Here is a 72089-nt window from a genome sequence, read left to right as displayed (position 1 = left end):
CTCAAGTGGTACAGTTCATTTCCAACATTTGTGTCTTGTGAATATCACTGTCACATTGGTTTGCCTTTTGTCCTTTGTCTCACCATTTTGTTGTTCCCCTTCCCTTACCTAATTCAGATAAATGTATATACAATACCCAACAGCCATTTATGATGAAAGGTCTCGAGATTCTAACAATCCAGGGAACATTTTTCAATATAATAAAGCTTATGTATGACAAACCTATGGCTAGCATTATCCTTAATGGTGAAAAGATGAAGCCATTTCCTCTAAATTCAGGAATGAAAAAAGAATGACCACTCTCTCCACTACTCTTCAGTTTAGTATTAGAATGCCTAGCCAGAGCAATACAACAAGATCCAAACATAAAGGGGATCCAAATAGGGAAAGATGAAGTAAAACTCTCCCTCTTTGCAGATGACATGATAGTGTATTTTAAAGAACCCCATAGATTCTACTCCTAAGTTACTGGAGATGATTCAAAACTTTGGCAAAGTAACAGGGTATAAAATTAGCCATCAAAAAATCAATGGCTTTTCTGTATGCCAATAATGAGAAGAGCAAGGCTGAAATCAGGAAAGCAATTCCTTTTGTAATAGCCTCCCCAAAATAAAATACGTAGGAATTAACAAGAGAAATGAGGGACCTCTATGATGAAATTCCTGGATTGGGAGTATAAACACCGTGAAAATGACAATACTGCCAAAGGCTATCTACAAATTCAATGTGATATTCATCAATACCCCAACCTCATTCTTTAATGAAATAGAGGAATCAATCCAAAAATTCATATGGAACAATAAAAGACCCTGAATAGCAAACAATCCTTATCAGAAAGAACAGTGCTGAAGGAATATCAATACCAGACTTCAAACTCTATTACAAAGCTATAGTAATAAAAACAGCTTGGTACTGGCACAAGAACCAGCCTGAGGACCAATAGAATAGAACTGAAGACCCAGAAATGAACCCACAGACATATGGCCATACCATATTCAAGAAGGGAATTAAAACAACAGATGCTGGATGGGATGTGGACAGAAGGGAACCTTACTGCATTGGTGGTGGGAGTATAAACTTATTCAACCACTTTGAAAAGCAGTATGGAGATTCCTCAAAAGACTCCACATAGAGCTCCCCTATGACCCAGCAATCCCACTTTGGGGCATTTACCCAAATGATCGCAAACAAGACCACACTAAAGCTGCCAGCACGACTATATTTATTCCAGCCTTATTTACCATAGCTAATATATGGAACCAACCCAGATGCCCCTCAGTAGATGAATGGATCAAAAAAATGTGGTATATATACACAATGGAATTCTCTGCCTCCATCAGAAAGAATGACATTGCCCCATTTGTTAGGAAATGGAAAGGCTTGGAAAAAATTATATTAAGTGAAGTAAGCCAGGCCCAAAGAAACGTAAGTCCCATGGTTTCCCTTATTTGCAATAACTAGTATATGTCTGAGTCAAGCAGAAAAGGTCAGATAAGTTGATGTTAGGGGAATAAACCTCAAGATAAGTATTCAAATACTTTTTTCTTTCATGTGATTGTTTCTAACACATTTATAAGATTATTTCTTTGTTGCTTTGTATGTCCCTCCCCCACGGAATAACCCCTGCTTTCACTGTATTTGATGTTAGTATAATTTGTGGTGGGGAAAGGAAAAATCAAATCGTTTAAATAGGGATACAAGTGGACCCATTGCAACAATGAGATGTACAAGTCGTTATGTTGAACAACAAACTTTACAAATTTGGTGGAGGGGGGCGGGGAGGGGAGGATTGGGGAGGTGGGGGTGAACGGAAGAGATGGGAAGGGGAAACAAACGAGGAGCTACAATGCTTGATAAGAAATGTACTCATTATCTTGCCCATGTAATTGTAACCCCTCCATACAGTATTTTCACAATTAAAAAAATAGAATGGAAGAAAGACAGCCTTTTCTAGAAATAGTGCTGGCAAAATTGGTTAAACACCTGTAGAAAACTAAAGTTAGGTCCTTATATATCACACTGCACTTCAATCAATTCCAGAAGGAATAGGAGAAACCCTAGGGCTCCTGGCACAGGTCAAAATTTCCTTAATAAAGGCCCGGAAACACAACAAATCAAAGAAAGGTTGGACAAATGGGATTGCATGAAGCTGCAGAGCTTCTGCATGGCAAAGGACATAGCTAGCAAGATCAATAGAAAGCCCACAGATTGGGAGAAGATCTTCACTAGCCATACAACCTACCAGGGCCTCACATCTAAAATATACTTAGAACTCAAAAAATTAAATGCCCCCCAAATCCTTAAAATTATATTGTAATACAATTTTGTTCCTCTTTGAATGTGACCACTCTTACCCATTGATCATGAACTAACCATCCAGCTATTTTCACTACTTGATTCTAATCCATCTAATCCATTGCAGAGTCACCTAATGAAATGTTTTATAAATTCAAGCATAGTTTTCTGTAGGATGAAATTTTCCACAGAGCTCTTCTTTTCCTTAATGTTTTATTTTTAAAAAACCACATCTATCACTGCACTAGTTGATTTGGGTTAGGTACTTTTCAATTGTGAATAGCCTTGAAAAGTAAGCAAAGTTTTCTTCTCAGGAAAAAGGGCAGATTTATTTGCTCTCTAGCATAACAAAGATAATGTCTCCCTCCAGGGCAAGTGGAAGGTTGACTTTTAGCCACTATGAAATATTTAAGTCCCTTTATCTCAGGGTTACTATGCTGTGAGGTAAGCCTGTACTATGCACAGCATCAATCTGGCTGCTCAAAATAAAGATACCTGATGTGTTCCCTTTGCTTGCCATGCAGAGGGATAGAGGTCTTGTCAGTACCCTTGCTGTTCTCTTCTGTTAAATCCAGGAAACAGAAACACATTCATTTTTCAGTTTGCAAATAAGGTAAAATTTCTGATCTTTCACAGTTTTTTTGTTACTATTCACCCCAACCCCAGATTTCCTCTTTGACCCTGGATAATTTGTTCCTGTATTTATTCATTTTTCAAAACTCCTCTGGTTAAAAATAATGATGTAAGCTAGGTGCCAATGGTTCCCACCTGTAATCCTAGCTACTTAGGATGCTGAGAGCTAAGTACTGAAGTTTGTAGCCAGCCCAGGCAGGAAAGTCCAAGAGACTGATCACCAATTAACCTCTTAAAAATTGAAAGTGCAGCATGGATCACATGATAGAGTGCTATCCCTGAGCAAAAAGAACTCAGAGATAGTGCCCAGGCCCTGAGGTCAAGCCCAGGACCAATACCAAAAACACAACAACAAAAATGATGTAAAGTTCAACTATTTTATGAATCAACTGCCCAATTTTTTTATTGTGAAAATACCATACAAAGGGGTTACAATTACATGGGCAAGGTAATGAGTACATTTCTTATCAAGCATTGTTGCCTCCTCCTTTGTTTCCCCTTCCTATCCCTTCCCATCACTTCCCATCTCAACCCCCCCTCCCCTCTGACCCCCCACATTGTAAAGTTTGTTTTTCGACATAACGTCTTGTACATCTCATTGTTGCAATGGATCCACCTGTTTTCCTATTTAAACGATTTGTTTTTTCTCTTCCCTTCCGCAAAGTATACCAACATCAAATACAGTGAAAACAAGGGTTATACTGTGGGGGAGGGACATACAAAGCAACAAAACAATCACCATATAAATACGTTAGAAACAATAGCAAAAAAGAAAAACACTACTTATGTCCTTATCTTGGGGTTCATTTTGCCTAACATCAACTTATCTGACCATTTCTGCTTGTCTCAGACATACACTAGTTATTGCAAATAAGGGAAACCATGGGGCCTATGTTTCTTTGGGTCTGGCTTACTTCACATAATTTTTTCCAAGTCTTTCCATTTCCTAACAAATGGGGCAATGTCATTCTTTCTGTTGGAGGTATAGAATTCCATTGTGTATATACCACATTTATTTTCTTGATCCATTCATCTACTGAAGGGCATCTGGGTTGGTTCCATATATTAGCTAGGATAAATAATGCTGCAATAAACATAGTTGTGCTGGAATCTTTAGTGTGGTCTTGTTTGTGATCATTTGGGTAAATGCCCCAAAGTGGGATTGCTGGGTCATAGGGGAGCTCTATGTGGAGTCTTTTGAGGAACCTCCATACTACTTTCCAAAGTGGTTGAACAAGTTTACACTCCCACCAACAATGTAATAAGGTTCCCTTCTGTCCACATCCACTCCAGCATCTGTTGTTATAAGAGTTCTTGATTATAGCCATTCTAACTGGGTTGAGGTGTTATCTCATTGTTGTTTTGATTTCCATTTCTTTTATGGCTAGGGAGGTTGAGCATTTCTTCATTTGTCTATTGGCCATCCTTCTTTCCTCTTCAGAGAAGTTTCTAGCTTCTCCTCCTCCATCTTCCTTCGATTCTCCTCATGGACTTTTTTTAAAAAATGTTCATGAGAAAGATTAGTCTACACAGTATATTTGTGTAATATAATAGTCTAGTTTGAGTATTGAAACTTAGTCCTGCCTCACTAAACCCTCTGAGAGAGATTTCATCACTTGTTTTTATGTGGAAGAGTTTGTATGTCATTCCTTACTTGTTTCAAAATCAACAAAATTGACCAGGCCATAAATTCCCATGTAATATTTTTATTTTAGATTTAAATTATTTAGTAGATAATTACTTAGTACATATAGGACCAATCAAAATTTCATTTACTTGACAAGTTATAGTTTTTAAGAGACTTGATGAGTTTTTCCAAGCAATTACTTTGTGTTCAAAGAATTATTTACTATATTATTTTAATATTTTAACATTCATTAGGGCTGAATAATGTCTTATTTTTGGTATTTATGGTTACATTATATGTATATATTATTTTTTCTTTTTCTTTTTGTGATCATTCTTACTCATTTTTAATCAATTTAATTATGGTTTCTGAACGATAATTTTTAGCTTTTTAATTGTTTCCATATTTTCCCTTGTAATTTTTCCGTTGATGTTCATTCTTATTTTTGTGAGCTTTTTTTGTTCTTAGTTTCCTGACGATGAAATTCAAGATTTATTTTTAATTTGCTATTCTAATTTATGCATTTAGAATGGTAAACTTTCACCTTAACTCTGGTTTAGCAGTATCATTTTTTTTAATTTGTAGCATCAACTTCAGCTTAAGTCAAAATATTTTTAAGTATCAGTTCTAACTTCTTGCTTGGAAAATTGTTTAGAAGTATATTTTATAATTCCCAAGCAGGTAAGGATAACTTGGTAATTTTTCTGTTCATTTTGGTATATGTGTACCATGTGCAGCAGTCTCCAAATGATTCACATCATATGAGGTGAATTAAAAATACTTCTACTATTTGTATTTACAAATCCCTCCTATATCCTTATTTGTGAACTGGTGGCAGGTTGAGTAATGCTTGGCCTGTGTCCACTAATTGAGCTGTGTTAACCAAGCCATACAAATCTGTATTCTCTTAGTGGATTTTGTGTATGCTCTCTACATCTGCAAATGCTACACCATGTGTCTTGAATAAATAGCTGACTTATATTGATAACAGATAACCTATGTCTCATTTTAGTATATCTATGCTTTTTATAAATAGAATTTTCCATCTCCAATTACAAGCATAATGCTAGCCTAGGATCAAGTGGTAGAGTACCATCCGTGAGCAGGACATTTGAATGTCATTTATCCTCTTCCAACACAGCATTAGTATTATTTTCTTACTACTGTGTTCCTTTTCCTTGTTATGCCCAAGCAATTTTACTTACTATTTTATTGTGGTATATACTTGTAATAATTAATCTGTTTTATGAATATAAAATTTATCTTTATTTTAAAGATAGAGTTCTATGTCTAGAAAAATATTACTTGGTAGTCACTTTGTTCTGCAACAGTGAGGACATGCTTCTATTGCCCTCTTCCTTCTTCATCTTGCTATTTTTTTTTTCTTTCTTTTTGCCAGTCCTGGAGCTTGAACTCAGGGTCTGGGCATGATCCTGGGCTTCTTTTGCTCAAGGCTAGAACTCTATTACTTAAGCCACAGCACCATTTCTGGCTTTTTTTTTTGGAGCCATTCTTTAGTACCACGTAAACAGAAAGTCATTCAACTTGCTATAGAAATCTGGCAAGTGGTGTGAGCCATTGAAGATAATGTGTCTTTATTTCTTTGGTGGTACTTATGACTTTTCATTGATTTTGTTTTTCCACCATTCTTATTGTAATGCATCCAAGTGTGGTTTTCTACATAATTATCCTCTTAGGCATGTGAAGGTCTTTGCGATAATAAGTAGATGTTTTCTAACATATTTGTAAAATTCTCAATAATTACCACTTTAGGTGTTATTTCTTCTTTCTTCTTTTTCTTTTCTGTTCAGGTCTCCAATTAAAGCTTACCTTAGAAATTTCTCATGAAGCCCAAATAGTGCTAATTTTATCTTTTCTGTTTTCTATTCTGAACAGCATACTTCAGCTTGAAATTTTTCCATTGAGCTTTGATTCCACTTATAGTGTGTGTTCTTGTTTATATTTTGTTTCATTTTGTTTTGCTGTTTATGTAAAGACAGAGCCTTTACCGAAATTTTCTTAAGACAGACCCAGAAAACAACAAATCAAAGAAAGGTTGGACAAATGGGATTGCATGAAGCTGCAGAGCTTCTGCATGGCAAAGGTCATAGCTAGCAAGATCAATAGAAAGCCCACAGATTGGGAGAAGATCTTCACTAGCCATGCAACAGACAAGAGTCTCATATCTAAAATATACCTGGAACTCAAAACATTAAATCCCCTGCAACAAATCCTCAAAGAAACAACTGCCCAATAAATAAATGGGCAAAAGCCTTACAGAGAAAGTTCTCTGAAGAGGAAAGAAGGATGGCCAACAGACACATAAAGAAATACTGAACCTCTCCAGCCATAAAAGGAATGCAAATCAAAACAACACTGAGATACCACCTTATCCTAGTTAGAATGGCTATAATCAAGAACTCTAATAACAACAGATGCTGGAGGGGATGTGGACAGAAGGGAACCTTACTGCATTGTTGATGGGAGTGTAAACTTGTTCAACCACTTTGGAAAGTAGTATGGAGGTTCCTCAAAAGACTCCACATAGAGCTCCCCTATGACCCAGCAATCCCACTTTTGGACATTTACCTGAATGATCACAAACAAGACCATACTAAAGCTACCAGCTCATCTATGTTTATTGCAGCATTGTTTACCACAGCTAAGATATGGAACCAACCCAGATGCCCCTCAGTAGATGAATGGATCAAGAAAATGTGGTATATATACACAATGGAATTCTATGCTGCCATCAGAAAAAAAATGACGTTGCCCCATTTGTTAGGAAATGGAAAGACTTGGGAAAAATATATTAAGTGAAGTAAGCCAGACCCAAAGAAACATAGGCCCCATGGTTTCCTTTATTTGCAATAACTAGTATATGTCTGAGACAAGCAGAAACAGTCAGATAAGATGATGTTAGGCAAAATGAACTCCAAGATAAGGACACACGTGTTTTTTTTTCCTTTCTTGCTATTGTTTCTAACTATTTATAAGATGATTGTTTTGTTTCTTTGTATGTCCCTCCCCCATGGTATAACCCCTGTTTTCACTGTATTTGATGTTGGTATAATTTCTGGAGGGGAAGGGAAGAAACAAATTGTTTAAATAGGGATATAGGTGGACCCATTGCAACAATGAGATTTTCAAAATGCTATGTTGAAAAAATGAACTTTACAATTTGGGGGGGGGTGGAGTATAGTTATGGAGATGGGAGGGCAGGGATGGTAGGGGGAAAACAAAGGAGGAGTCAACAATGCTTGATAAGAAATGTACTTATTACCTTGCTCATGTAATTTTAACCCCTCTGCACGATATTCTCACAATAAAAGAAAACTTACTAAAAAAAAAGACCGAGCCTTTATTCTACTTCTACTCTGTGTTCTTGATATTTATTTATTAGCTGTTTCATTTTCTTTTGTTGTTTGTGTAAGGCAGTGTCTCACTATGCAGCCCTGCTCACCCACAGTCCTCCTGTCTCCAGCTCCTGAGTACAAGGATGGCACACATACTAAGTCCATGTGATTCATTTTATTATATAGACTTTCAAATTATCTGAAGTATTATCTAATCTACATTTGCAGGTTTTGTCTATTTAATTATAGTGTCTATTTAAAAGCCTTATATTTCAGGTCTGAGAACTACTGTGAAGATGTTTTTATGGATATTTTCCCCCTTGATTTTGGTAATGAGGTTTCATTTTGGAAAAATATTTGATTAAATGTCAGACAACATGCAAAAATTATAAACAGTCCTAATAAAATTATTTGCCTTGGGCTGGGAAGGTGGCTCAGAGGTAGAGCACTTCCCCAAGTGCATGTATGAGCCCCTAGGTTCGATTCCTCAGCACCACATAAGCAAAACGAAAAAAGCCAGAAGTGGCACTGTGGCTCAAGTGGTACAGCAGTAGCCTTGAGCTGAAGAGCTGAGGGACAGCACCCAGGCCCAGAGTTCAGGCTCCACGACCAGACCCCCCCCCAAAAAAAAAATTTGTCTCCAATCTGGCTAGTGGGAAGGAATTTTGCATGTTAATGGTGATCCATTAGTGAGGGCTGCATTGACACAGGATTTCAATCTTAATTGGAAGTATCTTCCTACCTTGACGAATATTCTACCAACAGCCTATTGTGTCTTCAGTCTTCCACCCTGCTCTGCCTTCACTTGATCATTGTTTATAGTCTTACAGGATCCCCAAAGTTCTTAGTTCCTGACAATAACTCAGCACAATTAATCTTAAATCACATGCAGTTATAGTAGTCAGTCAAAGGTCTGTGGATAGATGTGGGCTATCCTTGTGTGTAGACCCTCTTCAGTTCTCCAGCGAGGTATCTGCTGACTTACCCATACCCAGACAATGCACAGTCTCAGCCCTTCACTGCCCTGCCCAAGTGCCCTTTGCACAATAGCTGTCAGTCTACTTCAGAACGGTTCCTCTCTTTTGATCCTGAGACCACCCATTTGCTGCTTCAGTAGTTCTCCACTGAGTCCACATACATTATGAACAAGTTTAATCTTCTCCACTAACTGTGGGAAGCATACTGTCCATCTGCTAATATATTCTGTTCAATCTGACTATAAAGTGAATGTTTCAATGGAAACTTGTATTTATGAAAAATGCACATAGAGTGTCAGGGATATACTTTTCTTTCCCTTAGTCTTCATTGAGTTGTCTTTCGATACCATTTATAAACAATGATTTCCCCAGTGACATGAGATATATTCTTTTAGAAATAAATATGAACTTACAAAGGTTTTCATCAATGTATACCTACTTAAAATTACAGTTTAAATTCAACAAGAGAAGCAATGACGCTGTTCAAAAGAAATGTACTCATTATCTGACTTATATAACTGTAACCTCTCTTTACATCACCTTTAAAATAATAAAAATATTTAAAAAATTCAACATCACAAGATTTAGGTGAAAATCTTCAACAATATTTTGAATTTTCATTGTTATTAGAGTTTCCATAGGTATTATTTTAAATAATTATTAAAACTGGTTTATATATTCAAAATCTAAGAGAATAAGATAATAATAATAAGGAAAAAACAATAAGAAGAATACTGAGACAATAATATAATAATGAGACAATACAAAAAAACCTTTTTTGTAGTGAATTAATATTTTTGCAGCACTGATACTTAGTAAAGAAGTTATACATACCTCTATAAATTTTGGATCTTGGGCTGGGAATGTGGCTTAGTGTTAGAGTGCTTGCCTAGCATGCATGAAGCCCTGGGTTCGATTCCTCAGTACCACATACACAGAGGTGGCACTGTAGCTCAAGTAGTAGAGTGCTAGCCTTGAGCACAGAAAGGCTCAGGGACAGTGCCCAAGCCCTGAGTTCAAGGGGAAAAAAAAAGAATAGGTTCTTTAAAAAAATGGATCTTAAAATTTTACTTCTATATGGTTTTCATGCTCATTTTTTGTGCACTGGTCTTTTTTTTTTGGTCAGTCATGGGACTTGAATTCTGGGCCTGGGCACTATCCCTGAGCTCTTCAGCTCAAGGCGAGTGCTCTCTGGTTATCTGGTGGTTAATTGGAGATATGAGTCTCATAGACTTTCCTGTCCTGCCTGGCTTTGAACTTTGATTCTCAGATCTCAGTCTCCTGAGTAGCTAGGATTATAGGCATGAGCCACTGGCACTCGGCCCTGAATTGATCTTCTATAAGTTATACTAGAATAGGAGATAAGTCTGGCAGTTACAGTTATCTGATTCTTGGCAAAGGCACCAAAATCATTCACATAAAAATACTGCCTCTTTAACAAGCAATGCTAGGACAAGCAATATCTATATATGAAAGACTAGAACTACACTCAGAACAAATAAAACATCAAAATGGATGCCAACCAGTCATCCAAAAGGGGATTAATATCTAGAATGGAATGTATAAAAACTTTAAAAAAAAGCAACAAAGAAGGGAAGTAATCCAAACAACAATTGAGCAAGAGATCCTAATAATTTTCAAAGAAAAAAATACAAAAGTAGGATACATTAGTCATTAGAGAAATACAAGTCAAACTGTACACTCCATCTCAGTCCAATCATAAGAGCTATCATCAAGAAAACAAATCATATAAATAAATCCTTGTATTTGCTGAATGAATGGGATGTAAACTAGTGCAACCAATTTGGAAATAACTATAAAAGTTCCCCAAACAAAATGGACACTATAATTCCCAGTATGATTCTGCCATACTACATCTGGGTCAAATCCAATAGGAGAAAAATCAACCTACCATAGACATACTTGTACCCCATGCTTATTATTACATAAGCCTTGCAATCATCCCAGGTGCCCATCAGTGGATAAAAGGGTAAGAAAATGTGTATACATACCCAAGGCAGTTTTATTCAGCCATTAAGCAAAGTAAAATTAAGGCACTGGCTGTAAGATAGATGGAACTGAAGACCACTAGATTAAGTGAAATGAGCCAGTCCACAAAGACAAGAACAGCAATTTTCCCTTCATTGTTGAAAACTAAAAGGAAACACAATAAAGTTATAAGGAGACTACTGGGGAGGTGGAAAGGGGAAGGAAAAATATTAGGATAAGAAAAAATGGGAGAGAGTGAGTATGATCAAATAGCATATAGTGCTATGGAGTATTACAATAAAAACATTATTTTGTACAATAAGTAAGAATTATTATATTCATTGTTAATAATAACAATGAATCCTATCTAAATCAGCTAGCATGTTGTTTCTATGTAACAATCACCTAGAAGGGGAAGTACATTCGTTAAGCATTTTCTAAAGCAAAGTTATCAATTTACACTCACACCAACTGTGTAACAAAAGGGCTTATTGACTGACACTTTGACAAATGTATCTAAAGTAATAGCAACAGGTGACTGCAGTAAAATCCTGTCACTGCTTTTCTTTGCATTTCCCTAATTAGAAATACAGTTCTCAAATTGGAAGTTTTTATTCAGGAGAGTGGTTGATTGTTCTAGTTGGCACTTTGATTTTTTTCTTAGCTCCCAGATTTTTAAAAAAGAGACGGTCTTTTATGTTTTAGGATAATTTTGCATCATTTTCCAGCTTGTGTTTTCATCAGAGTAGAGTCTCTGAGACCTGATTTTCCCTACTCTTATTTGAATCAGTCTTTTATCTTTTGGATTATTCTGTTTTTAGATCAATTTCATTTAATTTTTCCAATGATTTCATTTGAGTTTCAAGATTTTTCTCCATTTCTTTGCTTTCTATATTATTAATTTCTGAACTAATTTCTTTTGTTTCCTGGTAAAATAACTCATCTCCATTTTCTAGTCTAATGTTTCTAGGTACAAGTTTCAATAGTTGAGTAGAGATCTTTCCTTTTTTATTTTCCATTATTAGAATTTTATTGCTTTTTGTTCTATACAGAAGTTTCAGTGCAATTATTATATCTAATACTTTAGTGATGTTTTCTTCATTTCATAATACTAAAATACATTTTATGAATTCTTGTTATTTTAAAATGTAAATAACAATATCTTAATATATAGGTGACTGTCTATATATCTTTTAACTATCTCCCATACTTTTTTATGATTTCAATTGGTTTAAGGAAAGACAATGGTGTGTGCAGGTAAAGGTTCCCAAAAGGAACAAAATCAGCGTATGTAGAATTACAAGGAGGGGATTTATTGTAGAAAATGACTCACTGGATGGTGGAGATTGAGACATTCATGATCTTCCACCAGAAAGCTAAAGAACCAGAAAGAAGGCAGTGCTATAATTCAGTTTGAGACCCTTGGCCTGGAATATGAGAACAAGGAGAAGGTAGATTGGAAGAGGGCGATGGAAAGGATGAGAGTGCTGCTTCATGCTCTGGATTGCCATCTGTGAGCAAAAAAGCTAAGGGACATCAACCAGCCCTGAGTCCAAGAGTTTTCAATTCTGCTTGTTTTGTTGTTGTTGCTGTTTGCTTTTTTGTAGGTATATTTATTTGCTGAGCATAGCTCTCTAGGATTCTTTTTCCTAGGATGTTAAGGTGTTTCAGTTGGTGTCTTATTTTATCACTATTGACAGAAAACAAATTGCCACTTCAAAGTTTGTTTTGGTAATGGGCCCTTTTGTTAGTTTTTGTCAGTTTTGGAGATTAAACCCATGCCATCTGCATGTTAGGCAAGTGCTCTGATACTGGATTACATTTCCAGATTTCTCTTAGCATTTTGACCCACTAGATATTAAAATTCTCCTCTTAATAACTGAATCTTGTTGATATAACTTTTTTTTGGGGGGGGGGGTTCCGGTCGTGGGGCCTGAACTCTGGGCCTGGGTGCTGTCCCTCAGCTCTTCAGCTCAAGGCTAGTGCTCTACCACTTGAGCCACAGCACCACTTCCAGCTTTTTTCTTTTTGCTTGTGTGGTGCTGAGGAATCGAACCCAGGGCCTCATGCACGCAAGGCAAGCGCTCTACCACTGAGCCACCTTCTCAGCCCCTTGATATAACTATTATAAACCTAATATGTAATTATTATAAACCTAGACCTGTATGGGCTTCTTTATATTTTCCCATAGGCACCTAATTCTCTGGCCATTTTTCTAATGTTATTTCTATGTTATGTTTTGTTATAGTTCTTTTTGCTAAGTCTTTAGTTTTCTGCTGTTTTCTTCTGCAGTCTCTAGTAGACTACTCGCATGTAGTATATCTAGAATTATTTCAGATTATTTTTTGTCTTTAAATGTTACATTTGATGTTGCAATGTCTTATATTTTATGTTATTATAGACCTTATAATTTTAGCAAAAGATGTCATATTGGGAAGCAATTAAAGTAGATTCTGAAGATTCTGAAATGACAGAATAATGGCACAAATTGGGGTGATAAATCATGCTGTAAATACTATTGTGTGTTTTAAGAAAGGAAGGAAAATGGTGCCCACGGCATATATCCTAGTCTTTGCTCTCAGATGAATGCTGTGGCACTATAGCTTTCTTACAATGAGCATTTGTGAGGCCTACACAATCTTCCTGAACTTCAAACATCTTTGTCTTTATAACTAAAATGCATCTTTTGTGGTTGTTATAATTTCGGAATAATCTTCAAATTGAGCGTTAGTTCATTGTGGACAGTAATTATAGATGCATTTGGGTTAAATGTACCATCTTGCTAGTTTTCCATTTTACAAATCTATTTCTATTTTTTGGTTATAATTTTTCTTAGATTATTTGGATGAGTTGAGCATCCATGTTAAAAGCTGTTATGATTTTAATTTGAAGTCTATTTTGTCTGATATTAGGATTGCAACTCCTGCCTGTTTATGGGGGCTGTTTGCTTGGTAGATTTTGTTCCAGCCTTTAACATTGAAAATGTGTTTGTTTTTACGGGCAAGATGTGACTCCTGAAGGCAGCAGATAGAAGGATATTGTATTTTAATCCAACTAGACAGCCTATGTCGCTTAATTGGATAGTTAAGTCTGTTAATGTTGAGAGATAGGACTGAGAGGTATTTGGGAGTTCCTGCCATATTATCCACCTTCTTGGGGCTGTGAAAACTCGGTTTTTCCTATGGTTCTTGGATTCTCAGTTTGGTTGAAGTTTCTTGGCTTTTATTGTGGTCTTGTTGGTTTTCTATGTGTAGGACATCTTTAAGAATCTTTGTAGGGCTAGTTTGGTGGAGATATATTGTTTCAATTTTTCTTTGCTATGGAAGGTTTTTATTTGGCCTTCAGTTATGAAGGAGAGTTTAGCTGGGTACAGTATTCTTGGTTGATAGTTGTTTGTTTTTAGGGCATGGCATACATCATTCCAGGCTCTTCTTGCTTTGATTGTCTCTGCTGAGATTTTTATTATTTTTTAACTTACATAACAATTTATGGAGTCTGTCTATTATCATAGATTCTCATAAGTTCATATTGCAATCCTCCACATACAATGTAAACATATAGCAATATAGTTCAATAAATTCAATTTTTCAAGTTATTATTTTTCTCCAACATGGAAAATACAATTCATTATTTCCTGTGATGAAAGCTGCTCATGGTTCTCATTCAGGTCACAAATACTGGGTCAAAATTTGTGTAACAAAATTTTGTATCTACAATATTTTTTTTATAGGTCAAGATGTATTTATTTGAGGATTTATAAACCCAATACATCTTTTACATATGAAGTCGCATATTTTGAAGACCAACATATACATATATATTATTTAAAAAATTATCTTTACAAAGGGAATGTGGCTTAGTGGTAGAGTGCTTGCCTTGCATGCATGAGGCCTTGCGTTCAATTCCTTGATATCACATAAACAATAAACACAGCTAATAAAAGAAAAAAGCCATTAAAATATTAAAAATTATCTAAGTTATCAAAAATCATCTTTAAGTAGTTGTACAACAAGGCAGGTTATAAATATAATACATCTTGATCAATGTCACCCTTTCATCCATTCCTCTCCTATCAACCTCTTCCATCATTCTTTACAATTTTACAACTTTGGTGGGGGAGGGGGGGCGGGGATGTTTGAGTGGAGGGGCGGGGGGGGGGGGGAGGATGGGAAGGGATGGGAAAGGGAAACAAAGGAGGAGTCTACAATATTTTTGAAATGTTATTTTTTAAGTAAATATTTGGTGGGATTTTTTTTATACTTAAAAATATTCCCCTGTAATTTTATAACAAGCATTCTTTTCAATGTGAAATGTGTGTATTATTTTTTTGCTGATCCTGAGTGTCTAATTGTCTTTTGTTTTACCATGATCCATTTTAGTATGCCTTTATACAGAATAGGAGATTGATTTTTGTTTTAATTTGTGCTGGTACTGAAGCTTGAACATGGAGCCTTGCACTTTCACTTGACTTTTTTAGTCAAGGCTAGTAATCTGCCATTTGTGCCATTCTTCCTATTTATGGCTTTTTGCTGGTTGATTGGATCTAAGAGTCTCATGGACTTTTCTGCCTCAGTACTCAGCCTCCTGAGTATCTAGGATTAGAAGCATGAACCCCTAGTATCTGAAGAATGGGATTTATTGAGTTTCTTGAATCGGAGATTTGCCTCTAATTAGAAAATATTAACTATTTCTGTCTGCATATTTTTCCATCATTCTGTATCCTTTCCATCTGATCTCCAACTGCACATATATTTGATATTTCCTCCTGGATTTCACCCAAATTTCATCCCCATTTTCACAGCCACTAATCATTTCACACAGTGAATTTTTCACATATTTTATTTTTCATTTCTAGAATTTCTATTTTCCATTTCTGGCATGATGTTCTACTTTCTTCTCTCATGGTGTCTGTCTTTGGCTTTATTTACTTAGAAATAAATTTAATAGCTGCTTAAGAACAATTCTGTACTAGTTTCAATACTGTCATTCCAGAAACTTTTTGCATTGCTATTTTCCTGGTTATGTTATTTATTTTTCCCAATTTTTCATATAGTGTTATAAAGAATTTAAATTTTTGTTATATAGCCTTCAAATCTACTTCATTCATTTTTATTTAAAGAAATTCTTCTGGCCTTTTGGAGACCCTGATTTTAGAATTTGACTGGGCATTTTAAAATATTCTCCTACTGACATTGCTCAGTTTAACACATGGGAGAATGTGGCATGTAGTCTCTGGTCTGGGTAGAGAAATCTCACTCTTTCTGCTTCCAGCCTGCATTGCTATCTGGCACACAATTCCCAGGGTCTTACTATGCTCCTTTTCATGTGCAGCTATGTCCATAGCCAATGACTTTGGGGTAACTGAGAAGTCTAAGACTTTCCCAGTGCAGCTTTCTCCTGACAGCGGCACAATGCCCATTGGCCCAACCTGTGCAGGGCCCTGGTCTCTGCTTCTCACCTTTGCAGGATGTGCGACTAGAGCTTTTTTCTTTATTATCTTTAAGTAGTTGTACAAAGGAATTGCCATTTAACAAAACAGTCTATGAAGACTGTTCCACAATCTGAAAATTATTATCTCCATGCCAAAAGCCAACATGGTGTCTTACTTGTTTTCCATTTCGCAGGGATCAATTATCTAATATCAGAAAGAAAAGAATGGCTCCTTGATCTCTCCAGGTATTGAATTGTTGAAGGCAGAAGGACTGGCCTGAAAACAGATACTTCACAGTGGCCAGATTTAGCCACTGGATTTGGAGGATTTTTTTTTTAATTACTGAGGTATTGAAGTCAGAAACCTTGTGCTTATTGGACAAGTGCTCTTCTTAAGCCATGCTTCTGGTCTTTTTAAAAAATTATTTTTTCATATAGGTTCTTGTGATGTGCTTGTACTTCTTTGTGATGTCATCATAATTGTTCCACCTCTTAATTAGTTGGGATTGCAATCATGAATCATCACATCCCACTTGTTCTTTGAGATAAGATTTTGCTAACAGTTTTTCCAAAGAGGGCCTCACACTCTGCTTCTAGAGTCTTCACCTCCCAAGGAGCTAGTATTATGGGCATTTGCTCATGACTCTGAATCATTAGTTGTTAATTCAGTCTTATTTATGTTGAGCTTTAGAATGTTACGTGTGAAGGGATGAGCCCTTTTCTCCTGTCCTTTGAAAAAACAAATGAATTCTTATTCACTTAAAAATATATAGAATCAATACTGTTGAACTAAGATGTTTAGATGCCCCTTTCTAGTGCTGTTCAGTTAGAAATTCAGTTGCTTTAATAGGTGCATGACTATTAAGTAATTAAGAAAAAATACAAGAGCCCTCAAATAGATTTGTTTTTTAAAAATGTGTGACTTAAGACTCCCATAAAACCTAATATCCATTGCTTCAAAGCCTTTTATGCTGGGAGGCAAGTACTCTGGCCTCAGACAAAGCTATCATTTATATGCAGGAACAAAGACGCACAGAGAAGCGAGGGCTATAGAAAGCATAACACCCACATAGTATTTCTTTAAAAAAGTGTTTGAAATATTTCAGCAGCTTGAGAGATGAATGAAGGTTTCAAGTCAGTGTTTTTACAAAAAGAAAATGAAAAGGAATAATACAGGCAAAATGTAATTGAACATGACAGACTAAACTAGATTTAAGCTTAAAGTACCATAAAATAACATGAATTAAGAATATATTTTTCCTCATTCCTTACTTTAAGATTGTGGTAACTGGGTTCAAGATTTGCTCTCAGATTGGACCTGAGTGTTGATAACATCAATAGAAAGTAATGTAACAATAGAACGTTGAAATACAAAGATTAGCCAGTGTTCTTCACATGGCAAACAACTCAATGGAACCTAAATAAGAGGTAGCATAGGCATGGCTGGGATAGAGACTGCAACTGGCTCTACACACGACCAATTCAGAAGCCCAAAAAGCATAGATCATTCCCTTTATTTCTGAACTCTTGAGTATTGACAGCCCATAAGTGACCTAATTCTCCATAGCAAGAATGAGGCCCGGAAGGAGCTAAGACTCAGCATAAACATCCACGGGTTTTGGTATGTTTGTCCAGGATTCACAAAGGAGTTTGCATGCATCCAGCAGGCCACAAGCTTAAGCCTGAGTAATATCTGGCCAGGGGAGTCTTCAGGTTTGACAGATAGGGCCACCAGGGCAAAAGAACTTGTTGTAATAAGCCTAAATCACATAGAACACAAGCAAGAAAGGTGATTCTTTTTTTATTGTGAAAATAACGTACAGAGGTGTTACAATTACATGAGCAAAGTAATGAGTACATTTCTTATCAAGCATTGTTGCCTCCTCCTTTGTCTTCCCTTCCCATCCCTTCCCATCTCTACCCCCTCCCCCCACACTGTGTCAAAGTTGTAAAGCTCATTTTTCAACATAACGTCTTGTACATCTCATTGTTGCAATGGATCCACCTGTATCCCTATTTAAACAATTGGTTTTTTTTCCCTTCCCCTGCACATATTATACCAACATCAAATACAGTGAAAACAGGGGTTATACCATGGGAGAGGGACATACAAAGCAACAAAGAAATATCTTATAAATATGTTAAAACAATAGCAAGCAAGAAAAACATTTGAGTCTTTATCCTGGGGTTAATTTCGCCTCACATCAACTTATCTGACCATTTCTGCTTGTCTCAGACATAACTCTCCCTCTTTGCAAATGATGTAATCTTGTATTTAAAGAATCCCATGGACTCCACTCCCAAATTACTCAAGCTGATTCAAAACTTTGGCGAAGTAGCAAGGTATAAAGTTAACCCTCAAAAATCAATGGCTTTTCTGTATGCCAATAATGAGAAAAGCTTGGCTGAAATCAGTAAAGCAATTCCATTCATAAGAGCCCCACAAAAAATAAAATACCTAGGAATTAACTTGACTAAAGAAGTGAAGGACCTCTATGATGAAAACTTTAAAATCTTGAAAAAGGAAATCAACACAGAACTTAGAAAGTGGAAAAACCTCCCATGCTCCTGGATTGGAAGGATCAACATCGTGAAAAGGGCAATACTTTCCAAGGCTATCTACAAATTCAACGCAATACCTACCAAAATTCCAACCTCATTCTTCAAGGAAATAGAGGCAATCCAAAAATTCATATGGCACAATATAAGACCCTGAATAGCAAAAACAATCCTTAATAGAAGAACAGTGCTGGAGGAATATCAATACCAAATTTCAAACTCTACTACAAAGCCATAGTAATCAAAAGAGCTTGGTACTGGCACAAGAAGAGACTTGAGGACCAATGGAATAGAATTGAAAACCCAGAAATGAACCTACAGACCTATAGCCATCTAATCTTTGATAAGGGAGCTAAAAAATAGAATGGAAGAAAGACAGTGTCTTAAGTAAATGGTGCTGTTAAAATAGAAAACTAAAGCTAGATCCTTATATATCACCCTCCCATTGGTACCCGGCAAGATCAACCCTTTTATCATTTAAGTAAGCTTATTGTGGGAAAATTATTTTTTAATATAGCTATAATATTGTTTAATAGACGTAGGCACCGGCAGTTCATGCCTGTTATCCTATCTACTCAGGAGGCTGAGATCTGAGGATCATGGTTCAAAGCCAGGCTGAACAGGAAAGGCTGTGAGACTCTTATCTCCAATAAACCACTCAGAAAACCAGAAGTGGCACTGTGGCTCAAGTGGTAGTGTGCCAGCTTTGAGCTGCAGAGCTGAGGGACAGCACCCAGGCCCAGAGTTCAAGCCCCATGACCCAAAAAATTATATATATATATATATATATATATATATATATATATATATATAGTTTAATAGTTTTTAACATTTTATCTTATTTAATATTATTTTTATCTGATGAAACATATGTACATACAAAATTTCCATTGTCAACTGCCTAATAATACACATTTTGATATTTATATATAGCTTGTGTGTATGTGTGTGTGTGTGTGTGTGTGTGTGTGTATGAGAGAGACAGAGAGAGAGAGAGAGAGAGAGAGAGAGAGATTCCTAGATTGCACAAAATTATGTCAAAGTAGAGTAACTCTTATTCTGATGTTTAGTTGGTGGGCTTTTTTGTTTGTTCACAAAATTTCAAAATAGTACCAAAATGTTTGTAAAATATAGAGTTCTTGAATATGAAGAAGATGAGAGGCCTCATATATGTCTCATATATATATATATATGAAATATGAGAGTTTTCACCCTGTGTACAGTGCTATAGTTTTTGAAAGCTTTAGTCAACTAAAGCCTAAAGGGAAGAGAGGACACACAGGATGTCAACAGTTGAATAATAATATGTAAGCAGCCAAGACAGGAATGACAGGTTGAAAGCAATTGTGAAGACTGTTTTATAATAGACCTAGAATGCTTGCTTTTTTTATTTTGTATTTAAAAGAAAGTGAATATTAACTTCTACTCTATCTTTTATATCCAGATTGGTGTCTTGAAGTCAAAACCTCAAACTTGCTCAGCTTTCTTGGTCACCTGGTAGAAATACAAAGGCACACATTCTCTCTCATATGTGGAAATTATACTGAAAATATGCATCAACACACACACAAGGCTTTATGCATATCTGCTCAATCAAACTGACTAAAATGTGGTATATCCAGATATAGATTCCCATTATGTAACTCCTTGGAACAATTAAGAGTTTAACAGAATGAGTTGAAATATGTTCTATCAAACAGGACTGAGGTTTAAGGTAGACAGATGGAGAGAGTAATTATGGGAGAATAGAGTCATAATATTCAATCTGCATGTGTGTAAATGGTAACTTGAGAAAATGAGTGGGGTTAAGATAGATGGGAGGGTGAAGAAACATGAAAAGGGTTATCACCAATCAATAAACTGACATGTTGACTTGAATCTCCTTTGTACAACTATTTAAAGACAATAAAAAATATTTAAGAATAGAAAACGGAGAAAAATTTTACCAGATCTCTTCTGTAGGAAGTGAGTTGACAGAAATCGGTACAGTCTGTTTCAAAGTGTTATATGTAGACAACGAAATAACACATTTAGTATATACGTGCAGCACATCATGTTCTCCAGTGTTTCTCTGCAAGCAAATATCTCATTGTCTTTCAGCTCTGTACAATTCCAATGTGTTCAGACAAATACTAAAAGCAAAAATGACTCCATGTAGCCCAAATTCTAATCCTGTATCTCAGGTAGCAAACAGCTTCCTTGGTTGGTATTCAGAAAGTGTTTCTTCTAGTGCTATATATCCTCTGGATCTTGCAAATACACTGGAGGTTTTGTATTTCTTGAGAGTAAATTATAAGTAAATTGTATAGACTAACAGTGTACCTTGAAGCTGTAACTCTTTGTTAAATGACCCTCTACAACAGCATTAACTTAAATGTGCTATAAATTTTGACTGTTTCTTTTTGTTGGGTTTACAGCAAGATTACTATAAACAATTCCTATACAGACCTTGAGCTTAGAGACTGATTTATACCTACTGGTTTTTATGCTTTGTGTTTCCTCTATATGTAACATTCTTTTATTCCCCTGAGATACTGAGAAATGCTGTCCACTACTTCACATATGTAAAATATAAGAAAACTTTTTCAGCCCCTGAAAATATACAATTACCATATGGTAAAGGAAAGGGTAAACTTAATGCATCTGTTTTAAAGTTGTAAAAACTGGAAAAAGAGCTGTGGGCACCAATCCTATCCAGGGTCATCATTGCTATTCTTTTTTTTTTTTATGTGTTCCTAAACTTTATCACAAAGCATTTTTTTCTCTATTTCACTTCTCTGCTAAAATTTTTGTCAACTCCTCAGTTTGAAAGCCATGGTATAAGAAAAATACCACAAGCATTAAATAAATTGGTAATACAGAATGCTCATTTGTTACCAGGTTTAGATTCCAAGGACAATAAATTTGAGGGAAAGCTAATATGCAAAACCTTGAAGTTGAAGTCTGTGCCTATAACTGGGGCGTCTGTCATCCACCCCAGAGGATGACTGGTAGGCAAATGAACTGGAGAGAAGGATCTACTGCCAAAAACTGGCGGGGGGGAGAATATTAATGTTAAAGAAAACAGAAGGAAGAGACAAAAATAACAAAATAAATGTTGCCTCAATGTAGGACAATTTAAGAATGAGAACTCTTAATTTATCTTGTCAGTCTTGGAGCTTGAACTCAGGACCTGAGTGCTGGCCTTGAGCTTTTATTTTTGTTAGACTAACACTTTACCGCTTGAACCACAGCTCTGCCCCCAGATTTTTTGCTGGATAATCGGATAAGAGAATTCCAGCCTGGCTTTACACAGTGATCTCAGCCTCCTGATTAGCTGGAATACAGGCTCAACCATTAGCACCAGGCAAGATTGAGGCTTATTTAACAATAAATTGGATTGTTTTCTGTAACTCTGACATACTTGAGGAGTGTTCATCTCATAGTGTTACTCAGAGGAGGCAGGGATTATTAGCTTCTGTCTTCTGTATGCCCAGTGTAGAATCAAAATACCTGTGCCTGTTCCATCCAGTGAATACTATTACAGTGGGAAAAGAATTATTCAATATACAGTAAATATTGCCAAGAGAGATGAGTGGAGTTTGAGGAGACTCCAGCCCTCCAGAATTTCCTCCATCCTCTGCTTTTGAGAGGCCTGACGGTGCATTTGGCTTGGAGTGATTTCAATTTACCCACCAAAGGGCACATTCCAAGAGGTAGGTGTTAGGATACCAAGATGCAGGAAAGAGTCACTAAAGAACACAAAAGAACAGCGACCCATCCTATCTTTGGACAGGATCATTATGCAATGTCAACAACTCAGAATCTTGTGTCTTTACTCAAACACAAAAGCAAAACTAGCCATTTTCAGCTGCTGTTGGGTTTTCTCCACACGCAACACCAAATCATCATTCCTGCACCCAGTTATACCTCCAACAGGGCTCTAGGGTCCCACACAATCTAAAAGTATATCTCGCATTACTGTATGCTCTTGATCAAATATTAATTATTCAATTAAGATGTGTGTTTAATTGGTTGTCATAACCTCACTGTTTCTTTGCAGCCCATTTACCCAACCCGCTAACATTAATCCTGGCCTTTTACAGCTTCTCAATATGTCATTGTTCTCCTCATACCCAGATCTTGGCAGAAAACCTTGTCTACTGACTCATTAAGGAGATTGAAAGTGATAAGTGGGCACCCACATGAAACCATCTTTTATGAGAAGAAATGACTCAGTCTTTACTTCTAGCCTTACTTAGTCACTTTAGGTTGATGTTATTAATGAATAATATTATTTCTTAATGGTCCTTGTGTTTGTAGAAATCAGTGAGTGAGAAATCGTGCCATGGAAACAAGGGTGGAGAGATGGTTAGAGTTCAGCATGCCTCTGGACACTCAGAGAGCCTCATTTCTGATCAAGCTCCCTCCACAACTTTCTGAGCCTTCTTGCTGACCAGTATCAATCTTGGCTTGTTAAGAATTGAATGTATCAAAGCCAAATTACAACTATGACCATGTTGCCAAAATAGTTCAGTGTTTGCCCTAGTCATCCCCTGAATATAGATTACCTGTCATCCAGCCTCTGTGGGAAGGAAAGAAGGTAACTTTAGTAGGGTCAGCTATACTTTCTCCTGTAGCTCAACCCTCTTTTCTACTCTATGTAACTTCTCACTTTCCATGTCTGAGCTAATACTTACCATCCTATTTAATCCCATACTTTCCCTTTAAAATGCACAGAAAATCCGACACGAACCAAACTAAATTTGCTTGGCACTCCACCCTGCAAATGCCAGTACTGATTGCAACCTATCCTTACCAGTTCAAACAGGCTACTCCCCTGTCTATCTCTGAGATTACTCTGACAAGCTCATCTTGAAAAACTTAGCACCTTGGTAATGTGCCAATGAAGTCAATGAAGTTTGTTTGTCCAGAGATGTCCTTCTGAATAGGTGGGTACACATCAATTGGAAGTGTGGGAAAAAAGTAAAAAGCTAAAATTAAAAACAGCATAGCATTTGGTACTCAAGAGCTGTAATCCTAGGTACTCAGGAGCTGAGCTCTAAGGATTAAAGTTCAAAGCTAGCCCAACCAGAAAAGTCCTTGAAACTTTTATCTCCAATAAACCATCAAAAAGCCAGAAGTGGTGGTAGCTCAAGTGGTAGAGAGAGTAGCAATTTTGAAGGAAAAAGCCAAGTGAGAACAAGAGGCCTTGAATTCAGGCCCTAATACCAGCACTGAAAAACAAAAACAAAAACCAATATAAACCCTTTTTGAAATAGAGTAATAAACACAGACATTGTAAACTAAAAAAGGTATTGAAATATAAATGATAAAGTCAAGTCTTAATAATTCAAATCAATACTTCCTATGCGTCTACAAAAAGATAAAGGCAGGACTAAAGAACAAGAAAGCATTAAGAGGTGGAAGTCAATAGCAGACTTCAAAGCATTCCAGACTAAATCAGAGCTTTTCCAGTTCAGCTGTAAAATTATCAGGTCTAAAAGTCTTCCTGGCATCCAAGAAATTCAGAGTTGGAAAAGAGTTCAAGACAATGGTGTTAAAAATCATATATAGATCACCTCCGTTTGACTATGGTTGGAGTGGATAGAGTTCAGATGCGAATAGAGCATCTGAATTCTAACCATTACATTTCTAGTTCATCAACAGGAAAACTCTCCTGCTTGGGTCTGACATGATCAGCAAGCATTGTAAAATGTTTTGTAAAATGTCAGCTTCTCTCCCTCTGTCTTGGGGAAAAACAAAAAACCTGTTCTGTAGACAAGGAAGTTACAAGCCAAGAACCTCTGGACAACCTCTAGAGGTGAAAGTTCACCCCTAAGTAGTGGCCAGTAAATGAACAGTAATTGCATTGTATATCATCAAGGGATGTTCTGTCTATCAAGCTAGCCTACTAGTCAAAGAAAGAATTGCTTTCTGGATCCAATTTTTCATATTCTTTAAATACAGATAATATTCAGTTTATTTATAAATAGAATGATAAGCCAATCCGCTGGAAATGGATTTCAGGAGATCACTCCAAAGGAACTTTGGAATTAACTGAGTGTTACACAGAAGCTGGAAAGGGCAGGATCATTAAGCCTTATCTATAGACATCACAATCACTTGATGAGGATTAAGATCACAATGAAATCATTATGTGCTCCTTGCTAATGAGAAATTCAATTTTATTTCGTTTGTTCATATAATCATCTTTTTGGTAAATGGATTTAACCTTTCACAGACAGAAATAAGTTCATTTAATCTTTCTTCTCAAAAGCTAATGTTAAAATAAAAAAACTTCAGATATTGTGTTTTATGTATAATGTTTTAAATAATTTTATAGTACTTGTAAATTTGCTCATATGTATATACAAAGGAGATAATTGGCATCTTCAAAGCCCTTAAAGTAAAAGAGGCCAACTCTATTATTGTATGTGGCAGTGATGTATGTTTGTTGGGCAAAGATTCATTATTACTTAGGCTATTAATATTGAATGATCAAATATTTAATTTTCTACATTAAATTAAATTTTATCAACAATAATTATTGCAAACATATGTATTTAGCTCCAGTATCCAAAATGACATGTAATAAAATTCCAGTCTTATTAAAATTCATAAGCAATACAAACATTTCACACTAATGAAAGACATAGTTAAAAGAAACAGGGATTAGACAAAAGAAAAGAAGATTTTAAAAAATTAGGCCATAGCATGGCATGGTGTTGCTTACCTGTGATCCCAGTTATATTAGGAAGGTAGATTATATTCCTATATCTAGTCCAATACTGGCCAGGGAAAAATTGTATGTGATTCTCTCTGGAAAAAAAATAAGCAAGCTGGGGCAAGGGCTGAAGTAGAAGAATGCCCTAGCATTCTCTTATAAAACATTAGTACCATCATATAAAAAGATCAAAAATATATTTCAGTGTTCTTCTCTTCTGACTAGAATAGCCCTTGTGAAATTTCCCACTGTTTCACTACTGTAATATTTTACCTGCAATTCCAATCCTTCTCCAACTTTATCTTTATTCATCCAGTTCTTTTTCCAACCAGCTTAACTTGACACTACACACATTCTTCCTACTGTCTCTAATTCTAATTTATGTCCTGTTCTGGGACAGAATGAAATCAAGCACATCATTTATATTTATGTCAAATCCATCTTTTTTGGTCTATCAGGGAAGGAATAAAAATATTTACCTCAATCATAGTTATTCCATGTAGCCATTCTTTCCATCTACTTCCTCCACCAAGAGAATTGTCAGTACTTCAGGCCTCAGTGGATAACCAAACTATTCTATCTTAAAGAAATTAAAATTCCAACATCAATAAAACTCATTCAACTTGATTATATTGTAATAACTCTTTGCAGTCTTGTGCCAATCAATTTTTCAATTGAGTTAAGGATTATCCTTAAAGATTATCTGATCAAATCTTAGCTTATAACTTATTTTTTGGTACTTAGAACATACAATTTAAAGCATATCCACTAGAAAAGTTGATATATGCAGAAAATAGTATGTTAATATGAGATATATTAGATAGGGCTAAACAGATAGAAAAAATATAATTATATGAATTCCGCAAACTTGCCATCTATACATGTCTAAATACTCCCAAAGATTTTTTTATTTACAGAGAATTTAAGCCAAATTCTTTTTAAGTTTCCCAGGTTTCTCGTAGTTGTGGGTAAAATTACATACTAAGATGGTCCCTTCATAATGGCACTTTACATTACATAAAAGTTTAGTTTATCTAGTAAACCTCTTATGAAGTTATTATTACAAAATAAATGATTTTGCTCATTTAATTCATCTTCTAGGACTTCCATATTGACTAGATAATTGTTCAATAATCTGTAACAAAAATGTACAGCATATATGATCATATTACATGATGGGTATAACTCTGCTTGCAACTTTTTAATTCGCTAGACAAATAGCCTGTTTGCATTTAACCTAGCCAAGGTAAATGACCTCTTGGTCTATTTAAATATATCATTGATTGCTTCATATGCAAGATAGATTTCTTCCTTGTTCTGGAGAAGTTTATCAAATTTGGAAAATCAGAATATGGTTTAAAGGAGGGAAAAAATTCCCTGAGACTAGTACTATCTTTTTAAACCCAGACAACATGTTGGAGACTATGACTTGAACAGGTAAATATGGCAGCAGCAGAAACTGTATGATTTTTTTATAGACCAATAAGGCAGCTCATTAATTGAAAAATTCAGAAACAACAGCCAATCATTAGCCCAGCATTAGTTATCTTAAAAGGTGTCAGTAGTGAAGTACTTCTCAGAAATCATTAGCTCTCAACCTTACCCCATGGCAAACCTGGACTTGAGACTAGAAAGTTCAAAATTAAAACTTTAAAGTAGAAGAGAGCTCTCTGGATTGTTGGCTTATTGGAGATAATTCTTCACTAACCACAACCCCACGGCCCTGGATTTATTTCATTCCTCTAGGAATGAACAGCTCTCACATTTACAAACCCAGCCTCCTGTAACAGTTGGATGAATGAGGCCTTAGGCTCACTAAGTTAATTAACTTTTAGCCTAACAATAAACATTGTGTTGTGACAGTTTTTCATTTTTCTTAAAGGGGAAAAAAGGATAAGATTTCAGATGTCATGTTTTGGATATCTGACTTTCAATTCTTCTATTAATCACCCACAGTAAACTGATTCATTACAGGTATTAATTCTCTCCAGTCTTTTGCTGTCAGGTTATTAATGCCACAGCATAAAATGTGCCATTACAGAACTTATAGTCAGTATAAAATTCCTCCAAAGATCATAGAGATTTGGTGAGATAAGAAGAAAATAAGAGTGATGGGGAATAATTACCTTGAGTGATTAAATTAAACAATCAATCTTTTTGCCTGGAAATAAAGCCACATTATCTGTCCAGAATGATCTTTTGGAGAAGAAAGATTCCTTTGGCAGTGCTTCCTAAGTGTCTGAGGCTGATTTCTGCCATCTCTCTCTACCATCGGCCCTCTGAGGCAACTTCCATCACTTGCTTTCTCAAAAAGAGCAGCACTCTCCAGCCTTTGCAGATGCCTTTGAAATCAAGGGTAATGCTTTCTGATTTATTTTCATCTTTTTTCTCCTTAAATAGCATTCAAATGCTGTAAGAATTAAGTAGTGCATGATTTTGCCTGTTGAATTTTAGAATATGTGGTATTAATCTTGTAAATCAAGGTTTCAGTGTGCATAACAGTTCCCTTATAGCTCAAACTTTAAGCACCCAAGAATAAAAATATACTAGTGATGACAAAACAATATCCCAATTGTAACCATTCACAGTTAAGCTGGAATCAAATTAATTTAGTTGTAATGAAACCAATACATCTGTTGGTAGCATGTATGAAGAGGGTCCAGAAGAAAACTTCCCTAGTCTTTAAATGTTACATATGAATTCTGAATACTCATTATTGTCTAAAGGCAATGAGAACTAGAAGAGGAAATTTTGGTTGGCTAAAACTTACTATGCTCTAGCATCAGTAGTCAAGTGCATCTCTTCCTTGATCCTTGAGATGTGTTCCTCTGAGGACAGCATGCCTTTTTGCCATAGTTAAATCAATACTCTACCTCTCGAGCTACGTTTTAAAGATAGGATTACAATAGTAGGAAGTAGAGAGTTCCAGGTACCTAGAAAACTAACCTGACTCATTAAGATAAGGCTGGAAGTCTGACGGTACCATGAACACTGATAGTGGACATGCACAGTGAGTCTCCATCCCTGATCACATTGAGCTACTGTGCAAACCCCAGAAATGTCTGCTGGAGGAAGCATGCCCAATTTCTACTCTCATGCATTAATTACATCCTTCCTCCCCATTTTTATGCCTGAGCCTGGATACTACCACTTGAACCTCCACTTCTGGATTTTGTAGTTAACTTCCGGGGCAGTCTTTGAACCTTGTTCCTCAGATCTCAGCTTTCTGAGTATCTAGGATACAAGCATGAGCTACTAGTGCCCAGCTTAACACTTCTCCTTTTTTTTGGGGGGGGGGGGGTCCGGTCGTGGGGCCTGAACTCTGGGCCTGGGCACTGCCCCTCAGCTCTTCAGCTCAAGGTTAGCGCTCTACCACCTGAGCCACAGAGCCACTTCGGCTTTTTTCTTTTTGCTTATGTGGTGCTGAGGAATCGAACCCAGGGCCTCAGGCATGCAAGGCAAGCGCTCTACCACTGAGCCACCTTCCCAGTCCTCCTTTTTGAAAGCCACAGATAGAATGTAAGGTATATACCTATTAGTGAATATATGCAGGCTGTAGTCATTGTGAGGCTTGAACCAATTTCTCCTCTATAGGCCCTGAAGGACCTATTAAGACCAATCTAAAATTATTTAGGAAAATATTTAATAGTTTCTAACATAGGAGAGAAACTAAACACCCAATGTTTAGTGAGTACGTCTCCATTCCAAGCAATTGGAGTAATGTGATCAGATGAACAAAATCCATTAGCTATAAGGCCACTGGTTAGTTTTATTCCAAGAAGACCCTGGCAAATCTTAAAGATAACTGTTTGTGGAGGAAACAGTATATTCCATTGCTCATTTAAATTGAGCAATTATAAAAGCAACCCATATGTATAAATGTTCCAAATCTTCTTCAATACAGAGGACCCCAAATTGGAAACTTTCCCCAGAAACTTATTTTCAGATATTACTGAAAATGTTCCCATTGACTATCTATGCTATGGAAATACCTCCCAGGATATAAACAGGCACTTTTAGGCACTTTGACAGGGACTGGAAGAGAAAGGGGATGTCTGGAGAAATGATTTGTGCCACATCAGGCTGTGTAGTACCCATGTCGCTCATTTTTGCACATCATCTCTTTCCATGGACCATGTATTACTACCCTTGTTACTGTCAGCTATTGTTGCCAGGGTAACTCATTGATGTAGCTTTCCTCTCTCCTCCTCTCTCGACTGTCACTGTCACACTGACTATTATTTTCAGAGAGGGGGGTCCCACAGTTTTTCTTCTAACCCTCTAGAATTCTGGTTCTTTTGTTTATACCCCAGATTTCATTGGAATATTCCAGTAGATAAAATATAATATTAAGGCTTGCCTTGGATGCTAGATCATCCTGGCTTCTGTGTGGAAAATTGCATCGCATGCATTGGTTGGTTGTGTTGGATGAAAGCCTTAAGAGAAATACAAATCATTGTTTCTATTCCCATCCAGGTACACTGCACTGGAACTAACCCAAATGCTTAGTATTGTCCTTGAAATCCAATCACCTTTGTCAAGTCCTATGTCCTTCTCAGCCTTCAATTAGCCATTTCTATAACATCTACTGTGATCCAGCCACTGCTGCAGGAAGTACAGTTCACAAAACAGGTGTCTACTCAACTCCAAAGGGCAGGATCAAGGTATGAATGTAAAACTAGACCACATGATTCATTTGGGCAACACTTTTCCAAAGCACAAATAGTGGTAAGATGCAATGATAATGGTTTTGTGGTAGAATGGGAGGTTTCTCTGTGGTGATCAAAAGCTCTGGAATCAAATGCCATGTAGAGAAATGTAACAAAGCCAGATGTGGCAACACAGGCTTGTCAACCAAGTTCTCCAGATGATATGACAAAAGAGTAACCCATTCAATGATAGTAATCTTGGCCAAATACTTGAGACTCTACTTGGCACCAGTATTTCATGCTCATGATCCTAGTTTCTCAGGAGCCTGAAACCTAAGAATAAAGGTATGAAGCCAACCTGGGCAGAACAGTCCTTGAGATTCATCTCCAGTTATCAAAAAAGCTGAAGTACATCTGTGGCTTAAGTGATGAGAGAGCCAGCTTTGAAGAAGAATTAAAAAAAAACTCTCAGGGATAGTACCCAGGTGAGTTCATGACCCAGGCCTACAAAGAAAAAGTGAAATTCTGCCTCAAAAATTAAGAAAAATAAGTGGTCCAAGATGGTGAGAGTCAGGAATTCAAATGCAAGACCAGAGGAAATTATGCTTGTCCAATGATGGAGAGAAAATAATGAGGCTCCAAATGTCACAAGAATTTCTGAGATAAGAGGGTAGGACATGGCAACGCAGAGACTGGGAGACACAATAACGATGCAGATTTCCTTCGTATAGCAAAGAATGGGTTTAAGCAGATGAGTGTAAGCGATCCATGGATTTATATGAATTGAATCTCAAAGCTCAGTCCTTCCTTCTTTGTACAATAGACTAAAGGGAAAAGTAGAGACATTTCTTTTGCTTAGGAAAATGTCTCCTTTGGGATGACAGTGGCTTGGCTATGAAACTCTCCCAGCACCAATAAATTCTGAAGCCAGAACAAATAGCAACAGTACCTCACGCCTTTTTATTCACCCTGAACCTCACAGGTACCTAATGCAATGATGGACTCAAGTTTGTAACAGTCACTCTCATAGCCAATCTCCATTCAAAAATCTATCTCTCAGCATAAGAACAATCACCTCCCTCACACTAACAACCCTAGGAAATTTATCTTCTAGGTCCTCACACTGTGGCTAGAGAGATGGGGGCCAAGTATCTCTTTGTCTTTAGTGCACTATCCTACTTTATGAAAGTCCATCAACAAGACCAAGCTCTGGTCCATTGGAGACTACAACCCAGGTCTAAAGATGGTTTCCACCCAACAAAGCTAGAATTGACAAAGATGGTAGTAAGCTGTCATCTTCAGGTTATGTTCAAGTTGTTCATCCAGGCTGTGATCCAAAATCCTCGTGAGATAGGTGCATTTCTCAGAACCTCTATTCAAGTAGGAGTTGATACTCCCCAATGAGCAATCTAAAGGACATTCAATGACATCTGTGTCAAGTGCCTTACTAAAAGCTAGGTACCAGTGGCTAAGGCCTATAATCCTTACTACTTAAGAGACTAAGATGTAAGAATCATGGTTCAAAGCCAGCACAAGGGTTGGGAAGGTGGCTCAGTGGTAGAGCGCTTGCCTTGCATGCATGAGGCCCTGGGTTCGATTCCCCAGCACCACATAAGCAAAAAGGAAAAAAGCCGGAAGTGGTGCTGTGGCTCAAGTGGTAGAGCGCTGGCCTTGAGCTGAAGAGCTGAGGGACAGCGCCCAGGCTCAGAGTTCAGGCCCACAACCGGACCCCAAAAAAAAAAAAAAAAAGCCAGCACAAGCAGACAAATGAGAGAGACTCCCATCTCCAATTAACCAGTTAAAAAAATTCCAAAAGTCCAGGTGTGGCTCAAGTGGTAGAGCACCAGCCTTGAGCACAAAAATCAAGCTAGTGTATGAGGCCTTGAATTTAAAACCCAGTAATGGTACATGTGAAAAAATATCTCTGAATGTTCTTCATAAGAAACTTGTATTTCCAGAGGTGGACAACTCTGATAATCCCTCACATCATCAAACAAATATTGAAACAATTATTTTTCTCTCTGAATTCACATAGCATTTGTTTGACATAAACAATGCTATCCAATTCACAGATGTAGCAAATATTAAAAATGATTAAGTCAGCAAAGAACATGTGACTCAAGTCTAAGACCATCTAAGACCATCCAAAGCAACCTTCTGAGGCCTGGAAGGATCTTCTCCTTTTCCCTACACCAAGTCAAAAACACAGAATCTGTGGGAATGGTGCCTTCTTTGGGAGTCAAGATATTACTTCTCGCTCCCAGTTATCAACTGTAAAGTTCACAACTGTTCCAGGCCATCCCTGGCTTCTTTTGTCCATGGGAAGGCTGTTTTTATGTTTTTGTTCATTGCAAGGAGGCTCTGAACAGACATGTTCTGTATTCATAGTGGGCACATTCAAGGGCAAATTTAGAAATAGAGGTTACAGCATGGGTGTTGCTGGAGGAAAAGCATCTTTTTTCTGTTCTCTTTTTCTACTTGGAAAGCAGATGGCTGGATCCTTATATGAATGCCAGGAAGGAACAGCTGGCAAATCAAAACATACTGCAAGTGGTTAGAAGTGCTTATGAGCATTTGGAAGAAACAACATTTTTGAAAGAGGGGGAAAAGTTCAAACCATACTTAACATGCAGAGATGATCTTGAAGCAGGAAACTGGGCTCCTAAAGATACAGTGCATATAGAGCATCCTGCACAGATTCACATCCCTCCTTCGCAGGTACCTGCTAGAGAAGGATGCAGGAGCATGGTACCTAAGAGGAAAAATAATATCAGAAAAATGAGAGTGGGAAAAAGTGAGGGACTAACAGTGGATCTAAAGAAAGAGAACAGACAACAGAAGAGGGTCAGAGAACTGAGGAAAAAGTAAAAAAGAATGTAGCTTTACACACTTCCCACCACAAGACATATTTAACCCCAATTGAGTACCTATAGTTTCTCATAGGCCTTCTTTGTGAAGTTGCTTTAAATTAAAACACTTGGTCCCAAGAGCCACTTCTTTATGGACAAGAATAAAGCCCTATAGAAGGCAGTTTGGAGACTTCTCAAAAAACAAAAAAAATAGAATTATTCTAAGACCCAGTGATACCATTCTTGGGCATTTGTCCAAAAGATTACAAGTCAGGATATAGTAAAGACATGTGTATACCCATCTTATTTCCTACGTAATTCACCATAGCTAAGATATGGAAATAACCCAGATACCCTAAAATGGATGAATGAATCAAGAAAATATGATCTATATTATATATGATCTTTATTATGTATGTGTGTATGTGTGCTGTATATATATATAAAAATGTATACAGGGCTAGATGAATATATACACAAACATATTAAATGGAGTATGATATATTCAGGAAAGATTCCAATGGTGTAATAACTCACTTAAAGTTCAACAAAATGAATACTAGAAAGTTTAAACATGTTTTATTGTGGTTGGGAGGCCTAGGGCAGACAGACAAATGGAGAAAGGAAGCTGGGGTGGATGTATTCATAATACTTAATGTACATAAGTGAAAAGGGAACTATGGAAGTTGAAGAGATGGGTAGGAAAGAGACGGGGTTGGAAAACATAGGGGAGAATGATAGAAGGGGTTAGATTGATCAAGATACATTGTGTTCATAAACTGATGAGTTGAACCCTACACCCCTTTGTACAACTACTTAAAAGAATCAAAAATGGACACTAGAGTAAGGACTAATTTGAAATTAGAAGGCAGTCTTCCAGGCCTTACCACCTAGAACCATTGGAGGTTCAAGATCAGGCAACAAAGAATGGATAGAGTCTCCTATGATACACAGATGAAGATCACAAAACTCCCACCAGTGTGTGAAAATAGGAAATAATGACTAGCATTAGATGTGTTTGAAAGCCTTACACTAAGTTGCCTATGTCAGTATGTTGCTCTCACATTCTAAGGCCTAGTTTCTCTAGTTTGGACAGTTTACTTATCTCCCCTGATGTTCCATGGTGCAAAGGCTTGATCCTCCATGGGATGGGGTGATGGGATCTTTAAGAGATTCATCTTTATGGAAGGTGGTTAGTCATTGGTGCAATCTATCTATGAAAGAGGTTCTTGTAGCCCCCTCTAGGAGCTTCAGTTTGTTCCCAAGGGAATGAATTATATTATATATAGTATGTATTACATTTTATATATTGTAATATATATGTATATATAAACAAGCTTAAAACCTAAGACCCATTAGCTTTTGGTCTCACTATTTGATTTCTCACAGCATAGTATTGTTTACCCTGATATCCTCACCAGAAAGTAGGGGGGGCCACAAGATCAGATTTTCACCTCTAAAACTGACCTACACAAGCCTTTTATTTCACATGAAGTGCCCTTCATTAGATATTCTGTTAGAGAATCTCAAGTGAGTTAATACACCTAGTTATTTTACTTGAATTTATAGGTATCATAATATCTATCTACCTCATAGTCTTCGCATAGAATTGAGATAAAATTCATTCAGATCATCCCACAAAATATTCTGAGCATGCGAGGTTGTTCAATACATTTCAAAGAAGGAGCATGTGTTACTATGTCAGGAATAGTCATGGGCTAGGTAATGACAACATGTCTTTGCTGAGTAGGTCTCAGGCAAAGTTAGAAAGAAGAATTTGCCTCTTTCCCATTTTTGCAGATTACTTTCTTAATTCCCTGACACTTCCAGATCCATTTAAACTGCTTCTGTGGACCTACTTTCTTATCTTGGTTCTTTCCAAACTTTAGTCAAATTAGATGATGTCCATTTCTATCCTTCCTGTGATCTTAGAAATATTTAGGCCTCTGGTCAGTTTCTTAAAATGTTCACTCAATATGTTATATTATCATTACAGGTAAGAGAAAGAGAAAGATCTGATTCAAATATAAGTGTGGGGAGAGAATAAGTTAAAAGCAGGCCTGAAAAAGTCTCATGACAATTATTAAACAACTCTATGTCCATCCCTGTGATGAAATCCCAGCTTTAGGGATCTTGGGACAACTCTACTCTTCCCAGAATTAGCACTTCCACGATTTTAGGTACAAAGTAAAGGGGTTGAGGTAAAATCTTTTCCCCAAACTAATTGTTGAAAAAGTTAGTGTAATGTTTTAATCTCAGCCATTTAGGCAACTCCTTTCTTTCTGCATTAAAAAAGACATTGGTCAGAAGGTAATTCTTCATTTCAAGTTGAAATTCAGCCCCCAATATCTTTCACTTGTTGGTCCTCATTCTACTCAGTGGAATGGTAATAGTGTTTCATTTCCTGCTTCAGCATGTACATCCTGTGCAGTAGAAACCCATCTCCCACTTCAATGAAATACTCATGGCTACTCATAACATCGCACAAAAGGATGTTTAAATAAACCTTTTCGTTGAAAGATCAGTACTGATTTATGCACAATTGCTGGTATAACAGCTAGTTTCAGGCTTCATGAAAAAGAGTTAAGGATGCATAATATTTGAGCTCTTACTTACCATATTCAGGGGCCTGGGTCAAGTTTCAACCACTATAGGAACAGGTAAGAGGATGAAAAGAAGGAAAAGAGAAGCTGACACCAGCGACTTATTCCTGTAATCCTAGTTACTCAGGAGGATGAGATCTGAGGATCACCGTCAGAAGCCAGCCAGGGCAGGAAAGTCCATTAAGCTCTTATCTGGGATTAACCACCAAAAAATCAGAAGTAGATATTGTTAGTACTATGCTCAGCTTTGGTCCTCAGCTCCACCCACACCTGGGCCCCCTCCCATTCCTGGAGTTTCCTCTATACAGCTGGCCCCTCCCTCTCTCTGCTCAGACCCACCTCAACTCCCATCTACCTCACTTCCAATCCCCCAGCCCCTCCTGCTACCTGGATGGTGATGGAGGCCAATTGCTCCCTCTTGGGGGAAATATGGCTCCTCTAATAAACCTTATAATAATCTTTCTCCTGTGCCTGCCTGCCTCTGCGTGGTCCCCTGGGATGGATGTGTGGGATCCTTCAGTAGATCTCTGGCTCAAAATGGCAGAGCACTAGCCTTGAGCATAAAGCTCAGAGACAGTGTCCAGGCCCTGAGCTCAAGCCCCAAAACCAACAACCACAACAAAAAAGAATACAAAGGAAAAAGAAGGAAGAGAGAGAGTGAGAGAGGGGGGAGGAAGGGAATGAAAGGAAGAGGAGGGAGAATGATAAGAATGACCTGTATTCATTTATTTATTCACTTACTCATTAATATGTATTCATAATCACCTTCTGTGGGTCAGGTACCACTCTAAGTGCATCATGATCAAAAGAAGTATACAAGCAAATACATTCTTTTTCTCATGAAAATAACAGTGGTACTCTATTTTAATACAGCGTTGATTCTGCTCTGTTTTCATAAAAGTCATAAACATTTTAAGTGAACAAATCTCTTAATTATGGTTGAAGACTGTCATGGGAGGGCTCGCATGGGGTCATGGTGAACCTCTGCTTCAGTGCAAGATGCTCTGCTGCAGAAGTGAAAACCTCTCTCATGCTTCCCTCTGCCATCCAAACTTCCAAAATTTATTTCTCCTTGCCCTGTTCTGCAAATCTCACACTTTCTTGGTCAGTCACCTTGAAACCCATATGTCAAAGCCAGAAATGAAATTCAGACAGAATGGAAAAATTAGGAGAAATAAGCAAACCAGATGTCCAGAAGTCTCACAAAGCTGAAGAATAAAACCCAGCCTGGGAATAAGAACATGGAAAGGCCATTGTGTTGGGTGAATGAGTTACAAAAGGGAGTTAATGATTTTTGCTATGGGCTAGTTCCCACTACAAATCCAACTACTGTGTGACATAATCCAGCCCTGGGCAACTAACAGGCGATTTTCTCCTAGAGTCACACATGAAAATGGAGAAATGGAGCAGCTGTCAGACTGGAGTGCCGGCCAGTCATCATTTTGGAAACTGTGGCAACAAGTGGTGATAGAAGTCTCAGCATGAATAAAGACTTTGGGGGATAGCATGGCCAACCACATGGCAAAAAAGAGTGTGAAATGCATGACCTGAATCCCAATGCCACACATATTTGAGTCCTTCAGTAAAATAATAATGGGCTGGGAAAAGCATTAGGAAAGAAAGCTGACTTCACAAAAAAGCTTTTTATAATCATTGGACCTTTTAAAGAGCAGACTCTAGAAATTGTTTCCTTGTGGTAGGAGGAGGGGTTGTGCTTTAAAGCAAAGGATAAAGTGAGTCATGCATGAAGAATCTGAAGAGGTAGAGTGGTCTCAAAATCCCTTTCTTTCCAAGCTATCATCATCAGGACCATCTAAAGCATTAATGTTGGGTTTGGGGAACACTAGGAAGATAAGGAGAGACATATGATGAGCCTGGATCAGGAGAAAATATTATTATTATAGCTTTCTCTTCCCTGAATTGTATCCTGAGAGGGATCTTCTTAAGGACCAGTGACACTGGAAAATTTCATTAGTGTAATATGCCAGTTCCAGATGGTGTGATACAAAAGATAGGAATAAAATGAGTCACTGAAGGCAATGTGGTCAGGTATGAGTAATGGCTAGGAAGTATAGAGAGGATGGCAAGTTTCAGTGGATCCCAGCTCAAATATCTATGACAATTTTAAACAAAATCCCAGTACCCTGAGCATCTCAGAACCCCCTTTGATGACTAAACAAAAAATCTTGCAGTGGTAATATTCAAATAAGGGGTTAGAAATGGGCAGACCATAAAAGACCTAATTTATATTTTAACTTTTAAAACTTTTCAAGCCAAAGTGTATTTCTTTAGTTTCATCCAATTAACCTTCATCCCCACTCATTTCGAAGAACCCTGAGATTACTCTAAGGCCCTCTTCCCTTATAAAACTACCCATGTACAAGGAAAACTAAAAAATTATAGCTCAAATAGAATAGTTCACTCTTCCAGTGGAAACTGGAAAAGCAGAATTCTTGGAAATCACTTATAAGTTTGTCCTGAGATTTTTTTTAACTTTGTTTTGTTGCTTACTACTTGCTTAGATGGATTCTAGGAGTTGCTATTCCAAGTAGTAGGCTAGTGATAATGTGCTAATAATCCAATTTTCCCCATTACTAACAGACTATACCTGGAAAAACGATGACATGTTCTAAAGCAACTGGAACCTAGTCAGCATTGAAATAATTGCATCTTTGGTTATAAAAGACAGCAACATTTCGGGTATAAAATGCTCACACTGTCCACTCCTTTTCTTCTTTCCATAATCATGATTAGTACTAAAGATAGAATAACCCACTTAATCTTCCATAACCCACTGTGCTGTATGCATTGTATGACTATAACCCTTGCCAGATCACATATTTCTGGAACCTTCTATCATATCTGCAGAGAACAGCCTGTTTCTCAGCTTCCAGGTGCTCTCTGTTACAGTGACTTTCTCTTTTGATGATGAAGACAGAGATCTAAAACCCACTTCTAGCTTCTGTTATTTCTTCCAAGGATACCTTAAAAAAATTTCCCCAAATTTCAGCTTCTAGACTTTATTTTAAAACTCCCTCCCAACTCACATTTCTTTCCCTTGTTTTGTATATGTTATTCAGTTGATCAATAATGTTCAAATATTATTCTGACACTTGAAAAGACTTTTAGTAAAACTATTGCAATTGGGTATTGCAGTAGGGTAGAGAAATTAAGTTCAACTTTAAATATGACAAAGATAGTTGTTAACTCCCATTTCTTCAAGTATTTCAAATTCAATAGGTGTGTGTGTGTGTGTGTGTGTGTGTGTGTGTGTGTGTGTGTGTGTGCGTGTGCGTGTGTGTGTGTTGAAAAGGAATGAAGAAAGCCAGATGATGGTGGCTCAAGCCTATAGGCACAGTTACTCAGGAAGCTGAGATCAGAGGATCGAAATTGGAAGCTAGCCCAGAAAAAATATTCCATGAGACTCTATCTCCAAAATAACCCACAGGTTATTGCTCAGGTCTGAGCAAACAAGCAAAGTGAGTACAAGGCCTTAACTTAACCACCAAATGGGACAAAAGACAAAAACCATGAAGATATGATAGGTGCGGAGCAAATGTTTAGGTCATTATGTGCCATGAGGTCTCTGGGCTTGAATGTCTTCAAGCCAGATGACAGCTGTAATAATAGCCCCATTACTTCAAGTATGTAGTAAATCATTTAATGACTTACAGTAATATCAACTATGTGCAATATTACTTATTCCAGGGCCATTGTATGAGACACATAGTAACTAGCATAATCCAAATGTATCAATTGGCTTTGTAACCTCCTTCTATTGATGAACTGATCCATATTTTTCCTTTACACATTATAATTTTATGTACCATTTCCTCTGCTCATTCCAACTTGATCATATTTTCAATGGAATGTCCTCTGGTTTTTGCCCATTGCCTAAATCCGAGTCAACATGAGTGACTGATCAAATCCCTATTACAAAAGGAAGTGAAGCTCTCTCATTCTTCACTGTGTCTGCAGCAGCATTTGACACGGTTGATCAGACAATTTTTCCTACCTAAATATTTGCTTCACTTGGCAAGTGGAACACCTTGATTTTTCTTCTTCTGTATTACTGGGTATTACTTCTCATTTACTTTGCTGATTCATCTGCACTCATTTGCATTCATTCATCTAAAATCTAAAAGTTAGTGTCATGGTTTGGATCTTAGAGCCCCCAAAGCTTTGGTTGCTATCTTATAACATTACTGGGAGCTACTGGAGCTTTTAAAAGGTGGAGCCTGGTGAAAGATATGTAAATCACTGGGGTATATCCTTGGAGAAGATATTAACATCTTAGCCTCTTGATCTCTATTTTCCAGAAAGAGGATGTGAGCATCTTTGACCAGGCATGTTATCTGCCATCATTTTATGCTTCAACACAAAACCAAAACAATAAGGACAATGGCTCTGAAACTGTGAGCACAAATAGATGTTTACTCTTTGTAAACTGATCATCACAGGTAATTAGTCATCATAACAGAAATCTGATTATGCAATCAGTATATACTAGAGCTCTGTCATCTAGTTCTTTCTTCTCCATATGCACCTAATCATTTGATATGTATGTATGTAAGTACGTATGTATGTATGTATGTATGCATGCTCTCAATTCTTTCATAGTTCCTTCATCAGGTACATCTTCCACAACATAGGATTTATGTTTTTGAATATAGATTTAACATTTTATTCTCAAGATTAAAAGTCTCCTCTGAACTGATGTATCTAAAACAAAACTCTGGGTTTTTTGGGCTGTTTTGTTTGTTTTCTACTCACTATAATATATACTTTGGAAGAGTCAAAAGACTGTTTTGTAAAAAGTTAATTCCATCTATATTTGCTTATGGTAGAAACTTCAGAATTGGACAATATAATACCTCATATCCAGATAACCAGCAAATCCAGTTAAGTTTCTGTCTCTGCAATATTCCCAGAATACAATTATTTCTTTCTACCAACACCTGTATTCACTTTGTTCATGTTCTTCGGTTCTATAACCTTTGCTTTCTTATCTTTATTTTTACCTCTGCATCTGCCCTTTTATAAGCTAATCTACATATGTTAGCAAATTTCTACTCTCATAAAAATCAAAAGGCAGACCTTTATGATGAACACCATATGAGCAATGCCTACCATTGCTCACCAGAAGGAAGTTGCAAATCAAATCCCCAATGAGATTTCACCTCAACTCAGTTAAAAGGCAAAAGATAACAAATTCTGGAAAGGATGTGAAGAAAAGGGAGCCCTTGAACATTATTGATAGGAAGGTTAATTAGCACAATCTTTGTGAAAAACAGTATACAAGTCCCTAACAAAATCTAAAATGCAAATACCTTTTGATCTAGCCATTCTTTAATTTTTCCCCAAAGGAAACAAAATCAGTATGTTGAGGAGAAATCTGTTCTCCTCTGTGTTTTTTGTTTGTTTGTTTTTGTCCACCATGGGGCATGAACTCTGGGCCTGGGCACTGTTCCTCAGCTCTTCAGCTCAAGGCTAATGCCTACCACTTGATCCATAGTGCTACTTCTGGTTACATGAGTGGTTTATTGGCGACATGAGTCTTTCATGGACTTTCCTGCCCCAGCTGGCTTTGAACCACCATCCTCAGATCTCATCCTCTTAAGTAGCTAGGATTACAGGTGTGAGCCACAGACATCCCACTCTCCTGTGTTTAATAGAGCACTAGTCACAGTGTCAAGAATTACAAATACACACACACATTCACACACACACACACACACACACACACACACACACACACGCCAGGGAATATAATTCAGCCATAAAAGGAAGAAATGTCATAAAAGGATGAAAGGATGAAGAATGTGACAGTGTGGATAGACCTGAGATTATAAGTTAAGGGAACCAGGCAAGCACAGGAAGACCAGTGGCACATGACCTGATACATATATAGTCTAAAAGTTCATGTTACCAAAGTTGAGAGTGCAAATAATGCAGGATAGAAGGCTACATGGGACAGAGGGGAGAGGAATTCTTAGTTTACTAGCACTAAACTATAGCTAAATGGATGTTGATCATTTAAGAGCCCAGTAGGATGACTACCGATGACACAATGTGCTTTAAATATATTTTCTTAAAGGCAGAAGAGAGGGTTTTGACATTCTGGCCAAAAAGAGGGAATACTTTTATGATAAGACAAGTCTGTCCTGATCTGTATTGGAATATCACTATTAGCATGTATGGTTAACTTGTATAAACTTATGATTCTAAAAACATTTTTTAATTAAACATTTGAAGCCAAGTGCTCCTGGCTCATGCCTATAATCCCAGCTGCCCAGGAAGCTAAGATCTGAGGATCACAGTTTGAAGCTAGCCTGGGTAGGAAAGTACATGAGACTCTTATATGCAATTAACCCCCAGAAAACCAGAAGCGGTGCTGTGGCTCAAGTGGTAGAGCGCTAGCCTTGAACAATGAAGCGTAGGGACAGTGCCCAGGCCCTGAGTTGAAGCTCTATGACTGACCAAAAAAAAATTAAACATTTGAAAAACACAACCCCCTCAAAATGCAAGAACATTTAGTGTGCTTTTTCCTCTACCTGGATGTTTTTAACTATGGTTAGTTAGCTACCTGGCTTGACCCAGATAGCTTTTTTATTTAGCTTCATTTGTTTGGGTATCCAAATCTCGCTATTTATTTTCTTGAACATAATTGCATGCTATAGTTAATGTCATTACTCTTCACAGTAAAATAAAGCTCTCTGGTCAGTGAGGTTTTTATTTTATTGCTGTTGTAGTTTTGGTGTTGTTTTGTTTTGCTTAGTTGGTTGTTCAGCATGCCAGTTCTTCCCCGATTTTTGTGCTTCCATTTTTCAAATATTTTTCAATTTTGCTACTTTGGACCCAGAGAAAGTAAACATTGAGAATGAGAGGATTATGTCATTTGTATACATTGGCTAGAACTCGCCCACATAAGTGCAATAACAAACTTCTAAGGCCTCAAGAGTTTATCTCTTATTTGCAGTAATAGAATAGTGAACTAATCAGTTAGATTTTACCACGTCCAGCAAAGTGTTAAAGAAGCTGGTGTTTCCAGAACAAAAATACAAAAGAATAAAACCTAGATTCTAAGATATATTACTATTTTTATGTTACATAAAAGGCAATGAGATGAAATCATGAAGTTTTTCTTAATCTTGTAGAGATCTGAAAGTTCTTTATGACCAATACTTGAAAGTTACTTAACTTATAGATAATAGTTCACAGTTTGAAAAAAATGCTATTTTTCTCATGACTTTTTCTATTATTTAAAGTCAGTAGATCACATGAATACACAGCAAATATTTTAAAGTAAAAGGGTTTTGGCCTGTATACTGCATTTTGAAAATAGTTATTCAGAAATGTTCTCATTGTATGTGATTCTGTTACAAAATCAAAATGACATGGAAAAATCCAAATCTTAGCATTTTCATAATAAAATTGCTTGAAAACAAAATTTTCTAATTTCTTTAACATTCTCTCAACTAAAACAAAACAAAACAACAACAAAAAATAAACTCAGGAAAATTTTGACTTACCAAGATTTTAACTTGGTAAAATTATTTGAAAAGCAAACCGTTTGGCTTAAAATGAAGTGACATGGGAATAACAAATATTTGCAAGCTAAATCCAATCAGAATTTGTGTGGCTGGGGAATGAGATCAAAATAGTATCTTCCAGGGTTTTGTTAGCTCATGTCTGTAAACCTAGCTTCTCAGGAGACTGAGACCAGAAGATCACTGTTCAGAAACAGCTTGGGAAGAAATGTCTGTGAGATTCTTACCTCCAATTAACCGGAAAGAAGTCAGAAGTAGAGTGCAGCACCAAACTTGGGCAACAAACCAACAAAAGAGCAAGCAAGGCCCTGAGTTCAAGCCCCAAAATATACCAAAAATTAGTAAGTAACTAAGTAAATAAGTAAAATGAAAAGTAACAATTTTAGTCATGTTAAAAAGTAAAACCAATTACTAATGTACATCTTAAAGTATAAATCTAGCACAGCCCAGAGTGAACCATACCTGTCTTCCATTTATAGCCATATACTATAGAGTTTTCTTCTTTAGATATGACAGCCATAAATTTTAATCAATGGAACAAATCAAGCATAGAATGAAACCTTCAATTTGCTGCATCCCAAATGTTAAAGCAAGATTTTTAAAATAAAATGAGTTTTTTAAATTGTGCTATATGGTAATAAGATAATGAATTGCACAATTAAGTACATTATTCCAAAATACATAGAAATTTTACTCATTTTTTAAAAATCAACTTTGATTTTTACAAATCACACAACTATAACAGACATGCATAAATTTAAGTCAGAATATTAAGTACATAACTTTTTATTTGAATGAATAAATACACAAAACACATTGGGGAAGGATTATGTTTGTAAAAACTTTTATCAAAATGAGTCTTTAAATAGAAATATTCTGAGTTTCCAAGTCCTCTCACTGGCATTGTGACATAGGTGACTTACAGTATATTTGAAAAGTCCCTGTTACATTCAACAATTAAGTCAGCAACATATAATCTTTACTCAAAGCTGTTTAAATTGTAGCAATCTATTCAATTTAATTACAGAGTCCATTATTGAAGCTCTATTATTTGCTAAATTCAGTACTAGGAGAAAAGGATTAATATATGAGCAAGACATAGCTCCTCCTTTCAAAAAGCTTTACAGAAAAATAGAAAGATGGACAGCAAATAGCACTCTAGAAAGTATGTTATACAATCATCATAAATCATTGTGGGCATATGAATGAACAGATTGTTTCAAGCTATGGAAGTTTAGGGAGAGCTCACAGGAGGCTAAACAATAAAATGTGTTCAGAAAAGACAAAGGAAAGGATTTTTCATTTCAGCATGGAAGCAGAAAGAGCATGAGATGATTAGAAATATGCTGCTACACTGATAAAATTCTCCATATGGTAAGGGCTTCACAAAAAGCTAAAGGCAATGTGGGAAAAGTAGGGAAAAGTCAGAGCAGAGAACATAGGGCACATCCTTCTTAAAGCTAGTGGCTCATGCCTGGAATCCTAGGTACTTGGGAGGTTGAGATCTGAGGATTGTAGTTCAAAGCCCATCCTGTCTGGAAAGTCCATAAGGTTCTTCTTGTCTCCAATTAACCACCAAAGAGCTAGAAGGAAAGCTGTAGCTTAAGTTGTAGAGCCAAAAAGTTCAGGGACAGCACCCAGGCCCTGAGTACAAGTCCTAGAACTGGCAAACACCTTCCCCCACCCTTCACACACCAAATCAGAAGACTCTATACTAGCTGTAGTGGTCCACATCTGTAATTCTAGCACTTAGGAAGCGGAAGTAATGAAGATAGTGAGTTGGAGCTGGCTTAGGCTACAAAGTGAGACCTTGTCTTAAAAATGAATGTTGACCATATCCCTTTATTGAATAATGCAAAAAATAAGAATAACATAATCATCTTCTCATGCAGAAAGGTAGGTTGCAAAACTCCAGACGGACAATACCACAGGCCTGAACCTAAGCAACTAAGGTGTTGATATTTTGTGAGTAGAAAGACATCAGAGGCATTGGCAGGTCTTACCCATTTATTAGTTTTAGAACTGAAAGCTTTAAAAAGGACTGGAAAATAATGCGTGGTTATCCTGCCTGGTCAAATGAGTTAGATGGATGACGAGAGATGAGTTAGAGATGACAAGAAAGAATATACTATAATTCCACTATCTCTACCTACCAAGTAGCTTGGATTACAAAATAGAGCCATTGATCCTGGCTAAAACAATGCTTGTAAAGTAGATGACTATTTCATTTGATGCAATAGTTTTCAATCTGCAAAAAAAGTTTTCAATAAGCAGCAACTTGTGTTTGTTAAAATTCTCACTGAGGATGGGACTTTTTTTTTCTTTTTTTTTGTCCGTCAGGGGGTTTGAACTCTGGGACTGGGCACTGTCCCTCAGCTCTTCAGGTCAAGGCGAGTGCTCTACCACTTGACCCACAGAGCCACTTCTGGTTTTCTGGTGGTTTATTGGAAATAAGAGTCTCATGGACTTTCCTGCCCAGCTTGGCTTTGAACCGAGATCCTCAGATCTCAGCCTCCTGAGTAGCTAGGATTACTGGCATGAGCCACCAGTGCCCAGCTTGAGGAAGGGATTTTTAAAACTATCAATGTGTTCAACCACTTGCCCTGTGATTCTTACCCCTCCCTACTACTGCGCAGGATTTTCTGCATATCATGTATTTGAGTGCATCCCTTATTGAGAGATTTAGTTCTTATTGGATTACCACATCTGTTTTTAGACTCAGCAATGTCTTCCTTATATTTAAATCTGGACATAGATAATTTGCATATTAACCTTATATCTCAGTATATAGCTGTAAGAATTATATGTACATATACTATAAAATATCACATATTAGAATTTATATATAACCATTTATAACATATGTATATATAAATTTGCTTAATCAAAGATGTTCATCCAGATTAATATGTTAATATTGCATTACATTATTTTAAGACATAAAGGATTTTGATTTTAAGTGCAAATCCAGGAGTTATCCAATTGTGCTAGGAATATCTAAAAAAACATAGAGGTGCATTATATATATATTAATACAGTAGCAAAATAAGCAAAGAGAAATGTGAAGCTGAGTCAAGTACATGGATAAGGAGAATGAATAGTTAGACACAGACAGTTTCCAATGGAAAAGTTGCAGTAAACGGTAATGAGTTTTTCAGAACTTTGTGAAGAAGAAAAATAAACCTCATCAGATTCTTGAAAAATCTTAATATGAGGAGAGTAGGTAAGAGGATTTTATTTAAGGTAGTGTCTCTTAAGTATATTGCTTACCAGGCACCAATCTTTTAAATGTGATTTACATATGTTAACTCAGTTAATCTTCACAGTAATTCTACTAGGCAGGCATTGTTATTATTCCCTTTCACAGATCAGGGAAATGTGCTGCATAGATGTTAATAATGTGTCCAAGGTTAGACGTTAGGTAAATGACAAAGTTTGGTCTTAAGCCCTTGTATTCTCTCTGAAAGGCCAAGCTGTTAATTAGTGTGAGTCAGTCAGATAGATTCATAGAGTCAGAGTTATTGCAACATCCTGATAACCAAGACCAATGCTGCTTGTGGGTTGGGCTTGTTTATGCTCTTAATGTCTAAAGACACGGCCTTTACAGAATCCTGGACAAAACCTTCCCAAGATTAAATCAGGATGAGTTCATAATTAGGGTAATGGTATAATTTATTTCCCCAAACAGGGCATTTTAAAGGTCAGTAGGGCATACGGAAAATTAAATTAGAATAAAAGTACCAAGAACTTCCCACAACAAATCAGGATAAATGAATGTGAAACATTTTCCTATAATTCATCTATGATATAGTGAGATCCCATCAAAAAAATTAAAGTTTTAAATGTCAAGAAGAATTAGAACTAAGGGACAGATGTCTTTTCCATTGATGGAGATTTTTCTTCTCTCTCATTTGTCTTCTGCAAAATAGTTACATTTACCTTACGTCAGCTCCTGTATTAGCAAAAGGGCATATCAGTAGGTTGGCATAAGCCCCAGAATGTGCTTACTATCAGTGAGGCTGGTACTTTTCTTCTGAAGTAGATTTTCAGTTTATTTTAAATGTTGCTATGGCTGTATCCTACAGTCATTTATCTTCTTTCACTCTACTTTGTCATTTGAAAATCCATCCACCATTGTTCACAACTAGTTGGAGCTATCTCCTGTTTGAGCTGAGCCAAGCACAGCTATCATCTTTATAAGCAAAGCTCTCCTCCCCATTTTATAACCAATAATAAGAAAATAGGAATATCATGAAAGGCATCTAGTGGTGTCTTTTAAGTCACTCTGTATGTTCAACATAATGAAAAATGCACAAGCATTTTTGATTTGGATGATTCAGAGCAATCATCAATAAGGGAAATTGAGATTGATTAGGCTGCATATCAAATGTTGCCAAAATGAACTGAACTGCGGGCCTGCAACAGATGTAGAGATGCAGAGTGTAGTATGTAGCACATAGCATGCAGCAGCTCAAACAAATAGCAGAGGGATATTATCTAAGGAAAGGCAAGAAGGAGGTGTGGCCACAGCGGATGAGGAAGTGACATAAGAGGATTAGGTCCTTTTGCTGACTTACCATCAGGTAATTTAAAGTAAGATGATTAACAGTTACAGGTGATTACTAGTTTCAGGCAGGTGATTTCTGGTAAAGCTATGTGCTCCTCTTTCAGGAAGAGGAGCAGGAAATGGGGCCTGTTATCCCTGGCAGATCTAACATATTTTACTGCTAAACAGGCATCAATGATCAATTTTAAGCACAAAGCAGTCTGTGAACCACAGATTCCAGTGGTATATCCTGGACACAAATATGTTGTTACATATGTGATATACAAATGTGTCACCTCTGAATGTGTACCTTGTCCTTACAATATCTGAACAGTGTTTGTCTCAGGGGAAAGATGGGGGTGGAGGGTACTGGGCTTTGAATTCAGGGCCTCCTGCTCTCAGTTTCTCAGTTACCTTTTTCACTCAAGATTGCTGTTCTACCACTTAAGCCATACTTCCTCTTCTGGTTTTTGATAGCCAATTATAGGCAAGAGTCACGTGGATTTTTCTTCCTCAGCTGGCTTCAAACTTTGATCCTCACATTTCAGCCTCCTAAGCAGCTATGATTACATTACCCACCAGCACTCAGCTTGTTCATGAGTTTTGCTCTTATTGTTTCTGAATTTTCCATACCATTTAGAACTGGTTTTACTCTAGAATGTGTATTTTCTAGTGCTGGAGGTGTGCTAAGTGGTAAAGCACTGTGTTCAGCCCAGACCCATTACACTACAAATACCATAAATGCAACACAGAAACCCAGGAGGTACATTTCCAATTATCTATTTTTACTCCATAGATTTCATTCCATTACTCACTCCTTAACTATATATTTCATATATTTGCATCATATTAGTTAATTTCTATTGTATTTGCACTCCAACTTTGACAACAATAACAGATATTTAAGACATTTTCTACAAATGCAAAAGTAAAGCTAAGAGATTTAACAAATTGAAATTGATAAATCAATAATTATTCTCTTCTCAGGCTTATAAGAAGATACAAACCCCAATTCACTGGATCGACCTCAAGAAGTAATATTTTCAACAAAAGCTTTCTTGTTGTTTTGTATTTCAAGAAGCCAATCTTTAAACACTAACTTAGCGTTGAGCAGAAAAGGAAAAAGGAAATCTGAATAAATGAAAAGATAGAAGCAGAAGGAAGAATGGAGGAAATAAAGGTTTTGAGACTGATTTTAGTTTATACTCTTTCTATGTATCTATACAGAGTCATCTTTTACACATACACACATATTTTGGCCTTAGAATTATTGCTGAATTTCATAAGTGAACTGTTGACACAAGGCCAAGAAGAATAAAACAAGATAAAATACTTAAGCATATAGGAAATTCACAGCTTCTTTTTTGTTAATAAGTTTTTATATTGTGACAATACTGTACAGAGGGGTTACAATTATATGAGCAAGGTAATGAGTACATTTCTTATCAAGCATTGTTGCCTCTTCCTTTGTTTTCCCCTACCATCCCTGCCTTCCCATCTCCCCCCACAACCTGTAGCTATGCTTTCTGACAATTATGGTGCATCTTTTAGTGACTAGAGGTGGATAAGGTAGGGTTCAAATACCCTAAATGTTTAAGTTCAAGTAGCTGGAGACACCTACAGACACAGGAGTCATTGATAATTCAGGTCTAATTTCACCCATAGATTTCTTCCCTAATTCATTTAAAGAACATTCATTATGTAAGTTAAAGTAATAATAGCAACAAGCTTCTGTGGAGAACAGAAAATTGTCCAGTTCCCAAAGAGCAAAGAAGTCTTTTCTTTCTGCTATATAAAAAGTGTCTTTTTAAGTCGTGGAAAAGAAAAAAAACATACCAAGGTAATGTTGAGGGCTCAGTTGTGTCTAATTGTGATGTAGGACGATGTGACTCCAATCAAAAGAAAGAAAAAGAAAGAGAAAAAGAAAGAAAGAGCTAGATCTTCTTAGCCAAAAAAAATTAAAATAAAGCATGGAGATACTTTTCCCTCGTTGGCCTTTTTTTTTTTAAGTTTCTTGCTAAGAAATAGTTGGAACTACCAAACTACCTTCACTTTTAATGGAATATGCTGAAAAAGATAAGCTGGGACAGAAGTGTGTGGAAGGTGTGAGATAGCTCAGGCAGCTGCTATGTCTGGGCTGCAGAGCTCATGTTAATTGGATACTCACACAGCCTCCTGGTTTGGAAGACATCGCACATGGCCTCATCTGAGGATTGCAGAGTGATGCATGTCCTGGGACCATGTTAACCTGTGTTCTTCCCACTCCTCTATTTTATCGCCCTTTCCATTTCTTTAGCCTCTGACTCCAGCAGTGTTACAGGCATCTGCCTCTGATTTCTCTCTCCACTGATGCTACCCTGCTCCTTGGATATAAAAAAATCCCTATTCATCCTTGCATTCAGAATCCTGTCTCTGTTTCTCCTACTTTAAAACCCAACTACTAGCCAAGCACTGGCAGCACTCATCTAAAATCCTAGCTACTCAGGAAGCTGAGATCTGAAGATTACAGTTCAAAGACAGCCTAGGCAGGAAAGTCAGTGAGACTCTTATCACCAATTAAACAACAAAAAGCCAGACGTAGAGATGTGACTTAAATGTTAAACATAAGCCTTGAGTTAAAAAAAAAAATGTCAGCACCCAGATCCTGAGTCCAAGCCCATTACTATCACAAAATCAACAACAACCACCAAAAAAAAAACTGTAGCTGTCATGACACTATAGTAGCTCTGGATAAAATCAGCCTCAACATTGTAATGATGTCTTTGTACATACCCAAATATTATACCAAAATTCATATGTTACAGGATTTTATGTTTTAACTCACAGGCCTACTTTCCCTCCAGATAAAAAGACATGTCTACTAAGAATGTAGTTTCTTTCCACATTCAAACACTCCAGTTGTTCTGAGGTACCTCAATCTATGTCTTCTCTGGGATTTTCTATGCAGGTGTCTCTATCACTGCCAAACATGAGAACACCACCAACATTTCCAGTCTTGGGAAGTCCCTGCCACTGAGATTCAGTGAGGGAAAAACAATGTTCCCCATCCACTGTGGAGGGAGGCTGGAATTAAAAGCACAGAGCGACTTACTTTCCAAGGCCTCTCCTCTCATTCTCAACAACTCTCCAGGGGAAAGTGTTGAGGCAGGATCACCTTTCATCTAACTCTTTACTTCCCAGTTCCTCACTGAAGACTAAGAGTTATTTGCAACCTCTAATCACTTCTTTCTTAGCTTTGTCCAAAAGTGGCTGCAGCTTAGGAATAGAGTACTCTCCTAGACCATCTACTCTATTTTCTTCTCTCCTTTGTGTCACTTCTTTGAGATGGAATTTCAGTGGCATGATTGTATGGATATGCATGAAAATATACCTGACTCATAAAAGCCTATGTAATGCTGTTCTCCCAACCTTGGAATAGCATGCTCAGGATCTTTCTCCGCACACTGGGCTCCCCTCAGCATTGAGTCTGAGGATCTGAGCAAGGAAATTGGGCTTCTGATGAGCTTCAGGCAGAAGTTCCCATGGGCTTTGAGCCCCTATGTTGAAACAGATAAGTTAGGCCAGTTCACCACTGATTGCACACATGGAATCCATTTTTTAAAGAAATGCTGGAGTTTAACCAGACAATCTTGAATCCCACTGCCATTATCATTGGGTCCAGTGTCAAAACAGAGAACTTAGGTATCCCTAGACATAAAGTTAAACTTTTTCACCGCTTTGGCCCACATAGCACATCTCAGAGGTCAGCTGGTATTGAGTTTTCATTGGTATTTCAATGGGGAAAAGTAACTTTGATTTTTCTTCACTATAATCATACTGAACTTACCACTGTAGTTCTACAGTGCCCTACTACAGGCAGGATTAAATGATACTATCTTCACTTCCTCAATATTCACTCAATAAAGCACTTCTGGCCACTAAAGTGTGTATGTTTTCTTCCATATCAGCCAAGTCACCAACAATAGCTGGGGATTCTATAGTTCAGTTTGTACTGAGACTACCCAGTTGACAGTGGCATTAGGTCTCATGGGATAAAGGTTCAGCTAGTCTGACTATGGGATATGATACTTGAATAAAATATGGAATAAGGAGTTCCGACAGGGAAGAAAGTTAACACTAGCATTGGAGAGCATCATGGAGATAGAAGTAACAAGACATGACCCTATTGCAAATGTCATTCAGACATGTGTCATCTACCTTAGGCCAACATATTAGGACAGGCTTTTGTGACCCCTGCTTAACTTGATCATGTGCTAGTCTATTTCCCAACACTCAAAGAAACAATTCTAGTTTTTAGTTTGTTCTCTGATAAATGATAGCATTTTTTAACAAAAAAGGTGTACACCCAGATGAAGAGTGCACACAGGAAAGAGTGCAGAGTTCCCTAGCAGTGGAGCTTCTGTTTCTTTGAATTTAGGGTATAGAACTCCCAAGGCACAATGTATGTTCAGCTAACTAGAAACTCACAGAACCACAAAGCTTAGGGAGTTCCTGGCAGCTCTCTCTTGGTACCATGGTTGATTACTAAGCCCACCTGCAGCTTACCTGGAGAAGGAAGGGCAGAGCTAAAAGTCACATGCTTGTACCTATAGTATGACCATTCAGGTGACCCTTAACAACCAAGGAGCCCACCAATAGTTACCTTATTAGAACAAAAGACTTTCTAATAACTCAGGTAATTCCATAGGATTAGGATTCTCTTCCAGGCACTTGGGTTAAGGACCAAATCTTAGAATAAAAAAATCGTTCTAGTGACCACAGCTAGAAAGAGTAGAAAAGCTTTATGAAGGATGCACCAGAAAAAGGTGATATGGCTGAATATGTATTTCCTATTTGATCATACTATGAGCTGAAAGACTGCTTGTATAAAATGAAGATTAGTATACCTTGAGTACTGTCTAAGCAGACACTGCCTGGGTTTGTATTACTGAGGGAAAGGCCATAGCTACAATTTCTCCTTCCATAAGATACCTTCTCATCAAGTTTATTACAAAGCTTGTATCTGCTGATATAAGCCTGATATAATTGTTTTTTACCTTTTCCTGAAATCTATGGCCAGAAAGAAAATGTCATCACTGAGACCATCATTTTTGTTTCCTCCAGGTCTGCTTCAATGTCACAGAGTTTATTGTTCATTCCATTTTGTTTGGTGTTGAGGACCTTACATGTAATAATTCACTTTGGAAGAAATTTGAAGAAGTTGAATAATGGGTGAGAAATTGGTGACTAAATTTAAGAAAATTAAGTGATATGAAATGTACCTTTCATAAATCTAGTGACAAACTATCTTTAATTTCATTCAGATATTATACGAAGTCTTAAACACAAACATATAGATTCACGTTGAAAAAGAAATTATCATCTCTCTAAGAGTTAACAGGACTATCCATAATCCACTACAAACTTAACCTTCACTTTCCTTTCAATCAAAATAAGAAAAGGAAAAACACCATATAGTTCTCTTTTCAGCTACAAAAATAGCATACACCCTCAGTTCAGACCTCTGACATTCTTAAAATTGTCATATGGGAACTTATACAGAAAATACTAATAATGGCCCAAATTTTTTTAGTAATATAGAAACCAATTTTGTGGGATTGCTTTTTGCTTTTTGAGCAAATCGAAATGAGATTTAAAGTATAATTCAGTAAAGGTTTTTCAATAAGAGACTCAGATTATTTGACCCAACATTATGGCTTGCCAATGGTCTAACTTAATTCAAAAATAAAATTTAGACTCTAGAGAAGATAGCCTACAATATATTTTAGATAGCTTAAAAATATATTAAGTCTATTAAGTCTATCTTTCCTAAATAGCAGTTACATTCTTAGGTCCACAAATATTTTATAATCATTTTTAATTAAGTGAAATTACCATAGACTTTTTTGTAATCTCCAGTGTCAGCATTCTGAAATGTATACAAATATGTCCATGCACACATATATACACACATATAGTATATGCATGCACACACATACAAGTGAAATATTGCAAAAGTGGTTGCATTTGTCTTATTTCACTTTCTTTATCATAGAATGGGACACAAATACTTATGGTATGCCTCATGGCAAAGAAGTGGAATGTACAGAATTTTCTGGAAAATGAAGCAGGGAAAAGAAGTAAACTAGAACAGGCAGAAAATATTCCATGGGATGTGACACTTGAATAAAATATGAAAGAAGTAGTATCTATCAGTTCCAACAGGAAAGAAAGATAGTACTGGCATTGGAGAGCAGCATGGAGACATAAGCAATAAGACATGATGAGGAACAGTTTCTAACCTGGTGGCTGAAGGCCGGGATGCCAGGGAGCACTGGGGCCAGAGCAGGCTAGATAGAGAGGTACAGCAATGGGATGAGTGGAAAGAATATTCATTGCTCCCAATGGAAGTATGTCCACGAACTTTAAAAGAAGGCAAACAATAGGAAGACCATGATTAATCATGTGACCACAGACAGTAGAAAAATGGTTGTCAACTTTAACCTAGCCCTCCTGTGGCCAGACAGTAGAGGGAGACCAATTAGGTATTTGAACTGAAGTCCAAAAGGTCCTTATGTGCAACATGCTTCCTATTTTATTCCATTTATCTTCCCTCTCCAAGGATAATTTGCAACCAGCTCTCATGTTGTTTTCAGTCTGTGCTAACATTTTAATGAACTCCAATTTCCAGAACAGTGTGTCTGGTTCCCCTTTCACAAACATAGGGCTTTTTTTTCCCCTTCCTTTCCTCTTTTCTCTCTTCCATTTCTCTCTCTTCCACTTCTCCCTTCTCCTCTCCCTCTCTCTGCCCTCATTTTGTTTTTCCTTTCCCCTCTCTCCAGTCCACTTTCTCCTTTTCCTAGTCCTTCTCTTCCTTCTTTTTAACCTTCTATGTTTAAATTAGTGTACTCTAGGTAATCAACTTGATTCATTAAAATATTAACCTTTTCGTAGCATCTGATAGGTGGGCTGCTACGAAATTAACAAACAGCAAGCTTGTCTTTGTCCCTTCTGACATTCACAAAATTTGGAAGCAGAATTAGAGTAAGAGATCTTCATTATAGGCATTTTTTTTCTAGAAACAATAAAAAGCCACAGAATAGTTTCACACAAAGGACCTCAAACTGCTGTGGATCATGTTTTGAAAGTGATGTTTACCCAGAGCTGCAGATGGTTTTAAATGATAGGCTTTTAGTTCATCATTTGGAATCATGATGACGAGAAGACTACTAAAGTTATTTTTGTGTTAAAGTACTTGCACGCATCAGTAAGTGAAGAATTTGAACTTTAGAGCATATTGATTTGAAATGTGCTGTGTGCCATACGTCAATGGATTAGACAATGAGAACAATCTGTGTTCATAATAAAAACACATTCACTTGAAAGAATATTATCTGCAGATAGGGTAAGAAGAGTCACTTTAAAGTTAAATGGAAAATAAAAGTTGCATCTTCCCAAACTTTAATTCAAAAGATCTCTGATTTGAAAGATGCTTTTCTATTTGAAGGCATCTGACCACTCAGTTGAAGTTTGATTTGTCTCAGCACATTATTTACTGAAGGCTTTTCTGATTCTTCAGTTACTGGTTTTTTTCTATCCTCTTACAACTGGCTTCAAGTGTAAATATTATAAAAATCAAATGCGAGCCCAGCTGACATGATTACTTCTGATTTTTATCTGCCAATGAACAGATCTAGTACCTTAGCTCAAATGAGAAACCTTAAAGCTATAAATTACTCTCAACCTTGGTTTCTGAACTATTTGAACCTGTTTTCAGTTCTCTCTCTCTCTTTCTCTGTCTCTCTCTGTCTGTCTCTCTCTCACACACACATAGGCAAATATATGTGCAATTTAACTGCTATTTAATACTTTGGTGGAATCTTGCTGCATTCACAGAAATATTTAGGTACCAAATTATGGAAAGAAAAAATCACAAGGAAGTAAAGTTATATTGGTATGAGTGAGGATGTCTGAGAGATTATTTTCACTTACAACTATTTCAGTAAACTGTCATCTATGTCTTAAAGATCAATGTAGAGAAAACAAAACATAAAAAATGAATTTTTGAAACAGTATGTCAATGATAAGAGTAAGTTATCTTTTCCTGTTGTATCTACTATTTACAAGTTATATATACTTGAACTAAATCCAAACAAGCAGGCTTTGGAGGTGATCTGCATAATTACTTCTTTTTAAAGCACAGTTGAGTGCATGAATATATACACATTGCCAGAATGCATCTTTCTTATTTTAGGAAAAAAATTAAAAGAAGTTTTCTAAAGCTGACAGCCCATTAGGAATGATCAAAGAAGACAGAAAAGGAAAGTTCTTCAGCTTCATACCCATTAGAAGGAAAGTCCCAACAGATTCAGAGAAAGATGCGTACCTTTCTATTATGGGGATTACACCGGCATGTCATGGAAGAATGTGGAGGAGATTTGAACCTGGCTACCTAGCACCACAGGAAAACATTGTTTACAGTTTGCTGATGTTGCTACATTGGGGCCCAGGTATGAGGAAAATGTTATATCTTCTAAGACCCTTAGGACATAGTAAAGGCCTTTTTACAGAACAGATTAATCAAAGACAGCTAGGATTAACACCTCTGGGAGGAGGTAAGTGTTTAAGAGCCCTGAATCACCAATGGTTGTCCGCATTCTGAAAGAATTGGACACTTGGAGAACACTATAAATCTGCTGTTTTTTCAGCTGGCATCAAACCCACACCACACCACTGGCTTGCATTCTCATGTCAGCAAGAGTTCTTTGGGCATCATGAGAATGAGACAGTGGCCATGCATTTCCCAAGGAAGGATCCTAACTATGAGGTTATAGGACTGCTTCCTAACTTTGCCTCTCATTCTTAAGACTCCTTTGTGACTACTTTCTTCCATGCAATACTTTGTTTTTCCTCACCCCTCAATTATTTATTCTCACGTGTGTGTGTTGTGTGTGTGTGAGAGAGAGAGAGAGAGAGAGAGAGAGAGAGAGAGAGAGAGAGAGAGAGAGAGGGAGAGATAGACAGACAGACAGACAGAGAGTATTGGGGCTTGAATTCATGGCCTAGGCACTATCTCTTGGCTGGTGCTCTTTCACTGGAGACAGGGCTCTTTGTTGGGTTTTTAAGGACTTGGGCTTTTCCTGGACTGGCTTTGAATCTTAATCCTCAGATCTCAGCTTCCTGAGCAGCTAGAGTTATAGGTATGAGCCACTGATATCTGGCTATTGTCACTGTTTTTGGCATGTACCTATTACTTTCCATGATCTTTTCCATGTAATAATGTACTGTCATATAGTGACACTGACTGCAGTGGAATATTAACAGAAGAATGTCTATCGAAGTATGGTCGATGAACATATTCTATGTGCTTTCCCCTCATTCCAGATATTCTGGAATGATGGAATCAGAGGATGGGTGTATGGTGGGTTCTTAATGGAGGAAAATATCCTACCACATACAACGCTCACCTGGATGATGTGGAAGCAAAATGATAAAAAAAAACTTCTTCTGGTGTCAGATAGGAAATTTTGCTGATCAATTTATTAATACAACGTATTCCTTCTAAGTACCACAGAAGTTTTGGTACAACTATTCTATCCTCCTTGTTCTTTTCTTAAGTATCTTTAAGTAGTTATATACAGAAGCTGCCACCCAATAAAACAGTTGATTAGTACATTGCATATTGATCGATGCCACCCCTGGCACATTCTCAACCCTTTCCCTCACTTTTGTTTTAAAGGTTCTTTTTTTAATTGTAAAAATACTGTACAGAGGGGTTACAATTACATGGGCAAGATAATGAGTACATTTCTTATCAAGCATTGTAGCCTCCTCCTTTGTTTCCCCTTCCCATCCCTTCCCATCCTCCCCCCCGCCCCCAATCCAATCCTCCCCGCTCGCCTCCTCCCCCCCAATCGAAGTTGTAAAGTTCGTTTTTGACATAACGACTTGTACTTCTCATTGTTACAATGGGTCCACCTGTATCCCTATTTAAACGACTTGTTTTTCCCCTTCCCCTCCACAAATTATACCGACATCAAATACAGTGAAAGCAGGGGTTATACTGTGGGGGAGGCACATACATTAAATGTTCTTTATTGTTATTGCAAAGGTGGTATACGGAGGGGTGACAGTTACTTGCCAAGTAATGAATACATTTCTTCTCGAGCAATGTCACAATGCCCTTGATCTCTCCCAATTTTTCCCTCCCATGCCCACCCAAAAGCCGTAGAGTTCATTTTCAATTCAATGTCCTGTGAGTACCACTGATGCATTTTTCACCTTTTGTCCAACTATTTCTGGGTCCCCTGGCATTCCCAAAGACAGATAAACAAACAAACAAGGCAAAAAGAAAAGAATGCAAAAATGTCAACAAAGCAAAAATAAAAAAACTCTTTTCTCCATTTCCTGGAGTTCTTTCCAATAAAAATTTTTATATGAGCAGATGCGCATAGCTACTGTGCTTTTGTGATTCTCTAAGAATGGTCTCCTTTGGTCTCACTGTGTGAATGCCTAGAGACCTGTATAATTTATCATCTCCCAGTGTATTTTTTTTCTGTTACCATGCAGTGTGTTTGCTTGTAGATTTACAGGCACATTCTAGTTGTTTTTGGTAATTTTTTTGCATTCATTTTTGCTAAAAATTGAATGTTTCTTATAAATGGCAAATGCACCAACTTGGTTGGAATAACAAACTTGGTCTTTGTTTCTTGGTGCTTTTCCTGGCCTTAACATAGACAGCCTTTCTTCATGTCCTCTTCCTCTGTTTTAGTAAATGGAAGTATTTAAGCCTAAAGCCAAGCACAGCTCTTGAAAGATCTACTCTGGAGATTTGCTCAGTTCTCTGAAAACCTCTTATGTAGACACCAGATATGTAATACACTTCAATTTGATTTTCTCTGGTAAATCTTTCTTCCATTACAAAATTCCAAACCCAAAGTTTAATATAATTATATTAGGTCTTCAATAGGAAAGTATTTAACTTTAAAGAAAGTAAGCTATTTCCTTGCCCACAAATAAGTAGAAGACTTGTTCTATGTTTTACTTGTCTTTCGAAGCTCTGCTTAAGGGTCCAGATGCTGGCCCCAAAGTGTAATTTATCACCTGCATTATCATGCTCCTCCACCTACTTGTCTCTCAATAATGACTTTTAAGCAACCCTTATCTTGATTACAGAGCCTATAATCAAGAACTACTTGGAAACTACATGAAAGGAAAGAACTGCAAGGCCCAATGATATATCATAAAAAAGCAGTGAGTTTAATACAAACACAGGGAATATAAATATGACTGGTCATATTTTCTCCTGGAAAAGGTGCTTTTTTAATATATATTTTTATTGTAAAGATACTGTACAGAGGGGTTACTGTTACATGAGCAAGGTAGTGAGTACATTTCCTATCGAGCATTGTTACACCCTCCTTTGTTTTTCCCCTACTGTCCCTTTCCTTCCCACCTTCCCTACTCCTCTCTCCCTCCCTGAAGGTGTAAAGTTCATTGTGAACATAGTATCTTGTACATCTTGTTGTTACAATGGGTTATCCTGTATCCTTACTTCAGCATTTTGTTATTTCTCTTCCCTCCCCAAATTAGAAAAATGTATATACAAGATACAGGACACTGGAATCAAATACAGTGACAACAGTGGTTATACCATGGGGGAAGAACATACAAAGAAACAAAAAAGCCCATTATAAATACATTAACAAGAACAACAAGAAAGATAAAATCTCTTGTATCCATATCTTGGGGTTCATTTCACTTAGCATCAGCTTATATGGTCATATGTACATAGCTTTTGATCTTTTCTGCTTGTCCTAGACATATACTAGTTATTGCAGATAAGGGAAACCATGGGACCTGTTTCTTTGGGTCTGACTTACTTCATTTAGTACAATTTTTTTCCCAAATCTTTCCATTTCCTAACAAATAGGCCAGTGTCATTCTTTCTGATGGAGGCATAGAATTCCATTTTGTGTGTGTGTGTGTGTGTGTGTGTGTGTGTGTGTGTGTGTGTGTGTGTGTGTGTGTGTGTTCTTGAACCATTCAACTACTGAGAGGCATCTAGGTTGGTTCCATATCTTAGCTATGGTGAATAATGCTGCAATACATAGATGTGCTGGTAGCTTTAGTGTGGCCTTGTTTGTGATCATTTGGGTAAATGCCCAGAAGTGGGATTGCTGGGTCATAGGAGCTCTATGTGGAGTCTTTTGAGGAACTTCCATACTCCTTTCCAAAGTGGTTGAACAAGTTTACGCTCCCACCAATAATGCAGTAAGGTTCCCTTTTGGCCACATCCCCTCAATCATCTGTTGTTACTCGATTTCTTGATTATAGCCATTCTAACTGGGGTGAGGTGGAATCTCAATGTTGTTTTGATTTGTATTTCTTTTATGGTTAAAGAAGTTGAGCATTTCTTAATGTGTCTATTGACCATTCTTATTTCCTCTTCAGAGAAGTCTCTCTTTAAGTCTTTAGCCCACTTGTTGATGGGGTGGTTGTTTCTTCGAGGATTTGTTGTTAGGGGATTTAATTTTTTGAGTTCTAAGTATATTTTAGATATGAGACCCTCGAAAAGGTGATTTTTGTATTTTTAAACAATCCTGTAATGTACATATTCAGATACTTGAAGGGTAAAGAACATCACTCATACTTGGATGATTATAACCCAAAGGCTATGTAGAATGAGAAGCCTCAGGAAGGTCCAAAATTTCATTTGGCAAAGAAAATTGACATTTGTAGACTTCTTTGTACTAAACAGCTCTGATCAATGAAGAATGCATTGACTTAAACTAGAACAACAAACATAATGCTCAGGTTAATAAAATTCTGTTAGTTCTGTCACTTATGATTCAGTTTGTGGCCAGTCTAATTTATAGAGCCCCAGCTGAAGGAAGTAAAAACGGGTAGGGAAAGAATTTTTTCCTATCTCTCCTACTCAAAAAACAAATAATATCACTTTAGATCTCAAACAGACAAGAAAAACACTGGGGCCAGGGATGGTGGAGTATGATTTTAATCCCAGCTTTGATCCCTCCTTTGTCATAAATTCTTATCAATCAGTCCTGACCTTCCCTGTAACCAAGATAAGTTAGGGAAGAGAGAGACTGAGAGCACAAGAGAGAGATGCAAAATAGAGGCAATGATACCAATTTTTTACAGAGTTTAATTAATTTGTGGGCCTCAGTGTGGAGTCAATGCTTTTCAGCAAAGAAAATGTCTAGGTATTTGTTCCAGTATATCCACCTTTATTATAATATGTCTTAATATTCAAATGTTCACTATAATAAGTAAAACACATCAGCCAAATTAGTGACAAGTTAATGGCTTCATCTATACAGTGCTAGTGAAATGATTGTTAACTGGTTAACGTTTAGGGAAGTTAAATTTATTTACACTGTAAAACCTCATGGCTATAATATATTTTCTTTTTAGATGTAAAGAAAAGCTGAAGTGGCCATTCCAAATGAAAAGAGCTCAGTCCTGAAGTACAACAAAAACATCAAGTCAGGTTTATTTTCCCCAAAACTAAAAAAATGTCCAATGTTGTTCTCATACTAAATGAATAAATAAATGTCTGGATTTTTAGGCAAATAACAGAAGCAAAGTTGGTGTCACAGAAATGACTGAAGAGACAGAAGTAAAGGAAGAGACCATATAAGAAAAAAATAGTGAAAAGACCCATTTACACAATTTTATGCACAGAAAAATATTCTATATCTGTAGTCATGTAGGAAAAAATATAAATTATCTATAATTTTGATTATATGAATACACAATTATTTGTTAAAGTATCATAAGGACAGATATTCTTTTGACATATTGATGACAGATTTTTTTAATATAAACACAGAAGAAGAATTACATGATCACATGGAAATTCCACTTTTCTTTTTTTGAGGAACCTCTACATTATTTCCCATAATGACTTGGTCCATCTACATCCACATGAACACTGCATGAACTTCCTCAGTCTTATTATCAGCCGTATTTTGGATAAAAGCCATTTTAGCTTTTGTGAGGTGATACCTCACATTGCAGTTTTATTTGCAATTCCCTGATGATGAGTGAGGCTGAGTATTTTTTCATGGACCCATTGGCCACTTGTAAGTGTTCTTTTGAACATTGTCTGTAAAGATCCATTGCCTACTTTTGAATCATGTTATTTGTTTTCTTGCTGTGGAAGAGTAAACGAAACTCAAATATGACCCAATTTCAGGTGACCCATTTCTGATAGGAAACTTGCCCTTTCTAGCCTCCATTTTCTTTTGGAGTTGAAGAGGAAAATTTACATTTGTATTAAGGACTTCAGGAATAAAGGGGGAAGGCTAAGAGTGGAATGGACAGGAATTTTTTTTTGAAACTGAAGTTTATATGAGTCTTTAATTATAGCAATTTCTATCTTTAGGCTAAAGGGGGAAAGAAGGGACAGGAAGGTCTAGAAGTGATGTATTCCACAGCACAGGAAAAGTCCAAGAAGAAAGAGCCATTAGTTATGAATAGATCATCAACATCTATTTACCTAACTCCGTCCTTTTGATACACAGAACACAAAGTAAATGAAGTTTTAAATCTTTGGTCTTTCATTTGTTTTGATATTAATGTTTAATAACCTGGAATACTTTGAGATATCTTAAGGATAATCTTGCATCTAACATAAAGGTCTAAACATTATTGAAATTATTTTTTCAGAGCATATCCTTATTGGCTACAAATCCTTGTCACTGTGTGTCATGGTATTCTAGATGTGTAGTAGGAGGAAAAAGGACACATGAGTGATATAAGCAAGTGTATGGTATTGCATCTATTCATTTTGATGAGACAAAAGAATTGTTCTCAGAATGTTTGAAGAAACCATTGAAGATATTCTAATATTTGCTTGAAGAGGCTCTGCAGGTCTCAATATCTGGTTCTCATCTCCTTCCGGTATATGGAAAACAACACTTCCCTCTCTGTTGCAGACAGATAGAAGCACGTTCTAGGCAATTGCTGGTGAGTAGAAGCAGCAGGTATCTTCCAGGATGAGAAATTTTCCCTTTCCTTAATTGTCATATCCTAGAATGTTCTCGCATGTCTCAGAAGGTACAGTGTAAGGGAGATACAAGGTGATTTGGGCAATTTTATGGAATAACATTTTGCCTCTTCCATCTCTTGCCAAGTAACTCTCAATAATTATCTTTATTTGGGGGGGTAGGGGGTCCGGTTGTAGGGCCTGAACTCTGGGCCTGGGCGCTGTCCCTCAGCTCTTTAGTTCAAGGCTTGTGCTCTACCACTTGAGCCACAGCGCCAGTTCTGTCTTTTTTCTTTTTGCTTATATGGTGCTGAAGAATTGAACCCAGGGCCTCAGGCAGGCAAGGCAAGCGCTCTACCACTGAACCACCTTCCCAGCCCCTCAATAATTATCTTTCATTTAGGAAAAAGAAAGATTGGATTTGACATCTGGGATCTGGGGCTTTTGTGCTGTTGATGTATTGCAAAAACTAGCTTGACTACAGTGACAAACTCTGATTAACCAATATGAAAATTTTCTGGGTTTATTAAAATACGGTGCTCATGAAATTTGTTTTGCATCAAACAGAGAAGCACTTTGGTACTTTTCAAATGTAGAGAAGTAACTATAGGAAAATAAAATATACAATCTCAATTTTGTCTAGAGCTGATGAGACAGATACTTTTCCTTTTGACTGATGAGAACATTTATATAGAGTGATATTAACACAAGTGTGGCTAGCTTCACATAGACACCAAGTGGTAACATCATGATGGAAATTCATAGTCCATTAATTCATATGGATTATAATATAATGTATAATAACCTTTAATATATGATAAAATAATGTATTATCAGTTTCTTATTGTTTAACATGTCTCTTTAAACGTGGAAGAGGTATGTATCTCTCTGAATTTTCACATTTGTAAATGAATTGAAATTAAATGCCTTAAAGTTTTTCAGTAACTTTATCTACACTCACATACATCACAATTTGAAGATTAAGATAATATATAAGTCATTAGTTTGTTACCATTTTGATTCCAATTTCCAGAACCAGTTCAAGGCTCTCAGTTCAAACTCTACTAACAACAAAAATATCAAAATAGGCTCCATGATTGACATTATTAAGTGGATCCATGAAAGATTTTTGACTGTTCTGTGCAAAACCTGACAGAAACAGTGGAAATTTTTAGTCCAAATCTTCTGGATTTATCAGGTACCAGTGGCTGACTCATGCCTATATTCCTACCTACTAAGAGACCGAAACCTGGAGCATTTCAGTTTGAAGCCAGCCTAGGCAAAAGAATAAAAATAACCTCCAATGAACCAGCAAAATATTGAACTGTAGTTATGACTCATATTGTAGATTACTAGCCAAAAATCAAGAAATCTGAGCTGTGGGCAGGCCCTAAATTCCAGTTCTCATATGATGTGAAACAAATGTCTTGATTTTTTTTTAGGGGGGGGTATGGTGGGAGGGTACTTACCCTCAGCAGGCATGTGACCACTTGAGCCTTTTAGCTTTAGTAATTTTTAGGTAAGATCTTATGATTTGTATCTGGGAGTCAATCTGGCCCATGGTCCTTCTACCCATGCCATCATACTAGCTGGGATCACAAATGTGCATTGCCGGCACCCATTTATTGTCAAGTTGAGTCTAATTTTTTTTTTGTCCAGGCTAGCCTTGAACCACAATCCCCCTTATCCCTGGCACATAAAAAAAACTTGAGCCAGGCACCCATAGCTCACACCTGTAATCCTAGCTACTCAGGAGGCTGAGATCTGAGGATCGTGGTTCAAAGCCAGCCCAGGAAGGAAAGTCTGTGAGACTCTTACCTCCAGTTAACCACCAGAAAACTGGAAGTGGCACTGTGGCTCAAGTGGTAGAGCACTGGCCTTGCCCAGGCCCAGAGTTCAAGCCCCTTGACTCACAAAAAAACAACAACAACAAAAAATAAACAACTTGGCATGCACCACAGCTCCAACTACCGTTATGGCTCTCCTATTATCTGTAAGCTTGTGTATAATAGAATAATTCTTTTGAAAAGTCGTTGGTCAAATTATGAATTGAATTTCTCTTACAAATATTTCACACTGCCTGCTTTGAGTATATACTTTGAATTCCACTATTTTCAAATTTATGAAGAGAATGGGCATCTTGAGAATCTTAGCTTCATGACTCATCATATTGATTATATCCTGGGAAATCAGATAGAGAATATCACTTGTTATCAGTAATTAGCAATGCATAATTTCTACATGTTACTTTTTTTCATGTAAGTATTGATCATTTTCACATATTCAACTTAAAGAATGATCTCCAGCTAGTGAAGAAGAATTTCTCCCTAATACTGGTATGGTTTTAATCAAGTCCTTTTAAGTGACCATTGGTAGCCAGGAATGTAGAAAATAATTTAGCCCTGAGACTGTGAGATCTATCTTCCTACTTAAATTAATTTTAGAAATACACTGAAATATTAGCATTTACCAAAACCCATGGTCATTAATAAAATACATTATATGCTAAAACTTCAAGATAATATTCAAATAGAAGAGTTGAATTATTTCATAAGGCACAAAAAGAATTTTTTCAAGATTTGGAGACATGAGAGAATCCTACTCTTTGAATTTAACTATCAAATATTAGGCTAAGATCTTATTTTCTTTGAGTCCCAGGAATTAAAATGTAAAATAAAGTAATGATATTTCTTTTTCTCTCACAGAGTGTGCCTAGCCTAAATCAATGTGGTTTTTAAATTATAAATGATTGTAAAATATGCATGTCCTTATCTGTCTGGGCAGTAGTAAAATTACATCATATTTTTCATATCAGAATATAAAGTTAGAAACAGGTCTTATATGAGAGTGTTATAAAAGGATATTCTATTCTAAAATATACATTTTGTATTCAGAGGACATGGTTTTAGCTGATTTGAATTGATACTTTAACTTGACATCAAATATAGCAACATTTACTTTAATGGTTAATATCTGTTCTTTTCCTCTAGATGGGGTTAACACATGTATTTTAAAAATTCTCCCTTCATCTCTTTATAGGTAATTGTCCAAACACATCTTAGCTGCATTGTGGTATTTTTAAAGAAAACAAAAAGTGGGGATTGCCTTTTATTTTCTATATTTTAGGGGATGATTATGACAAGAAGTTTTCTTCATGCAATGAGGATAAAGGAACTGGAAAATTGAAAGCGCTTATTTATTTGAAAACTGATGGAAGAAATTCCTTCATGTTAAGTGCTTGTTCATAAACTGTTATTGTTCACATATTGAACTTTTATTTCTAATATAAAGTTTAATAGAAGTTGTTTTAAACAATAATTTCTGCTCTTCACCTTTTTTGTTCCTCTATCCAAACCCTTTGTGAGAGCCACAGATAGGGAATACTCATTTCAAATGCTGCTTTTGGTGTTTAGGAGATTATATTTGAATACTAACTTTTATCTGGGCTCTGAGCTAACAATACCTATAAAATAGCATATTGACTCTTTCTGAATTTAGAAATAGCATATAATTGTGCTTCCATTTTCTTCTGCTATTATTCAAATAGCTGTATTAAATAGACAAAGCAATAAATTTTTAGGTGAGATCTACATTTCATAAACCTAGTGAATTAAATTTAGAAAATGTCATTGACATGCTAAAATGTAGACTGGAGCATACATTCAACTTCTGAGCATTCTCTGGAAAGCTTCCTAGGCAAACGCTGGCATAGATTTTTTACAGCATGTGAACATTTCAGAGCCCTGGCTTACAATTCTCTCACCAAGCCAGGCCCAAGGATCGCCACAGCAAAAGTATGCAGGCTTGAATGACCAGAACCCTAGTCTTCTGCTGCTTCCAGTTATCATGGGTTATTCCTAAATATGATGTTCTCAAAAGAGATTTCGTGGCAAGTCAAGGAGAGTAAGTTCTACCACTCAATAATTTCCATTTTGCAAAATACCTACTTATTTGCTTATTATTGTGCTTGAATGCAACTGTTGTCAAAAACATTCTCTTCTGCCTTTTCTACTGTAAATTACACAAAATTACACCATACCCTTTAGGCAGAAAAAAAATAAGCAGGTAAACAAAAATCTGAGAATGTGATCTACTGGCAAATGCAAGGTGTAAAAGGTCGGGAGAGAATTCTAAACAGATCCCAAAAAAGATTTGCTAAAAGTCATTAATAATTGATGTGGAACTATAGTACAGTTCCTCAAAAACTTTCAAATGACATAGAATTCCATTGTGTATATATATACCACATTTTCTTGATCCATTCATCTACTGAGGGGCATCTGGGTTGGTTCCATATCTTAGCTATGGTAAATAATGCTGCAAAAAACAGGGTTGTGCTGGTATAACCTTGTTTGTGATTGTTTGATTGCCCAAAAGTGGGATTCTGGGTCATAAGGGAGCTCTATGTGGAGTCTTTTGACTCCTCCATACTGCTTTCCAGATTGGTTGAACAAGTTTACACTCCCACCAACAGTGCAGTAGGGTTCCCTTTTGGCCACATCCCCTGATTATAGCCATTCTAACTGGGGTGAGGTGGAATTTCAACATTGTCTTGATTTGCATTTCTTTTATGGCTAGAGAAATTGAGCATTTCTTCATGTGTCTATTTGGCCATTCTTATTTCCTCTTCAGAGAAGTCTCTAAGTCTTTAGCCCATTTATTAATCAGGCAGTTGTTTCTTTGAAGATTTGTTGTTGGGGGATTTAGTTTTTTGAGTTCTAAGTATATTTTAGATATGAGACCCTTGTCTGTTGTATGGCTAGTGAAGATCTTCTCCCAATCCGTGGGCTTTCTATTGATCTTGCTAGCTATGTCTTTGCCTTGAAGAAGCTCTGCAGTTTCATGCAACCCCATTTGTCCAAACTTTCTTTGATTTGTTGTGCTTCTGGGTCTCTATTAAGAAAAATTTTGGCCTGTGCCAAGGAGCCCTGGAGGTTCTTCTATTCCTTCCTGTAATGTTTTCATGGAGTCTGCTTTTATTTCGAGGTCTTTGATCCATTCGGAGTTGATTCTGGTACAGGGTGATATATATGGATCTAGCTTTAGTTTTCAACAAGTGTTTGACCAATTTTGCCAGCACCATTTACTGAAAAGGCTGTCTTTCTTCCATTCTATTTTTTTAGCTCCCTTGTCAAAGATTAGATGGCTATAGGTTTGTGGGCTCATTTCTTGGTTTTCAATTCTATTCCATTGGTCCTGAGGTCTGTTCTTGTCCCAGCACCAAGCTGTTTTGATGCCTCTGTCAGAAAGAATGACATTGCCTCATTTGTTAGGAAATGGAAAGGCTTGGAAAAAATGATATTAAGTGAAGTAAGCCAGGCCCAAAGAAAGATAGGTCTCATGGTTGCCCTCGTTTGCAATGACTAGTACATGTGTAGGACAAGCAGAGAAGGTCAAAGGCTATGTACATATGACCACATGAGATAAAGTTAAGCAAAATATACCCCAAGACAGGGACACAAGTGGTTTTTTTCTTTCTTGCTAGTGTTTGTAATGTACTTACAATGCACTATGTGATTCTTTTGTTTCTTTTGTATGTTCTTCCCCCATGGTATAAGCCCTGTTTTCACTGGAATCGATGCCAGTGTTCTGCATCTTGTATATACACTTTTTTTTTTGGTCCGGTCGTGGGGCCTGAACTCTGGGCCTGGGTGCTGTCCCTCAGCTCTTCAGCTCAAGGTTAGCGCTCTACCACTTGAGCCACAGCGCCACTTCTGTCTTTTTTCTTTTTGCTTATGTGGTGCTGAGGAATCGAACCCAGGGCCTCATGCATGCAAGGCAAGCGCTCTACCACTGAGCCACCTTCCCAGCCCCTTCTATATACATTTTTGTAATTTGGGGAGGGGAAGAGATATTGGGAAACACTTAAGTAGGGATGCAGGCTGACCCATTGTGATGAGGAAATGTACAGGACACTATGTTGAAAATGAACTTTACAATGTCAAGGTATGGGGGTGGGGGGAGGAGTTGGGTGGGTGGGGAGGGAAGTGATGTGGGGGGGGGGGGAAACAAAGGAGGAGGTAACAATGCTCACTATGAAATGTACTCATTACCTTACTCATGTATGTGTAACCCTGTAACCCCTCCATACAATATTAGATAGATAGATAGATAGATAGATAGATAGATAGATAGATAGATAGATAGATAGATAGACAGACAGATAACTTTCAAATGGCAAATTACATCTTCTAGAAGGATACAATTTTCTTAAATTTCCAAATAGTTAAAAAAATATTATCCAAGTTAAGTTTAATGCATACCACTCATACTGAAAATATAGGCTGATTGTTCCTTGGATTTTATTAATGAAGACCAGTTAGAAGTAAATAAATTTTCGATGGAAGGATAATTTCTTGCCAGGAAGAGTAAATGAAGAGCCTCTGGGTCCCCTGCACCTGCATCCCCTCTTCCCAGCACAGTGCCTCAATGCCATTCATTCATGGACACACAGAAACCTCTTCCAGCCGCCCAACAGCTGCTGCAAGCTCTTAAATGTGTTTTGAAAGAAACTAATCGTAATTTGAGAGTTCCAGATATGATGTGTGTGTGTGTGTGTGTGTGTGTGTGTGTGTGTGTGTGTGTGTGTGTGTGTGTTAGACTGATGCAGTCCCCAGTCAGTACAAAAGGAAACATGATGCATCTGAAGGAAATCTAGCACTGATTTGGAAAAGATTCTTTAAGACATGTTATTTGCTAAACCTGTGGTTCTTCCCAAAATGCAAGGTGCATAATAGCAGTAAAAAGGAGGTGTTCCTCCCCAGGGTGGTTGATTTAACCTCTTGGCTCTGCCACTTTAATGTTGTTTAGTCTTGGATTCATGGGTTAACTTCTCTGTTCCTGTTTCATATACTATAAAATGAGCTGTTACAGATAAGGAACTCTGCAGCATGGAGATAATACTAAAGGCCTTCATCATTTATGGAAACTGCTCACTAGAGCACCAAGCATATGGTGAGAACTCAAATAACACCTAAGTGGTGGTGGTTCACACATATAATCACAGCTATTCTGAAGTTGGAGGTTCAGAGATCCATGTCTCTAGGATGAACCAAGCAAAAGCTATAGACCCTATTTGAAGAATAACTAAGGCAAAAGGCCTGGGGGTATGGCTCATGGGGTAGAGCACTTGCACAGCAAGTGTTATTCTCAGGTTCAAACTTCTGACCTGCAAAAATTCAAAATGCTTCAAGTAATGTCCTTTATGTCAATATTCTTGAGTTAATACACCTCCCTGTGGGTTTCTAATCTAATGAGTGAGAAAAAATACTTCATTTATAAGTGCATTTTAAAAAATATTTTAGAAAATGCATGAATATATCAAAGTTTTACACGTGGCTGGATTATATGATAACTATGCTTTCTTTCTTATTTTGTTCCGTAAGATTATTTTTTTTCTTGTATAATAACTAGCATCTAATTTTTGGAATTACCGTGGCCCCAGTGTCAAGTCTATATTGAATTTATGAAATAATTTTATTTTCAAAGAATTTACTTTTAATGTTTTATTTTTATATTTCATATATGCTAAGAACGTAATCACAATCACTGAAAGTTTGTTATTGTCATTTTACATTCCTAAATGTTCTACTTTTTATGATGAAAGTAAATAATTCTGACCTAGCCTCTGTATAACCTCTTTTTGCTTTACTGCCCCTTGAGTTTCTAGTTGTCTGCCCATACACAGCCAAATCTGATGAGCAGTGTTTGTTTCTTTTGTTTGTTTTTGTTTTGTGGGGGGATTTTTTTTGTTTTATTTTTTATTTTAATTGTCAAGGTGATGTATAGATGAGTCACAGTTACATAAGTAAGGCAATAAGTACATTTCTTGTTAAACTTGTTACCTTTCCCTCATTTTTCTCCTATTTTTCCTCCGCAATCCCTCCCCCAAGCTGTACATATCATTTAAAACATATTGTCTTAGGAATATCAATGTTGCATTGGTTCCTTCTTTGTCCTTTGTATCACCATTCTATTTTTTCCCTTCCCTTCGCTAATTCAGATAAACATATAAAATACCAGGGCATCAATATCAAATGCAGTGCCAACAGGGATATACCATAAGGGGAAGAACATACAAAAGAAACAAGAAATCACATATTACATTAAAAGCAACAACAAAGGAAAACCTCTTGTGTCCATGTCTTAGAGTTCATTTTGTTTAGCATCGACTTATATGGTCATATGTACATAACGACTGAGCTATTCTGCTCATCTGATAAAATTATCCTAAACATATATTTTTTATTGCAAGTAAAAGGAGCCAGGGAATCTGTTTCTTTGGGTCTGGCTTACTTCACTTAATATGATTTTTTCCAAGTCTTTCCATTTCCTTACAAATGGGGCAGTGTCATTCTTTCTAATGAAAGCAAAGAATTCATGTCTCTGTGTGTGTGTGTGTGTGTGTGTGTGTGTGTGTGTGTGTGTGTGTGACATTTTGTTGATCCATTCATCTACTGATCCATAAAAGAAATACAAAGCAAAACAACATGGAGATACCACCTCACCCCAGTTAGAATGGTTATAATCAAAAAATCTAGTAACAACAGATGCTGGAAGGGATGTGGTCAAAAGGGAAAGCTACCGCACTGTTGGTGGGAGTGTAAATTCATTCAGTTACTCTGGAAAGCAATATGGAGGTGCTTCAAAATATTAAATATGGAGCTCCCCTATGACCCAGCAATTCCACTTCTGAGCATTTACCCAAGGCCATACTAAAGCTACCAGCACTATTTTTTTTATCATAGTATTATTCACCCATAACTAAGATGTGGGGCATTGTTAGTTTCTATCTGAAAAGAACCAAGCTTCTGAGGAGGGACCAAGATGGTGACAGAACAGTAAGGAAACACCACAGCTCTCTCCAATCAAATAGAGAGTTCAAGTTCCAACTCCCAGTTTCCCCAAGAGTTTGATGACAGCAAAAGGGCGAACAACCAGGGAAATACAGGAACTGAAAAAAGAAGAGGAAAAAAACCTCAGAATCTGCACAAAGACAGCAAAGTGTAAAGAGCCTTCCACACCAGCTGCAAAAGCAGCCTGGCCCACAGCTGCCTGGGACTTCAGAGCCACGGCGGTCCAGAAAACTCCAGCACAGAAAACTCTCATGGCACCAGACCTGGACAGTGTAAACAGAGACAGAGACTGGGGATAAGGTACCAGTACGGGAAACCCAGACCCAGGGCTCCCACCGCTCGGCCCAGCCCACAGTCATAGTAATGGAACGTAGTGGCAACCAGCAACCCATAGCACACAGATACAGCGATCTTCCACAGCACCACTGGACAGACCAGTTTTAGGGTAAGTGAGAACCATACAGGGGACACACACA

Source organism: Dipodomys spectabilis, unplaced genomic scaffold (assembly GCF_019054845.1).
Source record: "Dipodomys spectabilis isolate Male_0828 unplaced genomic scaffold, ASM1905484v1 ptg000092l, whole genome shotgun sequence".
In the NCBI taxonomy this organism is placed as follows: Eukaryota; Metazoa; Chordata; class Mammalia; order Rodentia; family Heteromyidae; genus Dipodomys; species Dipodomys spectabilis.
Note: the sequence above shows the minus strand (reverse complement) of the source record.